Source organism: Amblyraja radiata, chromosome 3 (assembly GCF_010909765.2).
Source record: "Amblyraja radiata isolate CabotCenter1 chromosome 3, sAmbRad1.1.pri, whole genome shotgun sequence".
NCBI classification, from domain to species: Eukaryota; Metazoa; Chordata; class Chondrichthyes; order Rajiformes; family Rajidae; genus Amblyraja; species Amblyraja radiata.
The window spans coordinates 42,742,716-42,814,804 of NC_045958.1; positions in this window are offsets into that span (position 1 = coordinate 42,742,716).

The window sequence follows — 72,089 nt, forward strand, 5'->3', positions numbered from 1 at the left end:
CTAAATATTAATTGAGTGGCTGCAATATGCCTTTAGTGATGTGTTTACATATGAGATGGCCACTTAATGTCTTTTCTGATCTCAATGAGGGTCAAGTAACATATATTTTGGTCTATTGTTCTTAATGGTACTGATTACTGAAGAAGGGTCCCAACCCAAAACATCACATATATTATTCTCCAGAGATACTACCTGACCAGTTGAGTTGTTCCATCACCTTATGTCTATCCCCACATCTGATCACTGGTTTCAGTAGCTTAAAAATATCTTTGCAAGTTAACTTGTGAACAGGTTTGGCCATTTTGAAGATTGGTACTTATTTTAATGTTTCTCCTATCCACATCATTCTACCTGATTATTCTTCAACAAAAATCCCAATAGGCATTTAAACAAGATGTGATCCTAAGCTAGTTTACAAGACATTCAAAATGTACAAGATTTAGGGCAACATGGTGGCGTAGTGGTAGAGCAGCTGATTTGCAGTGCCAGAGATCCTGGTTCAATCCTGATTATGGGTGCTGTCTGTACGTTCTCCCTGTGACCGCGTGGGTTTCCTCCGGTTTCCATCCACACTCCAAAGATGTCCAGTTTTGTTGGTTAAATTGCTTTGGTAAAAATAACAAGGTAAATCGCCGGTAGTGTATAGGATAATGTTAGTGTACAGGGTGATCGCGGGCCGGCGCGGACTCAATGGACCAAAAAGTCTGTTTCCGCACTGTGTCTCTAAAGTAAAGTATCCAGACAGGTAATCAGAGGCTCGTTCATAAAAATAGAAAATAGAAGAAAATATTTCGGTTTTAAATACTTGAATTGGCTAATCTCTGGATATCTCTAATGTCCATCACATTTGCTATCATTCCCCCATGCCCATAAGCCACTTCTGCATTCCCTTATTCTGATTCTAACCTTTTATACAACGCCTGCTTCTCTCTGAACAAGCAGTCGCTGTAGATTCTGCCCTCAAGCTCAGCATCGTGGAACTCTCTCCAGAAACATGAGCCTCCTTATTGTTTTTCTCTTCTAAGATTTTATTTAAGCCAATTTCTTTGAACCCTCCAATGGTACAGTGTCACACTATCCACCTCTTTTGTTCTCTATTGGAAGAGCTATTCAGTTGTTGTAGTTCAATGGAAATTAATAGGATAGATAATAAGCACAAATATATCTGTACATTGAACCTGAGAGCCAGCGGGAAAAATGCAAGAACCATCCTAATTCCAGAAAACCACAAAATAAATCAGGTCGCTGACGACACCACTGTTGTTGGCTTAATCATGGGTGGCGTTTAGTTAGTGGACAGGGGTGGAATAGAACACCTGGTTTAATGCTGCTGCAACAAGAAAGGATGCTAGGAGACTCCTCGCTCTGACTTCAACAAAACCAAGGAAATAATCATTGTTTAAAAAAAAAAGTGAAGTCTGGTGACCACGTGCCAGTTTTCATTGCTGGGTCGGAGTTGGAGAGAGTTAGCAGCTTCAAATTCTTGGGTATTAAATCTTAGATGACCTTTCATGGGTCCAGTACCTAGATCTAATCATAAAGATGATGTGCCAGTACCATAAATTAGATGTTTATGGAGATTCGACTTATCACCGAATATTCCAATAAACTTCCATCGATGCAATACTGAAAGCACCCTGACTGGTTGCATCGGGGCCTGCTATGGCAATTCCAACGCACATATTGTAAGTGGCTGAAGAGATTGGTGGACTCGGCTCAGTCCATCATAAGTACAGTACTTCTCACCATTGAAAGCATCTACACGAGGCGATGCATCTATCATAGAAACATAGAAAATAGGTGCAGGAGTAGGTAATTCGGCCCTTCAGGCCTGCACCGCCATTCAATATAATCATGGCTGATCATCCAACTCAGTATCCTGTACCTGCCTTCTCTCCATACCCCTGATCTCTCTAGCCACAAGGGCCACATCCAACTCCCTCTTAAATATAGCCAATGAACTGGCCTCAACTACTTTCTGCGGCAGATAATTCCACAGATTCACCACTCTCTGTGTGATAAATGTTTTTCTCATCTCGGTCCTAAAATATTTCACCCTTATCCTTAAACTGTGACCCCTAGTTCTGGACTTCCCCAACATCGGGAACAATCTTCCTGCATCTAGCCTGTCCAACCCCTTAAGAATTTTGTAAGTTTCTATAAGATCCCCCCTCAATCCTCTAAATTCTAGCGAGTACAAGCCGAGTCTATCTAGTCTTTCTTCGTATGGAAGTCCTGGCATCCCAGGAATCAGTCTGGTGAACCTCCTCTGTACTTCCTCTGCAAGAATGTCTTTCCTCAGATTAGGAGACCAAACTGTAAGCAATACTCCAGATGTGGTTTCACCAAGGCCCTGTACAACTGCAGTAGAACCTCCCTGCTCCTATACTCAAATCCTTTTGCTATGAATGCTAACATACCATTCGCTTTCTTCACTGCCTGCTGCATCTGCATGCCTACTATCAATTACTGGTGTACCATGACACCCAGGTCTCGTTGCATCTCCCCTTTTCCTAATCGGCCACCATTCAGATAATAGTCTACTTTCCTGACCAAAGTGAATAACCTCACATTTGTCCACATTATACTGCATCTGCCATGCATTTTCCCACTCACCCAACCTATCCAAGTCACCTTGCAGTCTCCTAGCATCCTCCTCACAGCTAACACTGCCCCCCAGTTTCGTGTCATCCGCAAACTTGGAGATGTTGCATTCAATTCCCTCGTCCAAATCATTAATATATACTAGACTAAGTGCAGACCTGTTGGGTCTGTTCCCCCAACGTGCGGTTGTGGGTGGGGGGGGGGGAATGCGGCATGCAGCGTCACACATACTAACTATCCCCCCCCCCCCCGCACACACGTTAATTACCCACCTTGGTATTATATTAATATTATGAATTTGCTCCTTTTACCCCATAACCACCCTATCAACAGACGCATAGCCCCCAACTTGCAGTCACATCTAGAGAGGGGTGGGGGGCGGGGGTAGAGAGTGAGGGCTGAGAGAGAAGGGGCCGAGACAGAGAGAGAGGCAGAGACAGAGAGAGAGGGGCAAGAGGGAGGGGGGTGGAGGGGAGGAGAAGAGGGAGGGTGGGTGAGGGGGGAAAGGTGGGGGAGGAGGGGAGAGAGGGAGGGGAGGAGAGAGAGAGGGGAGAGGAGGAGAGAGGGGGTGAGAGTGAGGGGGAGAGAGAAGGGGTGCTGAGAGGGGGGTGAGGGGAGGTGGGGAACAGGGAGGGGGAGGGAGGGGGGAGGGGGGAGGGTGGAGGGAAGAGGGTAGGGGGGTGTGGAGGGGAGGGGGGTTAGGGGAGGGAGGGAGGGTGGGGGAGGGGATGGAGGGGATGAGGGGGAGAGAAAGAGGGGAAAGGAAGAGAGAGGGGGGAGAGGGGGTGCTGAGTGAGGGGGAGAGAGAGGGGGTGCTGAGGGGGGTGAGGTGAGGGGAGGGGGGAAAGGTGCGGAGCAGAGAGGGGGGTGGGTGGAGGGAAGGAGGTAGGGGGGTGTGGAGAGGAGGGGGGTTTAGGGGAGGGAGGGTTGGGGGAGGGGTTGGAGGGGAGGAGGGGGAGAAAAAGGGGAGAGAGAGAGGGGGGAGAGGGGGAGAGTGGGGGGGTACGAGGAAGGGAGAGGGGGGAGGGGGGGAGAGGGGGGAGGAGTGGGGGGGAGAGGGGGGAGGGAGAGAGAGCTGGGAGAGGTGGGGAGAGAGAGGAGGGGAGAGAGATAGTGCCTTTTAGTTCAACCCAAACCCCCCAAACAACCATTTGCTGGCAGTGCCTTTTTACTTCAAACCAACCATATTTTCATTTTCAAACCACATTAAGGGCACTCACAGTTGAGTAGACATGTGTTCAGTGTTATTCAGAGCTCAGAGAGACGTGACCTCCATCTTGCAGAGACTGAGTGAGGTACACCACTTCCTGGTTTTATAGTCCCTCCCCCTCCCTCCATCAGGGGCAACAGAGAGAATGGTGAATGTTTTAAAAACATTAATATATCTCTGATTTTTAATCAATGGGAAAATTCCTCTGGTCCAGGAAGGTGGACGTGGGCTCTGAGCGAGATGGCCAAAAATGACGGCCGTAGGTGGCTGCGTTCTCTCGGAAATCGCAGCACAGTGGGTCAAGATCAGACTTTTAGTAATATAGATTGTAAATAGCTGGGGTCCCAGCACTGAGCCTTGCGGTACCCCACTAGTCACTGCCTGCCATTCTGAAAAGTTTACTCCTACTCTTTGCTTCCTGTCTGCCAGCCAGTTCTCTTCCTCATCAATACTGAACCCCCAATACCGTGTGCTTTAAGTTTGCATACTAATCTCTTATGTGGGACCTTGTCGAAAGCCTTCTGAAAGTCCAGATATAACACACCCACTGCTTCTCCCTTATCCACTCTACTAGTTACATCCTCGAAAAATTCTATAAAATTCGTCAGACATGATTTACCTTTCATAAATCCATGCTGACTTTGTCCAATGATTTCACCACTTTCCAAATATGCTGTTATCCCATCTTTAATAACTGATTCTAGCAGTTTCCCCACTACCGGGGAGATGCAGCGAGACCTGGGTGTCATGGTACACCAGTCATTGAAAGTGGGCATGCAGGTGCAGCAGGCAGTGAAGAAAGCGAATGGTATGTTAGCTTTCATAGCAAAAGGATTTGAGTATAGGAGCAGGGAGGTTCTACTGCAGTTGTACAGGGTCTTGGTGAGACCACACCTGGAGTATTGCGTACAGTTTTGGTCTCCAAATCTGAGGAAGGACATTATTGCCATAGAGGGAGTGCAGAGAAGGTTCACCAGACTGATTCCTGGGATGTCAGGACTGTCTTATGAAGAAAGACTGGATAGACTTGGTTTATACTCTCTAGAATTTAGGAGATTGAGAGGGGATCTTATAGAAACTTACAAAATTCTTAAGGGGTTGGACAGGCTAGATGCAGGAAGATTGCTCCCGATGTTGGGGAAGTCCAGGACAAGGGGTCACAGCTTAAGGATAAGGGGGAAATCCTTTAAAACCGAGATGAGAAGAACTTTTTTCACACAGAGAGTGGTGAATCTCTGGAACTCCCTGCCACAGAGGGTAGTCGAGGCCAGTTCATTGGCTATATTTAAGAGGGAGTTAGATGTGGCCCTTGTGGCTAAGGGGATCAGAGGGTATGGAGAGAAGGCAGGTACGGGATACTGAGTTGGATGATCAGCCATGATCATATTGAATGGCGGTGCAGGCTCGAAGGGCCGAATGGCCTACTCCTGCACCTAATTTCTATGTTTCTATGTTTCTATGTTTCTACCGATGTTAAATTAACTGGTCTGTAATTCCCCGTTTTCTCTCTCCCTCCCTTCTTAAAAAGTGGGGTTACATTAGCTACCCTCCAATCCTCAGGAACTACTATAGAATCTAAAGAGTTTAGAAACATTATCACTAATGCATCCACTATTTCTGGGGCTACTTCCTTAAGTACTCTGGGATGCAGCCTATCTGGCCCTGGGGATTTATCGGCCTTTAATCCATTCAATTTACCTAACACAACTTCCTGGCTAACCTGGATTTCACTCAGTTCCTCCATCTCATTTGACCCGCGGTCCCCTGCTATTTCCGGCAGATTATTTATGTCTTCCTTAGTGAAGACGGAACCAAAGTAGTTATTCAATTGGTCTGCCATGTCCTTTAAGTTTAGAACCCTTGTATCTGAATAAACTTATCATCAAGGACCCCCACCATCTGGGCCTTGGTCCCTTTTGCTGCTACCATTGAGGAGGAGGTACAGAATCCTGAAATCCCACATCACGAGGTACAGGATCTGATAATTCCCTACAACTATCGTGTTCTTCGACCCATCCACATCACCCTAATCCCATCTCAGCAACAGAAACAGCATTCCACATCTTGTACTATCTTGGCCTTATTTCTTATTGGGGTTTTTTGCACTAAATTCTTTCTCTTATCAGTCATACAATTTATGTATAATTTTATGTACAATTCATGTTCTGTATATTGTCGGTGTCTACACACTTGGATTACTGCTCCAAACAATTTTCCATTTTACCAGTACCTCACTGAACTAATGCCTACGACTCAACTTGAGTTTTATAAAATCAGACAAGCTATAGGATGCCCTAATGCTGCTCATTACAATTCTTAAAATGTTTATAACTAAATCATTGTCAAAGCCTATGGTTAAAGCTGGGGTGAAATTAAATAAGATGTATGCAGCAACCTACAGCGTGAAGGCGAGTCGGGAGTACCAGTTTAAAAGCTAGTGTCATCTATTGTCTTTAGCAACGGCATTAAGAATCAACGGCATTAAGAATTAAGGGCACCTTAGGTGATAAATAATCAGAGTTTATACAGTGCAAACTCTGTCAGTTTTGACATATCCCCATAAAGGGCAAATTTTATTAATTTTCCATTTTGAAATATAATCAACTTTTCATGTTTTTAGTGAGTTTGCTTGAAAAAAAAATCCCTCCTGAATTTAGGGACAGCACCAGCGAGCAGCCATTGGAGTGAACTGCCATTTTGGATTGGTTGGCCACCCCACCAAAGGAAATACACCTTTTTGAATTTGTTTCTGAACAGTAACATCTTTAGTACTCTTTCTGTAATTTGATTTAATGTAAAGATTTAAAATTTAAATCATTCTATTTTGTATGTCCTAAAATTTATAATAAGTTGTACTCTTATGAAGAAGGGTCTGAAGAAGGGTTTCAACCCGAAACGTTGCCTAATTCCTTCGCTCCATAGATGCTGCCTCACCTGCTGAGTTTCTCCAGCATTTTGTCTACCTTCGATTTTCCAGCATCTGCAGTTCCTTCTTGAACATGTACTCTTATGATGTTCTGACATGGAGGAGTGTGTAAGTACATTAATCATTTGAAGGAGAATGAATCTCTTCTTCTTCTTTTCATGTCCATCTTGTTACAAATGTTGTCCTCGCTGTCAGCGTCCGTCCTGAAAAGGACGCAAGCTTCTGGCGACAATCAGTGGGAGCCATAACTTGTCGCAATAGATTATGGTATTTGCAGAATTAGCTCAGGATACTTCCAGTTTCCAGCCCAATGACGTGGGGCCAGGAGAATGAATGAACATAAACCTAACATCAAATAATAAGGTGAAATGCATATTATCAAAATAGTTTCCACCAGCCTCAGTATCTGTCAAAGATACTAAAATATAATCGGTAAATCAACACAAGTACTGCATTAAGTAAAAGAGAAGCTCACAGTGAGACACAACATCTTTGTTGTCATCACAGAAGCAAACCGCCTCTTGAATAAGTCCCACACTAACGATGTTATAACAACGCAGTCACATGATCGAATTCTTAAAGTGGGACCAACCGTTTTGACACATGCCATATCTATTACATCAACCTCTTATTGATTAAGGGTGAGTAATGGGTGTAAAGTTAGCAAAGTATAACATTACACAAAGCCATCATTAAACCTAAACTTTCCCCAGTATTTTTTGATCATTAAGGCATCTCTGAATTGTGCTGCCATTAATTTCAGTACCAACAGAAAAGACAGATGTGGTTGTAACTGCTACCAGATGTTCTTATTTCACATTAGTATCATTCCAATATAATTGTGTCTATAGTTGGAAATTTATTTCTGTGTTAATGGAAAGATAAACACTTTTCTACATTTTCCTCTTCTACATTTCCTTGCATTTGCACTAAGTTACTAGTTATGTTGCTGGCCATTTGCTGTGTTACAACGAGTACACACAAACATGCACGCATACACGCAAACTTACAAGTGTGGAATGTGTTCTCTGCTTAACATTTTCGGGTTTACTTACCCTAAACAGAGATAGACATCAGTTAGAATACAGTAGTTTTACAAAATTGAGGCTTTTAATTAAATATTAGAAAAGTAGAATACTAATTAACCTTGCATTTTTGCTAGGTGTGGTTACTATAATGAACTCACAATGTGACATACAAGGCTCTTGAAATATCGGGAGTGTCCGTACCCCTTTAAGAGTCGTCGGTATGCATACATTGTTAGTCTTGGTGCTTATCTGGGGATTGGCACAAAAGTCAGTGAGTCTCTGCAAATTACTTTTAAAATAATACTTTTTTTATTGACGATCCTCCATTAGTTAAGGGAGAAACAACAGTATATTTTGTCAGATGAGCTAGTAATGAAAATAAACTGCAAATTATACTCCATGCTTGAAAATGTTGATTACATGTAAATGTGCGCTTAGAGACAGGGAGTTCCATGATTCAAGTGAGAAACAGCACCATGGAGTAAATAGCCACCCAAGCCGACTAGAGTTAGGGTAAGTAATCAGTCTAAAGATAACGGAGAGAAAACTTGAAACCATATATTGAGTTGACTATGTAAAATAAATCGGAACAACTACGTTGGCCATCAAGATGGTTGCGATGGAAAGTGCAGAAAGTTGGTGGCTGTGAACGGTCTATTAGTTCACCTCTTCGCCCTTTGGAAAGTGCCCAAACGGGGAAGAGGTACGTGCAGGGTTGGCATTAAGCCAATTGGACCAATTGCTCCCAATTGAGCCCCGCTGCTAAGGTGGCGTTGCGCTAATTTTCCGTATTTCGTACGGAAATGCAATATGAATACGGAAATACGAATCTGTGTTGTTGAATACAGAATTTTTTTTAAACGAACATGGATAATCGTTACAACGTGTCAATGCTGCACCGGCCATGAGACAAAAATAATTTGTTAACTACCACTGTTAGCACTTGTTAACAGCCAGTAGTTAACACGTAGTTAAAAAATGTGTCATCAATACATCAATCCACATTCCTCAGTAAATGTAATTGTGTTTTGACCAAGTATTAATGACGCCGCGTTCCTTTGAATAAAATTCACGGGACGCCAGGGGTAAAGTTGCGGGAAGGCAGGAGCGTTGAGAAGGAGGGGGTCGAGAATCAGGCCAGCAACCAGCTCAAGATCATGCCAGCGGGCGATGGATAACAGGACAGCGGGCGGTGGAGTTTACTCCATGTGTCAGTGCGAGTAACCTCAATTTGTCCCCTGTTCGCGCTGCTCCACCGCCCGCTGTCCTGTTATTCATCACCCACTGACCACTCCGCTCTATGATCTTTGCTCTTGAGCTGGTCCCCTCACTGTTCAGACAGAGAGCACTGCCAGAGGTGAGCGGGCCGGCAGAAGGCACTGAGATGGCGGTCGGTTCCGCTGTCCGGTCCTGGCGGCTGCTCGTAGCCATGCGAGCTGCTTCCCTCCCTGGCCACAATGCAGTGGCTTAGCGCCCGAAGCACCCCGGCAGCGGTGAGTGAGTGGGTTACAGGCATGATCCCCGACCCCTTCCTTCTCAACGCTGCTGCCCTCCCCGCAACTTTACCCCTGGCCAGACTCCCCACATGCTGTGAAAGGAACTCTCCCCCCAATTGGTCCCTTGAACTAGTATTGTCATTCAATAAGTTCACAACTGATTCAACTTGTCCCAGTGTGCTCTTGTTTTTTCCACCATCTCTCCACCTGCCGTCACCCTCCACCCCCCAACCATTCAGTAATTCAGAATGAAGGAGATTGGGAAGCCTTTGGCAAATTGAATTGTTACTTTCTTTATTTCAATTACGGTTTAAGATTTTTTATAAGCCGACTGACTGCCTACCCAGAGTAATTACTCACGGCACGTGCCTGAATATGATTCATTTATAATTATATAGTTATATTTCTATGATTCTACAGACCTTGGCTGGGAATCTGGGGCTCACCAAAATTGTTCCCAATTGGGCCCCGCACCTCCTAGGGCCGGCCCTGGGCACATGGTGACCTTGGCATACAAAAGCAGAGAGGTTGCTGAGGGAGGTTACAGCCAATACAGTTGCAAAGGGCATAGGTGGTGCTGTTGGGACAGACAGACAAGGCGGCCAATAAACTAAACATAACCTGAACACATTTTTTAAAAGATGCTTTGGTATCCTATTGCTCACAAGGGCAAACATTTGTAGCATACCATAAAACACATAAATGAGACCCAACAAAATGCATTAAATGGAAGAGGGTGGAGAAGAGGTCTGGAATGCTGCTTGGATTAGAGTTATTAGCTATTAGGAGAGGTTAGACTTGAATTGTTTTCTCTGGAGCTTTCGAGTTTGAAGGGAGACCCTGATAGAAATATATAAAATTATGAGGCATAGATAAGGTAGACAATCAGAATTTATTTTCCAGAGTGGAAATATCAAAGACTAGTGGGCAGAGCTTTGTCAGAAGGGGAAAGCATAAAGGAGATGTGCAGGGCAGGTTTTTTCACACAGAGAGTGGTAGATTCTCGAATCGCGCTACCAGAGGTGGGGGCAGATACAATATTGGTGTTTAAAGGGCCTGTCCCACGTGGGCGTCATTTGCGCGTCATTTATGCGACACCCTAAAAATAGGTTGGCGCATTGTGACACGCGCATGGCGCGTGGTGAGGCGTGGTGGCATATGCAGTGACGCATGGCGCCCCAGGATTTGGGAATGCACAAAATTCTTGTGCGGCACCTGTGTGACGTATCCCTTGCGCACGCTGACTTACTGATGCCGTACGCTGACGTTCTGATGGCGTACGTGTAGCGAGTGCCGATGCATGGTTATGCACGGTGACGCACGAACATTGCCTATGCTAATTTATTATGTGTCGCCGTGTGTCAACGTCTGTAACCATGCGGCTCCCGTACGCCGTTGGTGCGCCATTTGCGCGTCATTTTTCACTGGGAAATCCTTGCCACGGAGATCGGACTAAGTATGAACGACATTGCAAATGGCTCCCAAAAGAAGCAGGGCCCCCAAGAGCACTGTCGTACTGCTAGACGATTTTAGCGCGACTGTCGCGTGTCAGTCACTATCGGCCTGTCGCGTAAATGACGTGCAAGTGATACCCAAGTAGGACAGGCCCTTAAGAAGTTTTTAGAAATGCACATGGATATGGATCACATTGCAAGCAGAGGAGATTAGTTTAACTTGGCTAATTAGGTAGAGGAGATTAGTTTGGCCTAGATATTATGGGCTGAAGGGCCTGTTCCTGTGCTGTATCATTTTATATTTTAAATACTCTACTACCCGCATGTAATAATGCTCCACTGAAGGATGATTTCTGCAAGATGATAAAAGAAAAGGAATGAAAAGAAATATGAGGTGCAGCTAATCATGGCCACACCATGCCTGGAAAGAGTGCAGTTTAACAGATGAAACTGAAAGGCTTTACATTATTCCCACAGATATGCTAAAGACCTGCTTCTTAGAGTTGGAGACGCAGCGAGGATGAGATTCACATTTGACACCAAATGTGACAGAAGGCATTGATGACTTGACATCTACCATACCTTAGGGAGTTAATATAGAAGAAGTGTCTCAGATCTGCGGATCACACATAGGAAGAGAACATCTGTTGACGAGTAACTGGAGCACATCACACAGAAATCTGGACAGTTTTTTTGGGGGGGGCTTTGTTTGTTTTTCATCATTAAAGGTATATAACAAATACAGATTATTTAATATTGGACCATCTGTTCTCCACTCATACAGTCATAAAGTCAGATAGCACAAAATCAGAGAGATGGAGAGAAAAGCAACTGAATATGCTGGTATACTAAAAAAGACACAATGCTGGAGTGATTCAGTGGGTCAAGTAGCATCTCTGGATGTCATGGATAGACATGGGTCAGGACCCTTCTTCGGACTGATTTTAGTAGGGGGAGAAAGCTTGGAGGGAGGTGGATGTGGGACAAAGCCATGCAAGTGATAGGTGGATAAAGGTGAGAGGGTTTTGATTTTCAGATGGGTGGACGTCCAGAGATGAAAAGGAGACAAAAGACTAGGATAAGAGGGAAGAGGCATGAAATGTGAAGCAAGAAGAAGGAGAAAGGTGGAAGGGGATGGGGAGAAGGGGAAATGGGGTGGGGGTGGGACAGTGGGAGATATGGGTGCATACCCAGGTGAGACACAGGGAAGAGAAAGGGGCAAGGGTTGTTGGTTAGTTATGTAAAATTGTTGAACACAATGTTCATACTATTGGTATAAACTACCAAAAGAAAAATATGAGTCGCTGTTCCTCCAGTTTGCATGTGGCCACTGGCAATGGAGGAGGCCCAGGACAGGAAGGTCAGAGTGGGAATGGGAAGTAAAGGTAAATTGGTTAGCAACCGGGAGATTCAGCAGGCCTTGGTGGACCGAGTGCAAGTGGTCGGTGAAACAGTTGCCAAATCTATGCTTGGTCTCGCTGATGTAATGGAGTACCGAATGCAATAGATGAGGTTAGATGAGGAGCATGTGAACCTGTCTCACCTGCAAGGGCTACTGATGTTCCTGGATAGATGTGAAGCAGGAGGTATAGGGACAGGACCTTTGGCCAAACATACCCATGCTGATCATATAACACCCATCTATAATAATCCCATTTTCCTTCTCACATCCCCATCAATACCTCCACCTTCACCACCACCACCACCAAATCCCTCATCACCTACCTACACTAAGGGCAATAGACAGCATACAGATGTCTCCAGCATGTGAAAGGAAACCAAAGGACCCAGGGGAAACCCAAGTAGTCAGAGGGAGAATGTTCAAACGTGATACTGATAGCACCTAAGGTCAGGTTGAAACTGGGCTCTACAGAGCTATACACTGTTAGTACTGTCACTAACTGAATTACATAGAGAAATAAATGAACTGCCTGTTTCTGCATGTTATTTTATTTAATGAGGCCTTTGGTTAGTTCAACTGATTTGCTACCCTCCTCTATCTTTTAGGGACAAACAGATGTAAACAATATCAACAGTGTTTTGCCTCATTATGTGTTTTAAATGGTTCTGCATCTCTTCTTTCAGTCTGGCTTATTTGCCCAATTTTTCATTGCATTGTTGATAACCATCTGCTGAGGTAGCCCAAAGCAACATGTCCCTGATTAGTCGCCCCTTTGTACTTGCTGCTCTCTATTAAAGTCATTTCTAGTTCTGGCAATAGTTTTCTGGCAGGCATTATGATTAGTCATGTACTGATCTATTGACTTCACGAAGCGAGGTGAAGTACATGCCCCAATCTCTATCAATGTTTCTGAAGTGAAGGTGGTTGAGACTTTCAAGTTCTTCAGTGTAAATATCGGTACCCGGACGTGGCGCCGACGGACGAGAAACCGAAGCAAAGAAGTCGAAGCCAAAGAACCGAACGGAAACGAGGCCGAAATGTCAAATAACTGAAAGGATGGGACGCCTAAATGCAAACTAACTGAAAGGGCGGGACGCCTTAATGCCAACTAACCAAAAAGCTGCGTCGCCTAAAAGCAAACTCACCGAATGGCCACTCTGTTGAAACGCCACCTACCCGAAAGGCGGCGTCGCCTACAAGCCAACTCACCGAATGGCCACTCCGACGAAACGCTACCTACCCGAAAGGCGGCGTCGCCTACAAGCCAACGAACCAAATGCCGCTTAACAGAAAAGTCAAATAACGGGCATGACGTTACCGGGGGGCGGAACTTGTCAGCGATTGGTCCAGACTCCCGCGTCCATCACATCACATTGGAGGGATGGACATTGTCCCACACCTCCGCTCCACCCGACCCACAGCCCGTGGAGGGTGGCCGTGGGAGAGTGGGGGCTGTCCCGAGGGATGCGCACCTTCGGCCGCTTACTTGGTGCTTGGGTTCAGATTGCCCAGTCACCTATGGCTTGTTTGGAAAAATGTCCCCCATGCTCCCGTCTCCCCCTTCTCTCTCCCCTCTTCTCTCTCTCCCCCTCTCTCTCTCCCCCCTCTCTTTCTCTCCCTTCTCTCTCTGCCTTCTCTCTCTCTCCTTCTCTCTCTCCCCTTCCCTCTCTCCCCTTCCCTCTCTCCCCTTCTTTCTCTCCCCCTCCTCTCTCTCCCCATCTCTCTCTCTTCTCTCTCCCCTCCTCTCTCCCCTTCTCTCTCTCCCTTCTCTCTCCTCCCTTCTCTCTTTCTCTCCCCTCTTCTCTCTCTCCCCCCTCTCCCTCTCCCCCCCTCTCTCTCCCTTCCCTCTCTCCCCCTCTCCCCTCCCCTCTCTCTTTCTCCCCATCTCTCTTTCTCTCCCCTCGCTCTCTCCCCCGTCTCTCTCTCCCCTTCTCTCTTTCTCTCCCCCTTCTCTCTCTCCCCCACGTATGCAGAGCGGCTATGGAAGTTGAGAAAACTGGCACTGACAGCAAAGATAGACACAAAATGCTGGAGTGACTCAGTGGGACCGGCAGCATCTCTGGAGTGAAGGAATGGGTGGTGTTTCGGGTCAAGACTCTTCAGACTCAGTCTTCAGGCATTTTCCCACGCAAGCCATAGGTGTCTGGGCAATCTGAACCCAAGCACCAAGTTGTAAGCGGCCGAAGGTGCGCATCCCTCGGGACAGCCTCCACTCTCCCGCTGGGTTGTGGATCGGGTGGAGGGGAGGTGTGGGACAACGTTCATCACTCCACAGTGATGTGATGTACGCGGGGGTCTGGACCAATCGCTGACAAGTCCTGTCCCCCGGCAACGTCATGCCCGTTATTTGACTTTTCTGTTGAGCGGCATTTGGTTCGTTGGCTTGTAGGCGACGCCGCCTTTCGGGTAGGTGGCGTTTCGACAGAGCGGCCATTCGGTGAGTTTGCTTTTAGGCGACGCAGCTTTTCGGTTAGTTGGCTTTTAGGCGTCCCGCCCTTTCAGTTAGTTTGCATTTAGGTGTCCCATCCTTTTGATTTGTTGGCGTTTCAGCTTCGTACTCTTTCGGTTATTTGACGTTTCGTCCTCGTTTCTATTTGGTTCTTTGGCTTCAACTTCTTTGCTTCGGCTTCTCGTCCGTCGGCGCCACGTCCGCACATGTAAATATCACCAACAATTTGTCCTGGTCCAACCACATTTACACTATGGCCAAGAAACTGCACCAATGCCGGTTAGCATTCAAAATAAATGTTTTCACTGTATCTCTGTACACATGATGATAACAAACCACAACCAATATTATTGATGATCATGTGTCATTCATGAAAAGGAATTGCATTGTCTTTATTAGAATTAATTTATTTGGTTTAATTTATCGTTTCAAATATTATTATTTTTATTTTGTTATTGCAAGGCACAACCTCTTTATTCAATTCCCTTTTCTACATTTCATTACTTTCACTGACCAGATTTGCTTTGATGACCTTACTTGGTTGCAGCTTATTGTTTACTTCAACCACTATTTTTTAATCATCTTTTATAACTCATGGCCCATCAATAACTCAGTTGCCATTCCCCTTTTCCCATTTTATTTTGCATTCTCCAGACTTGTGCTAGATTTGCAGCTGTTTTATCAGTTGAAGGATCTGTTGTAAACATATCGAAGGATCATCTACTGCACCTCATCTACCTCATCTACTGTATCCGCTGTTCCACGTGTCAACTCATTTACATCGGCTAGACCAAGCGCAGGCTCAGCGATCATTTCGCTGAACATCTCCACTCAGTCCGCCTTAACCAACCTGATCTCCCAGTTGCTCAGCACTTTAACTCCCCCTCCCATTCCCAATCTGACCTTTCTGGCCTGGGCCTTCTCCATTGTCAGAGTGAGGCCCAGCACAAATTGGAGGAACAGCACATATTTTGCTTGGGTAGCTTACACCCCAGTGGTATGAACATTGACTTCTCTAAATTCAAATAGCCCTTGGTTTCCCTCTCTCTCCATCCCCTCCCCCTTTCCAGTTCCCCCACCAGTTCTATATCTGTCCCACCCACTCCCCTGACATCAGTCTGAAGAAGGGTCTTGACCCGAAATGTCACCCATTCCTTCTCTCCAGAGATGCTGCCAGTCCTGCTGAGTTACTCCAGCATTTTGTGTCTACTTTTGATTTAAACCAGCATCTGCAGTTCTTTCCTATACATATTGAAGGATGAGGGGCGACCTCATTGGAACTTACCAAATAGTTAAAGGCCTGGATAGAGTGGATGTAGAGAAGATGTTTCCATTAGTGGTAGAGTCTAGGACCAGAGGTCATTGCCTCAGAATTAAAGGACATGCCTTTGGGAAGGAATGAGGAGGAATTTCTTTAGTCAGAGGGTGGTGAATCTGTGGAATTCTTTGCCACAGAAGGCTGTGGAGGTCGTCAATTAATATTTTTAAGGCAGAGATAGATAGATTTGTGATTAGTATGGGTGTCAGGGGTTATGGGGAGCAGGCAGGAGAATGGGGTTAGATGGTGGAGATAGATCAGTCATGAATGAATGGCAGAGTCGACGATGAACCGAATGACCTAATTCTGCTCCTATCACTTATGAACATATGAACTTATTGTTCCATATTTGTACAAGAACGATGTATTGTTCCATATTTGTACAAGAACGAATTTTGACCTCTTTCCACTCAATTTAATCTAAACATGTGAAATCTTCCATCATATTTAATTCATAAATCATTGGCTCTTTCCTTGTAAGGAATGATACCTTAGTTCCGTTCAACATCAATTCCATCTTTGATTAGTGAGATTTCACATGGGTCCATGGTTTATGAAGGCCACTGATTTCATAAAATGTGAATGCACTTTTATTTTTACGTTGCCCAATGTAACCGCTGTGGGGAGCGGCTTAAATATGCACCAAAAGATATGTATGCATACTCGAAAAGTGTTACTGAAACTATGGTGCCTAATTACACACTATGGCCAATTGATTTTGTGGGATCCAAGAGAAACTTGTTTCATATTATAATTAATGAAGTCACTAGTTTTCCTCTCACTCGACAGGAAGCATGGAATGGAAATGTACTGTAGCTCAGCTGCCTCACCTTATGCTTCTGAGAGTGTCATATTTCATTCATTTTTATTCCTCATCAATATGACATCACCTGGTGGGAACAACTAACAAGTAGAATTATTATTTAAACAGTGATTGTCGGCTACCTCCTGGGATTGAACATATGGATTTTGTAGAAATGAACTAAAATAACTTTAATTACATAAAAGTGTGCTATCCAGCCAGTTCATACCACATATAAGTACATCAGGTTGTGCAAAAGAGAAAATAAACAGTGCAGAATATAGTCTTACAGCTACAGAGAAAGTGCAGTTTAAAAAAAAGGTGTAAGGGCCATAATGTGGTAGATTGGGAGATCAAATGCATTCAGCTATAATGAGGTCCGTTAAAGAATCTGATAATAGTGTGGAAGAGGGAGGCTGTTCTTGAATCTGGTGGCATATGCTTTCAAGTTTTTGTATCTTCTGCCCGACGGGAGAAGGAAAAAGGGAATAACCTGGGTGTGAGTGATCTTTGATTATGTTGACTGCTTTTCCAAGGCAGTGTGAAATGTAGATAGAGTCATGGTGGGATGGGGGTGGAAGCTGGTTAGCATGATGGACTGGGCTATGCTCTGCTCATGGTCTTGGACACAGCAGTTGCCAAACCAAGATGTAATACACATTGAAAAAGTACTTTCTATGGAATATCTGTAAAAATTGGTAAGTCATTTGACAAATCTTTTTAGACTTCCGTGGAAGTAAAGGCCTTGGTGTGCTTTCTTGACAGCAGCTTCAATGAACCAGGACAAATTATGATACTTACGCCGACGAACTTGAAGCTCACTATCATCACCTCTTCAGCGCCAGTTTTTAGTTTAGAGATATAGCGTACAAAGGAGTCTGCGAGACCAGTGCACTAGTTCTGTCCTACATGCTGAGGACAATTTGCAGAAGCCAATTAACCTACATGTTCTTGGAATGTGGGAGGAAACCGGAATACCTGGAAAAAAACCCCATACGGTCACAGGGAGAATGTACCAAATCTGTTCAGACAGCATCCTTAGTTAGGATCGAACTGGGGTCTCTGGTGCTGTAAGGCAGCAACTCTACTGCTGCGCCACTGTGTTGTCCCAGATTGATATGGATTCAAGTATGTACTCCAACACACTTTCTGAAGTTGATGACAAAGACATTTATATTCCAGTCCCTACTAAGCCCTTGATTGCTAAGCTCGCTATTTCCTTCCTGTGCTCCAAGTCATCATTGTTTGAGATCTGGCCTAGTATGGTTGTGTTGTCTACAAAATTGTAAATTGAATTAGAGCAGTATTGAGCCACACATTCAGTTGTGCATAGGGAGTAGAGTAAAGTGGTGAGAACGCAACTTTGCATGAAATATGAAGCTCTCAGAAGCACAAGGTGAGAGATTTTTTTTGTTGCTTATTCTTACTGATTACAGTGTATTGATCAGGAATCAAGGATCCAGTTGCAAAAGTAGATGCTGAGACCTAGGTCCAGGAGTTTAGAGATGAGTTTGGTTGTAATTATGGTGTTGCAGGCAGAGTCGTAGTCAATGAACAGGAGAATGGCATAGTTGTCCTTGATATTCCGGTGGGCGGCGCGACTCTCGTCAGCAGCGGCCTCTGCAGTCCGTCTGCGTTTTTATTATTTTATGTCTATGTTTTTATGTAGTTTTTGTTATTTTTTGTTGGGGTATGTGTGTGGGGGGTGGGGGTGGTGTGGGGGGGAAGGGGTAACTTTTAAATCTCTCCCTGCACGGGAGACCCGACCTTTTCTTTGTCGGATCTCCGTTGTCGTTGGGGCTGCAACGAGGAGCGGCCTCCAACAGGAAGACCGGGGGCTGTGGTGCCGACTACTCACCTCACCGTCGCGGAGCTGGCCGAGTCCAGAGCGGGTGGAGCTGTGGTGGACGCTGCTGCGGCCCGACCCCCGGAGATCCGGTGGCTGCAACTGCGGGTTTGGCGGACAGTGACACCGGGAGCCCGCGGGTCCCTGGAGGGAGACCGCTTTTCGGGGCTTCCGCAACGGCGACTTCTCCCGCCCGAGTTGCGGGGTTGAAGAGCTCCTGGAGCGGGGCCTTACATCATCGCCCCGCGCGGCTTGGAATGGCCGCGGGATTGCGAGCGCGCGCCGGGGGCTCTAACACCAAGACCCGGTGTGCGACCCTGCATTACCCGGCGTGGCTTTAATGGCCACGGGACAATCGCCATCGCCCGCCGGGGGCTTTGACTTTGACTCTGACATCGGGGGGGGGGGGGGGGGGGGGAGTGCAGGGGAGAGATAAGTTTTTTGGCCTTCCATCACAGCAATGTGATGGATGTTTATGTAAATTATGTTGTGTCTTGGGTCTATTTGTTTGTAATGTATGGCTGCAGAAACGGCATTTCGTTTGGACCTCAAGGGGTCCAAATGACAATAAATTGAATTGTATTGTATTGTATATCCACATGTTCCAGGGATGAGTGAAGGGCCAGGGAGAAGGCATCTGCCAAGGACCTATTGTGATGGTAGACAAATTGCAGTGGATCGCGAATGTCCAGTAGGTTGGAGTTGATGTGATTTAATTTGACCTGTTGTATGGACTTACTCTCAGCATTTTCCCCACACTTGTATTTGCTTTGTCCTGATGCAAGTGTCTAATCATCCTGGGCTGCCTGAACCCAGAGACATCTGGCCAAGAGCAACAACTCTCGGCAGTGACTAGGGCTAACATTACTGGGACGGAGCAACAATACCTCGCAAGATCTGAGCTTATATAAGTGTTTTTATACTTTTCTAATGTTCAGAGGCATTTAAAAACTATTAAAATTGCTTTAATTGATTAAAATAAAACAATTAAATAAAATCACTAAAATAAAATGAATTAAAACAAAAAAATAAATAATTGAACATGTTTTTCTTCCACATCTCCAGATCAGGATTCATGCATTCATGCATTCTTAATGTCTATACATTCAAAGTGCCATCCTTAAATTACAATTAAAACACAAAGTACTTGTGCTATAACTCCAGGATAAGCGCTCAATTAATAAAGCCAAGCCCAAAGCCAAAGTATTATCTAACTATCTAACTAAATATACCAACTCACAATAAATAATTCCGTATGCAACCTACATATTAACTAGCTCTTTAAAAATAACCGAATCCTGTAGATGCAAGTATATCATCAAGTGGGCACCTCCTCTCACTGGTTTTTGTTTGCGTCTATCTTTAAAGAGAACAACCATGCCACTCATGTGTGACAATGGCCCAGGTGATCGCCTCTGCCAAGTACAGCAGCCCCGAGTGTACCTCACACCTGATGGGCAAATATTTCCTGGTTATCGAGAGGGTCCACAGAAATTTGTTTTGGGCATTACAGAAACGATTCACGTTGATTCTAAAGATGAAGGGGTCAAACTGTAAAGGAAGGTTGAGCATGGAGGTTAGAAGAGTCGATGGTCCTATTGAAACATGATATTCTGTGGGGGTTTGTCATGGGAGGTGTCCAGAATTGGGGTGCAAAGTTTCAGAATAATGGGCTAAACCTCTAGATGCAGAAGGAGGAATTGCATCTTGAAGGAGGTTGTGGCTAAGGAATGTTCAAAGGCAGAGATTAGTGGAGACAGTGCCTTTGAATACATTTCAGGTGGATATTGAAACATATAAAATTGTTAAGGACTTGGACACGCTAGAGGCAGGAAACATGTTCCCAATGTTGGGGGAGTCCAGAACCAGGGGCCACAGGTTAAGAATAAGGGGTAAGCCATTTAGAATGGAAACGAGGATACACTTTTTCTCACAGAAAGTGGTGAGTCTGTGGAATTCTCTGCCTCAGAGGGCGGTGGAGGCAGGTTCTCTGGATGCTTTCAAGAGAGAGCTAGATAGGGCTCTTAAAAATAGCGGAGTCAGGGGATATGGGGAGAAGACAGGAACGGGGTACTGATTGGGGATGATCAGCCATGATCACATTGAATGGCGGTGCTGGCTCGAAGGGCCTAATGGCCTACTCCTGCACCTATTGTCTATTGTCTATTGACAGGCAATTGAACCACAGGAAGAGAAGAGAGAATGTGAAGGTGATGTTGGGGCAAAGACTGGATAATCATATTGAATAGTGGAGCAGGTTCAGGGGACCAATTGGCTGACTCCATCTGCTTTTTATGTTCCTATATTCTTATGTTAAAAGATGTTCAGCCTCATCTAATTTATCTAATGTACTAGGCATAAAAGGAAATTACTTAAACCAACCAACAGCAGCAAGTTAATGCATACACTATACTCAAATGATTCCCATACCAAGGGTATCAAGTCTGAAAAAGTGCCTCGACACGAAACGTCACCCATTCCTTCTCTCCAGAGATGCTGTCTGTCCCGCTGAGTTACTCCAGCATTTTGTGTCTACCGATTTAAATCGGCATCCGCAGTTCTTTCCTACCCATACCAAGGGAGCTGAAGATGTATTAAGAGGAGAATTATGAGGCCATGTGTTCAGTGAAATGATGCTAGCTATTGGTCAACACACTTAAGGAACTGTGAATAAGATGAAACACATCAGAAAGAGATTAAAATGAGTGACAATATGCCTACATTTAAACACCATTCAAGAAAGAAAACAAAATGTTTATTTTTATTTGAGCATTTTGGTGGTATTTCTCATAGATGAAATCTCAATTTACAATTATAATAGTTGGAATTTGCTGAGTTGAATGTGAACAAGCCTGTTCAATTTGCAAAAAGCATCATATCAGTAGTTCAATTTGAAACCTAAGTGTGTAGATTTTAATGAAGAGATTTTTTAACATCGGTTTGATCTTCAGTCATTGTAGCTTAGCAACATTGACCCATTTACAATAAATGACTTGTTTTTTGTTAAAAACAGGGGACACAGGAACTTCATATCAACATGTTTATTTTGCTAATATCAGTGATATTGGTAGTGATTAATTTGTTATTTCAACTGATAACCTGCAGTGTGTAAAAATTATTTGCTTATGCAGACTTATTACATTTATTTTTATGATTACATGTGTGCCAGGTTATTTCATTCAGCCAAACACATTCAGCTAATTAACAAAAAGTAAAAACGCCTCCCATGAGTTATGGCTTCGTTTATTCTATCTAAACATCATCAGTCACCAACAGAAGGAAAGCTGACATCTGTCCAAGCAGATAATTCCCATATACTATTTTGATTGGTGATTTGAACTAGGTACCTACTTTGCCTACATTTGGCATTATTTACTATGGGGGCTAATCTAGGCACACCACAGCTAAAATCTGTGATCAAAATGCACAAATACAAGCCTCAATTATTTCCCCTTGAATTCACAAATGGGCTTGACTTTGAAGAATGGACAAAATTCCATAGTTTTATTCTTATACGTTTGGTGAAGTGGCCAAGACAAGGCAAGAGATGACTGGAAGAAGCAACTAAGGGAAAAGCTCAGTGGGTCTGAAGGGTTGAAAAAAAGGATAATGCACTTACTTTGCCCTTCCCTTGACTTAAAGCATATTACAAAATACTCTGGAACTTATGAATTACATTTGAAGTGAGATCACTTTTTAAAGTAAATGAGGCACAACAGCAAATATCTCACAAATTGTGAAGTGATAATTGTTTTAGAGATGCTTGTGTGAGACATGGTTGTTGGTCCAGATCCCAGAGAAATGCACACCCTCTTCTTAAAGGTACACAAACTAAGACGGCAGACATCATCGGAGTTTGCACCTCATTCAAAAAACAACATTTACTGCTGGATAAGCACTCTCTTAATATTATACAAGAATGTCAACTAAGTTATATATACAGTACTGGAATGGGCTTGAGCCAAAGGTGCAAATACCAAGCCACGACCATTGGACTTACTGTTGACAAAAGTCTGCAATTCTACTCAAAACTATTGCCTTTTACCCACATAGGTGGGTGAATATTTTGGACTCCCAAGTGTAGCTGGAAGTCCTACCTTCTACTCAGCTCTTTCATTATGCTGCAGCACCCTATCTTTATGGTGCCCCATCTTTTCAAATAGTCATTAGATTCTAATGAACCAAGTGCACGCCAAGAACGAGGGCTTCCAGTCACATCAGTCAGTATGTTAGGCCAATGCCTTTAAGATAAACTCAGTTGCTGGGCTGGACTTATTGGACCACCCAGTTGAAATAGTGTGAGGATCCAACTGACATGATTAGACTTTGTTTTTCAATTTATTCATGAGGACACTGTCTGTTTATAACAGGAGCATTTTAAAAATCTAATCCAGCTCTGGAATTAAATTGGCAGTCAGTAGGACAGACAAGGTTTTATTTTAAACTGTTACTCCCACCATGTATGCAATAAATATTTATTACATGCAAAATTAATCTTTAAAACAGATAGTTCAAAGGATTAGAGGTTTGTGCATTGGTTATGTACAAGTAGAACAAGTTCAATACTTGTGAAGACTATTATGCAAACATTAGATTAGATTGTAGCCTGCAGTGCCACAGTGAGCCTCATGCAGTGAACCATAGCATTCTACAACTGATGTGGTATGACGCACAAAGTTGTGGTAAAAAAGCATGCACGAGTTCACAGCCTTGTTTCTTTCTTTACTAATCAGATTCTTTTGAAAAACAGTTTTTAAAAGTCCACTTTGTAGTACAAATCTCATTATGTTTTCAAATCATCTATGTGGCAGCAGCTGTAATTGAACATTCTGATAAGCTTTTATACTCAAAGAATTAAAGTCTTTGGTTCATTCTGTTTATGGATTGGGGATGTGAATGAAACTAAATAAAATATCTTATTAGGAATCATTAGGGCAGTTTAAATTATGTGAAAGGACTTAACTGAGAGTTTAGGCAGTAAGAAATTGATTCATTTTCATTAATTTACATGTGTAACTAAGTCATCGGTAGATGTTTTATTGATAATGAATACTATCAACTGAAAAATATATTGGAATAATGATTCAGAAATAAATTAGCATCTGAAATATAAAGATGAAACTACTGCACAAACATATATTTTGTTTTAATTGGGTGGCACTGTTGTACAGTGGTAGAGTTGCTGCCTTACAGCGCCAGAGACCCGGGTTCCATCCTGACCATGGGTGCTGTCTAATGGAGTTTGTACATTATCCCCGTGAGTTTTTCCCGGTAGCTCCGGTTTCCTCCCTAATTCCAAAGATGTTCAGGTTTGTAGGTTAATTGGCTTCTGTAAAATTGTAAATTGTCCCTGGTGTGTAGGATAGTATTAGTGTGTGGGGCTTGCTGGTCGGCGCGGACTCGGTGGGCCAAAGGGCCTCTTTCCATGCTGTATCCCTAAACTAAACTAAACCTAAAATAAACCTACGTTTCAATCCACTATTTCACAGTTAATTGTCTTACACAACCAAGGTCGCATCTGAAGCAACCATCACAGCACTTGCCTCTTTTGATACCAAGCAAGTAACAACTGAATGCTTCTTAGCTACACAAGCATTACTGGTGTCAAATATTGTTAAGGTAGTTTTATGTGTTTTCTTACCGTTGTCACCACGAAATGTTGAACTTAAAACATTATCCATTTTCAACTGTCAAAAACGTTACTGACGATTTAAAGCACATGGAAGATAAAGGTCTACAGGAATATCAGAAAAGCAGGTGAAGGGGCAGCAAACATAAACATATTTGGTAATTAATAATAGAAAGGAAATGGCATGAAATGGTTAATGAAGGCAATGGTTCATAAGTCATTAAATTCAATACTGTGCCAAAGGACTGGATTGTGTGTTCATAAGAGAAAGGATTAGTCAGGTAATTAAAGACCATCTAGCCTACATAAGTAACAGCAAAACTCCTGGAGAATATAATATTAATGCTCACTTAATAAAGTATGGGCTAATCAGGGAAAGTCACAAAATTGTAAAGACTTAGCCATGCCTGACTAATTTAATCAAAATGTTTGTGGAAATGACTGAGTGTATGGACAAAGAGAATGTGGTGGATCTAGAGTTCCAAAAACCATGGCACAAAGCGCAATAGAACAAACGTCACAAAGATTAACATTCACAGTATTACTGACAAAGTGGTAATGGTATAGAAGGAAGCTTTGTTTTAGTTCAAAATAGATATCAGAAGAATTAATAATATCAAGCGTGTCATGGTTCCTGTTTATGTGAATTGTTCTAACACTGACACACAGCCATGGAGCACACAGTGCAGCTCATGAGATGGGTCCAGTGTTGTGCCCACAGTTCTTGAGCATATTTTAAAAATGTTTTGAGAGTACCCATCTCAAATACCAGAAATGTGTTCCAGATTTCAAAGACCCTCTTGCTGCAAAAAAAATTCAAATCGCATCTTAATCACCTGCACCTTACCTTAAACCTGTGCCTTCTGATTATAGGCACCTCTGCTAAGGGGGGGGGGGGAAGTTTCTTACTATCTACCTACATCTATGGTCCATATAATTATACCTCAAATCTCCCTTCAGCCTTCTCTGCTTCAGAGAAAACAAACCCACCTTATCCTCAAACCTGAAAGGATCCATCATTGGCAACATCCTGGTGAATCTCCTCCACACCCTGTCCTGTTCAGCTACGTCCTTCTGACAATGTGATGGCCAAAACTGCACACAGTATTCTCGCTGTGACCTTACAATTGTTTTATATAGTTGTAGCTAAGCCTGCTCTTATATTCTGTGCTAAAGTTAATGACAGAAAGTATCCCATATGTTTTCTTAACTACTTTAGATAGCAGAGTCAGGGGATATGGGGAGGAGACAGAAAGGGGGTACTGATTGGGGATGATCAGAAATGATCATATTGAATGGTGGTGCTGGCTCGAAGGGCCGAATGGCCTACTCCTGCACCTATTGTCTATTGTCTATTTACCTCTCTAGGCTAAACAATGAACTGCAGATGCTGTTTTACAACAAAAAGAGACAAAGTGCTCAACAGGTCAGGCAGCATCTCTGGAGAACATGGCTAGGTGATGTTTCAGGTCGGTACTCTTCTTCAGACTGATTGTGGTGGGTGTAGGGGTTGGGAGAAAATCTGGAAAGGGGGTTGGGGTTGGGAGACAGCTGGAAAGGAGAAGTGGCAGCCCAAAGCCTGGCAAGTTATAGATGGATACAGGTGAGGTGTTTTTTTAATGATAGGCAGATGGTTGGACAAAGGCCAGAGAAGAAAACACAAAAGTTGTGAGATATGGATAGAAGAGGTGCATATTATGGAGCCAATATCGGTGGAAGGGGAGGGGGCAAATGGGTGCATGTCCGAGTGGGACATAGTGGGGAGCGGAGGGGGGGGGAAGGGGGGGGGGGGGGGGGGGGGAGGAAAGAGTGGTTTGAGGTTAATTACCTAAAATTGGAGAATTCAATGTTCATATCGTTAGGTTGTAAGCTACCCAAGCCAAATATAAGCTACTACTCCAGTTTGCGTGTAGCCTCACTCTGGCAATGAAGGAGGTCCAGGACAGAAAGGCCAATATGGGAATGGGACAAGTAGTTAACATGGTTCGCAACGGAGAGATTCACTAGGCTCTGTCAGACAGAGTGCTAGTGTTCAGTGAAACGGTCACCGAGTCTACACTTGGTTTTTTGCCAATGTACAGAAGGCAACATTGGGAACACGGGTTGCAGTAGATGAGGATAGAGGAGGTGCGCATACACTTCTGTTTCACCTGGAAGGACTGCTGGGGTCCAATGGATGGATGTGAGGGAAGGTACATGAAGATACCAGGTAACACCTGTCCCAATACCTCCTCGGCACATCCATCCACCTAAGAGGTAAAGAGATGTTAACAGGCAAAGGACAAAGGCGCGAGAGTGGTATTAAGAAGAGGGAGCTGATAGATGGGGGGATAATATGTAGAGAAGGAAGGAAGCGGATTGAGAATCAGTGTGAGGAGGGGCAAAGAAAGAGGGGTAAATAGTGTGGGCAAGTTCATATATTTTTGTGCACATGCTTGTGCGTATCTATGTATATCTGCCTGCTTTGTTTGCAGCAGCCATTGATCCCCAATTGTCCTAGTGTCCTTGCCATTGCATCAAGATCTAATTCTGTTGAGTCCATATAATAGGTGCTGTGCAATGCTCACCCCACCTGATTAAAGTTCACGTGCAGGCAACTTCCCACTCCTCAGAACTGGAGAAGAAGTAGGTCGTGCTCGATCCTGAGGCACTGCCTGAAAATAACAATAAGAAGCAACCACTCTAATGTCTCGGACACGAGTTTCAGAAAAACAAAATTCCGCAAAACATTCCCACTTGTCGCACCAGCTAGTGCAAGCGCCGCCAAAAGTTGCTCATCAAACCTTCACTAAAATGAGATGAAAAGCATTATCATAGATTCTGGTTGACATGCTTATTTTGTCTTAGCAACTAAACAAAAGATCTCTGTACAGAGAGAGTATATAATGAGCCTCAGTTCATGTGTAAATATGTTTTCAATGTTTCCATCCCACTGCAGAACAAAAGAAAGCATCCTAATTCAGGTCAGCTCAGCACAACATCCCAGTTCAATGAATAAAATCATTTTTTGTCAACGGTCATTCCTTAATCATTTATCTCCATGGGAAGTGGGTCCTTCAGATAAATTAGTCATTTGATGTATGTTGTTCATCTTTAAACTCGATGCACGGTATTTTCTCTTTGAAAAACATCATTAGATTTGATTTATTTGTTGTATCAAACAATTATCTTTCTTTGCAAAACTAGATACAATTTTGTAGAGAATTTGTTCATGCGTTTTTTGCAAAGACCAGCAAGGTTCAAGTTCAAGTTCAAGTGAGTTTATTGTCATGTGTCCCTGATAGGACAATGAAATTCTTGCTTTGCTTCAGCACACAGAACATAGCAGGCATTTACTACAAAACAGATCAATGTGTCCATATACTATAATATAAGTATATACATACATGAATAAATAAAATGATAAAGTGCAAATAACAGATAATTGGTTATTAATAATTAAAGTTTTGTCCGAGCCAGGTTTAATAGCCTGATGGCTGTGGGGAAGTAGCTATTCCTGAACCTGGTTGTTGCAGTCTTCAGGCTCCTGTACCTTCTACCTGAAGGTAGCAGGGAGATGAGTGTGTGGCCAGGATGGTGTGGGTCTTTGATGATACTGCCAGCCTTTTTGAGGCAGCGGCTGCGATAAATCCCCTCGATGGAAGGAAGGTCAGAGCCGATGATGGACTGGGCAGTGTTTACTACTTTTTGTAATCTTTTCCTCTCCAGGGCGCTCAAATTGCCGAACCAAGCCACGATGCAACCGGTCAGCATGCTCTCTACTGTGTACCTGTAGAAGTTAGAGAGAGTCCTCCTTGACAAACCGACTCTCCGTAATCTTCTCTGGAAGTAGAGGCGCTGATGAGCTTTCTTGATAATTGCATTAGTGTTCTCGGACCTGAAAAGATCTTCAGAGATGTGCACGCCCAGGAATTTGAAGCTCTTGACCCTTTCAACCTAAATAAATGGGGCTGTGGGTCCCCCTCCTACTCCTTCCAAAGTCCACAATCAGTTCCTTGGTTTTGCTGGTGTTGAAGGCCAGGTTATTGCGCTGGCACCATATGGACAGTTGCTCGATCTCTCTTCTATACTCTGACTCATCCCCATCAGTGATACGTCCCACAACAGTGGTGTCGTCAGCGAACTTGATGATGGAGTTCGCACTGTGACTGGCTACGCAGTCATGGGTATAGAGTGAGTACAGCAGGGGGGCTGAGCACGCAGACTTGAGGTGCTCCCGTGCTAATTGTTATCGAGGCTGACACATTTCCACCTATCCGAACAGACTGTGGTCAGTGAATGTGAAAGTCGAGGATCCAATTTCAAGAGGGATGCGCAGAGATCCAGTTCTGCGAGTTTGGTAACCAGCTTGGAGGGGATGATTGTTTTAAATGCCGAGCTGTAATCGATGAATAACAGCCTGACATATGAGTTTTTGTTGTCCAAGTGGTCCAGAGCGGAGTGGGGGGCCAGCGAGATCGCATCCACCGTTGATCTGTTGTGGCGGTAAGCGAACTGCAGTGGGTCCAGGTTTTTGTCGAGGCAGGAGTTGATTTGCTCCATGATCAACCTCTCAAAGCACTTCATCACCACCGGCGTAGTGCCACTGGTCGATAGTCATTGAGGCGCGTCACCTTACTCTTCTTGGGCACTGGTATAATTGATGCCCTTTTAAAGCAGGTGGGAACCTCAGACCTCAGAAGTGAGAGGTTGAAAATGTCCGTAAAAACACCAGCCAGTTGGGCCGCACAGGTTTTTAGAACATGACCGGGTAGGTTCTACATTTTTTACATCAATGCATTCCTGGTCATAGATAAAACAATGTTATAATGTTTTTTCTCCATAAAACACAACTCTCATACATTGTGTACAAAGGAATTTAAGTAGGTTTTGCACTGTATGACATGGTATTTGGTATTGACATGGATAGAAAATTGGTTGGAGTATTGACATGGATACAAAAAATGGATAGAAAATTGGTTGGCAGACATAGAAACATAGAAACATAGAAAATAGATGCAGGAGGCCATTCGGCCCTTCGAGCCAGCACCGCCATTCATTGTGATCATGGCTGATTGTCCCCTGTGCCTGCCTTCTCCCCATATCCCTTGACTCCACTAGTCCCCTATAGCTCTATCTAACTCTCTCTTAAATCCATCCAGTGATTTGGCCTCCACTGCCCTCTGTGGCAGGGAATTCCATAAATTCACAACTCTTTGGGTGAAAACGTTTTTTCGCACCTCAGTCTTAAATGACCTCCCCTTTATTCTAAGACTGTGGCCCCTGGTTCTGGAAACAGGAAACAAAGGAACAGACAGGAAACAAAGAGTAGAAATTAACGGTTCCCTTTCAGAATGGCAGGTAGTTACTAGGGGGTGCAGCAAGGCTTGGTGCTGGGACCGCAGCTATTCACAATATATATTAATGATTTTGATGAAGGAACTAAAAGTAAAATTTGCAGATGACACAAAGCTGGGTGGCAGTGTGAACTGTAAAAAGGATGCTATAATGATGCAGGGTGACTTGGATGGGTTGGGTGAATGAGCAGCATGGCAGATACAATATAATGTGGATAAATATGAGGTTATCCACGTTTGTGGCAAGAACATGAAGGCAGATTATTATCTGAATGGTGTCAGATTAGGAAAAAGGGAAGTGCAGCGAGACCTGGGTGTCCTTGTACATCAGTCACTGAAAGTAGGCATGCAGGTACAGCAGGCAGTGAAGAAAGCAAATGGCATGTTGGACTTCATAATAAGAGGATTTGAGTTAGGAGCAAAGAGGTCCTTCTGAAGTTGTACAGGGCCCTGGTGAGACCACACCTGGAGTATTGTTTGCAGTGTTGGTTCCTAATTTGAGGAAGGACATTCTTGCTATTGAGGGAGTACAGCGTAGCTTCACGAGGTTAATTCCCGGGATGGCGGGACTGTCATATGATGAAAGAATGGAACGACTGGGCTTCTATTCACTGGAATTTAGAAGGATGAGAGGAAATCTTATAGAAACATATAAAATTATTAAGAGATTGGACATGCTAGATGCAGGAAACATATTCCCAATGTTGGGGGAGTCCAGAGCCAGGGGCCACAGTTTAAGAATAAAGGGCAGGCCATTAGAACTTAGATGAGGAAAAAGTTTTTCACCAAGAGAGTTGTGAATTTGTGAAATTCTCTGCCTCAGAAGGCAGTGGAAGCCAACTCACTAGATGCATTCAATACAGTGTGATATAAAGCTCTTGGGGCTAGCGGAATCAAGGGATATGGAGATAAGGCAGGAATGGGGTACTGATTGTGGATGATCAGCCATGATCACAGTGAATGGTGGTGCTGGCTCGAAGGGCTGAATGGCCTACTCCTGCACCCATTTTCTATGTATCTATGTATTTGTGTATGGGAATGTTTCACGATGGGTCAAATTACCAGATTATTAAAATGCCCCAATCATTAATAAATACTGAATTTAATTCTGTTCCGAAAGCTACAGCAACTAGGTATGTTGCAAAACCTACCTTCAGCAGGGCTGCAGATCTGTCCCTGCCTGTGTGCGCGATTTTGGCACCGTTGAGAGGGGGGCGGGTTTAAAACGCGATTTTCCCTAGGCTATTCAAATCGAGGTTGTTCAGCCTACTTAGTTGCTGATGAAAAATCGCTGCGAGGTTCATTCGCTGCAGCTATTTTTAAACTTAATTGATTAATTTAATTGTTATAGTAGGTTAAAAATTATCCTCTAAACCCACGACCGCCGACAACGGGACGGGTCTCATACAGGGGACAACGGAAGGTAGGTTGTTTATTTTTACATTAAAAAGGGCTTCTTAAGATCCCTTTATACAAAGTTTTATGTTGCGAGTAGCTAATTTGGGGCCCCATTAAATCCAGCAGTATTTTTCTGGGCATATGGGGTACAAATCCACAGCAATGGGAAGGTTCCAAACCAGCGCGTTCCACAGAGTTCCACAGGATCCCACTCGAAAGCTGATTTAAATTGCCATTAATTTACGGCAATTGAACACTAAATTCCTTCCATTTGGCCTATAAATTAATGTAAATGAGATTTAAAAATCATGTTTTATTGTGAATTCTTTGTGAATGTTATTTGGACAGTTAGGCTATTTAAAAATGTTAATCGTTTCTTAAGAAATGGATAGATGTTTAGATCTAGTAATTGAAGTTTGGAATTAGCTACAATTGGGTAACTAACTAATTATATGCTTTAATTTCAGGTCATCCAAGTAAGATTGTTCCATATTTGTTTCAGAATGCTTCAATCTATAATAACTGAAAATTTCATTCAGTTCTCTTAATTTTTAATAAAGTTATGGCCATTTTACTGTCCTCGATCACAGCTTTTGTGTTAAGTCAATGGAAAATCAATAGGGAACAAGATGCTAATTTCCGAGTATGAAAATGGCCATAACTTTTTTAATACTGAAGATATGAAAGTGAATTAGGTGTCAAATTAAACTTATTTTTGTGCTTTATCTGATGGGATAAATTGCAGACTTGATTTTTAAAATCTCAAAATTTTGTAACATTGCTACAGCAACTCAAGATTCACCACATCGTATCAAAGGCAAAATATATTTTAGAATTACACGTTGCAAATCTCAGAAATTAGATTTTTAGTTTATAAAACAAGATGTTAACAATAATCAATCAAGATAAAAGCATTCAAATGAAGGCAACCGCAAACAAAATTTCTGGTTAGTGCTTTGCAGATAGTACGAGCGTTTAATAACAAAGGTTGCAAAAAAATCCCAGGCTGTGAGTTTGCATTAAGACATTTCAATTAAAAATTAATTCTCAATTAGAATGTGAACAAGAATGTTTTTGCAGGATGTTTTTTTTGTACGATGATCTTTGTAAACTAATAAAAACAAAATGAACTTAATTGATGCTGGCATCTTCCTGAGCTCCCTTCTCATTCCACCATTAGCTTCTATCCCATTCTGTGTCCTGAGTCACTGCCTTAATTTTCCCAACCGCCTGACTGCACCACGCTATACTGGCAATACTGGCAATCTCTCAAAATTGTCAGAAACCATAATCTTCTCCCCATTGCTGATCCGTTCTGACACATGTGTAAATGAACTGCACAACACTCGTCAGCATCTCAGTCATTATTCTAATACTGATATTTTATTGCAAACATTTAATGCGGGGAAGTAGCTTTAACTAATTACTTTTAGCTGAAATTATTTTTGCTCTTGACCATTAGCCTAAATCTTGATATCTGGAAAGGGTTTCTATTCCCACTGCGGAATGGGATGGAATGGCATTTGAAATAGGTTTGCGGCTGTAACCACGGAGAATTGCACTCAAACCACCAAGCTTATTGTTCAAGAAGGAACTGCAGATGCTGGAAGATCGAAGGTACACAAAAATGCTGGAGAAACTCAGCGGGTGCAGCAGCATCTATGGAGCGAAGGAAATAGGCGACGTTTCGGGCCGAAACGTCGCCTATTTCCTTCGCTCCATAGATGCTGCTGCACCCGCTGAGTTTCTCCAGCATTTTTGTGTACCACCAAGCTTATTGTTGGTCCATTAAGTTTTCAGCTTTCTGCTAGTGAAAAGCTGTGTAATTGAGCAACTTAATCTTACTATAAAGGTGGCAGCAAAGGGTGACCAATGGAGGCAGAGATAAAACACAAAGCAACATATAACTTTTAGGCAGTTATAAATCATTGATTCATTAGTGTAAAACCACTAGATTTATTTTGCAAACAATACATTTTCTTCAGTGGAAGGTACATGAAAAAAAAAGTTTTCAGAAAAATTGTTAGGATGCCAAGAACTGTGGGGAGAAAAGGATCTTAAATATTTGGTAGAAAGCATATTTGCCTCCAATTGGAAATAGTCAACTAAAATATTGTCCATATCTGAGGGAGTTACAATAAAGAGATTTAGAAGCATATTTGACAGTGCAGCTGGAGGAGATGTTGGCTCACAGCACCAGAGTTCAATCCTAACCTCGGGTGCTGTCTGTGCGGAGTTTGCACGTTCTCCTTGTGTTAGTGTGGGTTTCCTCCAAGTGCCCTAGTTTCCTCCCACGTCCCAAAGACATGCAGGTTTGTAAGTTAATTGGCCTCTGTCAAATTGCTCCTAAGTAGGGTAACATAAAACTAGTGTGAACAGGTGATCGATGGTCGGCGTGGACTCAGTCAGTCGAAAGACTTGTTTCCATGCTATATCTCTAAAGAAAGCCTTCATTAGAAGTGTGTATCCAAAACAAAAGGATTCCCCCTAAATTCAAGTATTGAGGTCGAATTCCATATAGACCCCAGACTCATGTCTGGCATTAATCTGTTCCCATATACAAGAAGGGCCTCTGTAGGTAGACAAAAAATGCTGGAGTAACTCAGCGGGTGAGACAGCATCCTTGGAGAAAAGGAATGGGCGACGTTTCGGGTCGAGACCCATCTTCAGACTAATGTTAGGGGAGGGGGCGGGGCAGATAGAATGTAGGCGGAGACATCAAGATCAGTGGGAGAACTGGGAAGGGGAGGGGGAAGGAGAGAGAAAGCAAGGGCTATCTGAAGTTAGAGAAGTCAATGTTCATACCACTGGGGTGTAAACTACCCAAGCAAAACATGAGGTGCTGTTCCTCCAATTTGCGTTGGGCCTCTCTGACAATGGAGGAGGCCTGGGACAAAAAGGTCAGATTGAGAATGGGAGGGGAAGTTGCTGGGCCACCGGGAGATCAGATAGGTTAAGAAGGACTGAGCGGAGGTGTTCAGCGATACGATCGCCGAGTCTGCATTTGGTCTCGCCGATGTAGAGAAGTTGACACCTGGAACAGCGGATACAGTAGATGAGGTTGGAGGATGTGCAGGTGACCCTCTGCCTCATCTGGAATACTGTTCAGGTCCTTGGATGGGGTCGAGCGGGGAGGTAAAGGGACAGGTGTTGAATCTGTGGTTGCAGGGGAAAGTACCTGGGGAGGGGGTGGTTTGGGTGGGAAGGGTCGAACTGACCAGGGAATTATGGAGGGAATGGTCTCTGCACAAAGCAGAAAGGGGTGGTGATGAGAAGATGTGGCCAGTAGTGGGATCCCGTTGGAGGTGGCGAAAATGTTGGATTATATGCTGTATATGGTATATGTTGTACATCCGGTGGCGCTGGTGCTAGCTGCCTCTGCCTTCAGTCCGGTATCTTTTTGTTTTTTTTTGTTATGTTGAAGAGCGGCCTACCTACTGGATTGGCGCGGCCTTTCCTGCCGGGACCGACCAGAGCTCCAGCAGCAGCAGCGCGTAGCGTTGGATACATCGCGGGGCGGGCGATGCCTTACCGGGGATCGCTGTTTGGAGCCCCGGGTGCTGGGCCTGCCGCACCGACATCGCGGAGCTGTGGTTCGCAGAGCTCCCAACGCGGGCGGCGCTGATCAACATCGCGGAGTCCTGCGACTCCGCCCGGCTCGGCCTGTGGACTCGGGAGCCGCGGACTCCGGTGGGAGGTGGCTGATCTGGAGGTCCGGGTCGCTGAGGATGTTCTCCGTTGGGGTTCGGCGTCGGTGTTCCATCATCCCGGCGTGAGGGCCTGAGCATCGGGCCGCCCGTGGCGGCGACTGCGGGTGTCCGGGGGGCCCCGACCACGGGTGAACATCTGGGAAGATCGGCGGGGAGGCTGGCTGGACTTTCATTCCTTCCTCAACTTTGGTGCCACTGTGGGGTTATGTTGTGTCGTGGACTTCTGTGTTTGTGCTTTTTTTTATAATGTTTTATTTATTTATTATTTATTTTTATGTTACTTGACTGTAAGGAAAATCCATTTCGTTGTCTCTAATATGAGATTATGACAATAAATTGAATACAATACAATACAATACAATACAATACTATATGACGGCTGATGGGGTGGAAGGTGGGGACAAGGGGGACTCTGTCCTTGTTACGAATGGGGAAGGGGGAGTAAGAGCGGAGCTGCGGGATATCGAGGAGATCCTAGTGAGAGCCTCATCTATAATGGATACATAGATACATAGAAAATAGGTGCAGGAGTAGGCCATTCGGCCCTTCGAGCCTGCACCGCCATTCAATATGATCATGGCTGATCATCCAACTCAGTATCCCGTACCTGCCTTCTCTCCATACCCCCTGATCCCTTTAGCCACAAGGGCCACATCTAACTCCCTCTTAAATATAGCCAATGAACTGGCCTCAACTACCCTCTGTGGCAGAGAGTTCCAGAGATTCACCACTCTCTGTGTGAAAAAGTTTCTTCTCATCTCGGTCCTAAAGGATTTCCCCCTTATCCTTAAGCTGTGACCCCTTGTCCTGGACTTCCCCAACATCGGGAACAATCTTCCTGCATCTAGCCTGTCCAACCCCATAAGAATTTTGTACGTTTCTATAAGATCCCCTCTCAATCTCCTAAATTCTAGCGAGTATAAGCCAAGTCTATCCAGTCTTTCTTCATATGAAAGTCCTGACATCCCAGGAATCAGTCCGGTGAACCTTCTCTGCACTCCCTCTATGGCTATAATGTCCTTCCTCAGATTTGGAGACCAAAACTGTACGCAATACTCCAGGTGTGGTCTCACCAAGACCCTGTACAACTGCAGTAGAACCTCCCTGCTCCTATACTCAAATCCTTTTGCTATGAAAGAATGGAAGAAAATTCCTACATGGAAGAGGGGAACCCCCATTCCTAAAGAATGAGGACATTTCCGATGCCTGTTTATGACTGTATATGATTTTACCTGTTCCTTTTGGCTAAATTGCTGTGATATATTTAACCGATATGTCCCACAAACAATGAAAATAACACAAAATTCTTTAGCTAGGGTTATTATAACAGCATGCTATATATATTTTAAGGATTGAAGTGTATTTCTATATTTTTATGTTATTTTGCTAATTCATGACAGAAGCTTTAAGTCTGCTTTATTATTTTTATATATGGTCACATGCACCAGTGAAACTAATTAATTATCAACTGCATTTCATGTCCAGAGTGAGAAATGAAGGGAAGTTCTTGGGAAGCATATTATTATTTCAGCAAATATTGAACAGTGTCTAATCATAGTTCATAAATAATGTTGTTTATAATATAAAGCAGGTCCAATGGCTAGCACCACAGTACAAATAAATAATCTCATACTTTCCTTTTATTTATCATTTATTAATCGTATCACATACCCGAGTAATGTATACTCATTGAGGTCTCTTTACAATGAATTAATGCAGTTTAAGCTTCGGCCTTCCAGAAACTTTAGGTCCTGCAAAATTCACTAGTTACACTCCCAATGCATTAGTGCTGTTTTCTGAGGCACTTTTCGCATTTCATCGCATTTTCATATGGTGAGCAGTGCTCAGATTACTTCAGACATCTTCACTCATCCTTCTGGTCCATTCCTCTCCAAATACTTGTCTAGCGTGTACACATTATTTTGGGAGCTAATAAAATCAAGTTATTGTGTCTCCTCTCATGAACTCTCCTCAAGAAACATAGAAAATAGGTGCAGGAGTAGGCCATTCGACCCTTTGAGCCTGCAGCTCCATTCAATATGATCATGGCTGATCATCCAACTCAGTATCCTGTACCTGCCTTCTCTCCATACCCCCTGATCCCTTTAGCCACAAGGGCCACATCTAACTCCCTCTTAAATATAGCCAATGAACTGGCCTCAACTACTTTCTGTGACAGAGAATTCCAGAGATTCACCACTCTCTGTGTGAAAAATGTTTTCCTCATCTCGGTCCTAAAAGATTTCCCCCTTATCCTTAAACTGTGACCCCTTGTTCTGGACTTCCGCAACATCGGGAACAATCTTCCTGCATCTAGCCTGTCCAACCCTTTAAGAATTTTGTAAGTTTCTATAAGATCCTCCCACAATCTTCCAAATTCTAGCGAGTACAAGCCAAGTCTATCCAGTCTTTCTTCATAAGAAGTACTTCTTAAAGACATTTTGCAAATATTTCTCAGCTTGGCATGTTGGGTTTCATATCACTAAATAATGCTTCACTGAATTATGGTATCCTGAGATTCTTAGTACCAGTTTAATGAGTACCAGTAAGGAGCAGGTAGGTGCATGCATGGCCTATTTCTCCATTGCTGGCAGTGACTAGTGGGGTACCGCTAGGCTCGGTGCTGGGACCGCAGCTATTTACAGTATACATCAATAATTTGGATGAAGGGATTCAAACAGCGGAGCACCGAGGCAAATTCCTTGTATGTGAATACTTGGCCAATAAACTTACTTACTTACTTACAATATGAGGTGGTGATGGAGTGTGAGGAGGTTGGCTTAAGCAACCGCGATCTTGATAGAGGTTGTCAATAGACAATAGACAATAGACAATAGGTGCAGGAGTAGGCCATTCGGCACTTCGAGCAGCACCGCCATTCAATGTGATCATGTCTGATCATCCCCAATCAGTACCGTGTTCCTGCCGTCTCCCCATATCCGCTGACTGCTATCTTTAAGAGCCCTATCTAGCTCTCTTTTGAAAGTATCCAGAGAACCGGCCTCCACCGCCCTTTGAGGCAGAGAATTCCACAGACTCACAGCTCTCGGTGAGAAAAAGTGTTTCCTCGTCTCTGTTCTAAATTGCTTACCCCTTATTCTTAAACTGTGGCCCCTGGTTCTGGACTCCCCCAACATCGGGAACATGTTTCCTGCCTCTAGCGTGTCCAAACCCTTAACAATCTAATATGTTTCAATAAGATGCCCTCTCATCCTTCTAAACTCCAGAAGCCCAGCCGCTCCATTCTCTCAGCATACGACAGTCCCGCCATCCCGGGAATTAACCTTGTAAACCTACACTGCACTCCCTCAATAGCAAGAATGTCCTTCCTCAAATTAGGGGACCAAAACTGCACACGATACTCCAGGTGTGGTCTCACTAGGCCTCTTTGCTCCTATACTCGACTCCTCTTGTTATAAAGGCCAACAAGCCATTCGCTTTCTTCACTGCCTGCTGTACCTGCATGCTTACTTTCATAGACTGATGAACAAGGACCCCCAGATCTCGTTGTACTTACGCTTTTCCCAACTTGACGCCATTTAGATAGTAATCTGCCTTCCTGTTTTTTATACCAAAGTGGATAACCTCTCATTTATCCACATTAAACTTCATCTGTCATGCATCTGCCCACTCCCGCAACCTGTCCAAGTCACCCAGCATTCTCATAGCATCCTCCTCACAGTTCACACTGCCACCAAGCTTTGTGTCATCTGCAAATTTGCTAATGTTACTTTGAATCCCTTCATCCAAATCATTGATGTATACTGTAAATAGCTGCGGTCCCAGCACCGAGCCTAGCGGTACCCCACTAGTCACTACCTGCCATTCTGAAAGGGACCCGTTAATCCCTACTTTGTTTCCTGTCTGCCAACCAATTTTCTATCCATGTCAGCACTCTACCCCCAATACCATGTGTCCTAATTTTGCCCACTAATCTCCTATGTGGGACCTTATCAAATGCTTTCTGAAAGTCCAGGTACACTACATCCACTGACTCTCCCTTGTCCATTTTCCTAGTTACATCCTCAAAAAATTCCAGAAGATTAGTCAAGCACGATTTCCCCTTCGTAAATCCATGCTGACACAGACCGATCTGTTACTGCTATCCAAATGTGCGGCTATTTCATCTTTTATAATTGACTCCAGAATCTTCCCCACCACCGATGTCAGGCTAACTGGTCTATAATTCCCTGTTGTCTCTCTCCCGCCTTTCTTAAAAAGTAGGATAACATTAGCTACCCTCCAATCCACAGGAACTGATCCTGAGTCTATAGAACATTGGAAAATTATCACCAATGCATCCACGATTTCTAGAGCCACTTCCTTAAGTACCCTGGGATGCACACCAACAGGCCCTGGGGATTTAGCAGCCATCAGTCCCATCAGTCTACCCAACACCATTTCCTGCCTAATGTGGATTTCCTTCGTTTCCTCCGTCACCCCAGATCCTCTGGCATCAGATTGTCATCAGAAGAATGTGAACATCATGGATATTCCACTTGGCATCATTTGTACTGGGTCCTGGATCCCACTGATAAGTTAGAGAGCAGACCTAATGGGTAAAATGTAGCATAGCTGGAATCTGGAAGAAAAATCAGACTGCTGGAAGAACTCAAGTAGCATTTGTGGAGGTAAAAGTTATATGTCAACATTTCAGATCAAGATTTGCAGCAGTGCCAGAGGCATGTTTGCCAATTTGTAGCAGTAGGAGGGTGGGGTGGAGCAGAGGCTGGCAGGTGAAAGGTGGAACCAGACTGGAATGAGGATGATAGGAACTGGGTAGGGGTGAGGATGGTAGGCGGGGATGGGCAAGATGAACAAAAATTGAGAAACCTAGGTGGGCGGTTGAGTTGCGCAGTACAAGAATAACAGGAACATGGATTACCTGAAATTTCAAAATTCAGTGTTCATACTATTGGGTTGTAAGTTATCCAAGCAGAATACAAGATGTTCTTCCAATTTGCTTAATGCAACCACACCATCCTCCATCACCATTTCATATTGCTGTTATTGCTCATATTGCTAGTTAGCATTAGGGTCGAGAACCAAACCATACATGTACCTGCAGTGTTGCTTCTACCTGCTCCGTAGTTCTCTCTGGGACAGTTAAACTGGCAACATGAATCTCAGCATATCATAACTTCGTGAAACATAATTCTGTGATAGGAAGCATAGCTCTCCAAGCTAAGAAATATTTGCAATATTTGCCAATTTTCTGACAATGTTCAGATCAATGGAGGAATAGGAAGGAGAGTTAAAATGCCATGCAAGTGGAAGCTCGAAATGGCCATTTCATGGCTCTGTAAGATGGTCACCTAGATTACTCTTGGTTTCTCAAATGCTGAGGAGGCCACATCATGAGCAATGAAATGGTAGACAGGTTGGAAGAGGTTCAGGTGAATCTCTGCTTCATTTGGAAGGGATTGCTTAGGTTGTTAGGTTGTATTTGCTCCGCTTTTCTGAAGCTGTCATTCTAGATTTGTTCTTACTGTCCACAACGTTTTATTCTATTTTTGTTACTCCTGTGCTGCTTTCTTTCATACATCCTTGCCTCTATGCAAAGAAAAATCTTTTAAGGAAATATTATTTTCTTGTAACTGTGTGTTCCGTCCAGTGTTAGTGCGCCATCACATAAACCTTTTGCATTTCTTTATTAACACTGCAAATAACTGTCAGTGCTTTAATGCACTATTTCCCCCAGCTTTCCAAACTGGATAACATTCCAAATGACCAGAAATACCAAAAAGGATAATGCATAATTTTCCAAAATGGGAGCCAGAATACGTCTGACATTAATTCTCGCATACTAGTTATGTATGTAATTAGGGATATACCTGGCCTTGAAATACCATGAATACGTCTACTGGATACAAAACGAATAAAAAAATAATCAGCACCATTTATTGTAGTATCGTTTATAGATTGCTTACTTCAGAAGGAATCACACGGGTACTTGCATCTCCCAAGTTTTTGGTTTCCCTTTCCCTTTCTCCACTGCCTATCTTTCATACAATAATTGCCAAAAATGTAAACAAAATTGACAAGGATGTTGAAAAACTAAACATTCCTTCCAAAGGTCATATTATACAAACAATCTATAGCTCCCACGGGGAAATTTGATCAAAGTTGCTCTGCGATGTGACCTCTTGTACATGTCAACAATCTGTGCTTATGCAGAGAAGGTAATGCTGGCTATAATTAGAGAGAAAAGGCTTGGTATATTTTTCAGTTTTACAAACCATGCAAAATGTTGGAAGCTTGAGGATGTCACATTTAGCAGGAGAATAATTAGTTTGGGGCCTATCCTTGCGCAATGGGCACATTTCATGATAAATTATCCATTGATTCAATGTAATCCACAATACGAATCCCATTCATAATTCAACTGTTTATGTGTGATTTGGGGGAATCAGTGGAAGGACAGCTTGATTGTAATCATGTATCATCTTGTCGTTGACTGGATAGCATGCAACAAAAAAACTTTTCACTGGATCTCGCAACACGTGATAATAATAAACTAAACTAAACTAAACTAAACTAGCTGTACAAGGGTGTGAAGCTTCAGGAAAGTAGAAGGATGCAAAAGGGTTATCTGGGCACATTTTTATCACTATTTAAATAATGGATGCCTGCTTCACATGGGTCTGTTACACAGAGAATATTTCATTCAGTTCTGTGGATTTCATAAATTTAATCTAGAAAGTGAAAGAAGTTGATTCCATAATACATTAAAAAAATAAGCTGGCCGAGTATTTACAATAAAGATGTATCAGGTTTTTGTAAAAGGCTTGGGCAGATGATGTTCAATGCTGTTCAGAAGGACAGATTGCCAGAAAATAAGGCTCTAATGTTCACAGAGCCATGAAGGGAGCAGGAAGGAATTGTGGGGAGGGAGGGCGTAATCCTGGGCAGATAACCCAGAAGGGCACCTTGTTATAGGAAAGATATTGTTAAGCTTGAAAGGATTCAGTGAAGATTTACGAGGATGTTGCCAGGACTAGAGGGTCTGAGCTATAGGAGGAGGTTGAGTAGGCTGGATGGTTGAATAGACTGGGTGGTTGAGTAGGCTGGTTCCTTGGAGCGCAGGAGGATGAGGGGTGATCTTATAGAGGTGTATAAAATCATGAGAGGAATAGATCGGGTAGATGCACAGAATCTCTTGCCCAGAGTAGGGGAATCGAAGACCAGAGGACATAGGTTCACGGTGAAGGGGAAAAGGTTTAATTGGAATCTGAGGGGTAACTTTTTCACACAAAGGGTGATGGCTGTATGGAACAAGCTGCCAGAGGAGGTAGTTGAGGCTGGGACTATCCCAACGTTTAAGAAACAGTTAGACTGGTATATGGATAGGACAAGTTTGGAGGGATGTGGACAAAGCACAGGCAGGTGGGACTAGTGTAGCTGGGACATATTGGCCGGTGTGGGCAAGTTGGGCTGAATGGCCTGTTTCCACACTATATCACTCTGTGACTCTAAGTCTGATTACCGGGAATCTATTATGGAAATTGTTTGCAGGACATTATTAGAATTGTTTTCAGCAGATTTTCTAACCAATTGTTAGGCAATAAAAGAGCCAGGGGACCTATGTCAGGTAAGTGGCAGATCAAATGATCAGTAAGGCAACAAAACATCCTCAATTATAATTCTCAATGCTCCCAATGGGGAACATTCTCTGACCTTACCATACTCCCAATACATTCAAATCTGCGCAGTCAAAGTCTGCTCTAACTCCATTTATAACTTTCAGATGACAACACCATACTGAGCCAGATCTTGAGGACTGATGAGACAGAGAACAGGAAAGAGACAGGGAGCTTGGTAACATAGTATCAAGCCAACAACCTCTCCTCAATATTAGCAAGATTAAGGTGCTGGTCATTGACTTCAGGAAACAGGGTGGGTACATATCCCCAGACAGCAACAACAAGCTGAAATGGAGGTGGTCAAGAGCTTCAATTTCTTAGGCGTAAATATCATCAACAATTTGTTCAGATCCAACCATATTGGTGCTATGGTTAAGAAAGCACACCAATCCCTCTACACCCTCAGTAAACTTAGGAAATTTGGCATGTATCAATGACTCTCACCAATTTCTACATATGCACATGGAAAGCATCCGCTCGGGATGCATCACATCTTGGCTTGGCAACTGCTCTGCCCAATATTGCAAGAAATTGCAGAGTTGTGAATGCAGTCCATCAATTAGTCTATCATGCAAACCAGCCACCCGCCCTTTCTATTACAACCACACTTCACATTGCCATAAGAAACCAACTGACATAATTAAGAACCCTAACATCCCAGTCATTCATTTCCCCCTCTCCTGTTGGTAGAAGATACAAAAGCGTGAAAGCCCATACCAGCAGATTTAAGAACAGTTTATTCTCTGCTATTATTAAACCACCAAACAGATCTCTCATAGGCTAAGGGTGTAATCCTGATATCCCAATCAACCTCATTGTGGCCATTGCACTTTTTTACAATCTTCACTTTCTCTTAAACTGTAACTCTATATTCTGCACCATGGTTATTTCTTTTATTTGCACTATCTGTTGTATTTGCATATGGCTTGATTTTATTTATGTATGGTATGATTTAACTGGATAACATGCAAAACAAAGAATTTCACTGTATCTCGGTACACTTGACAATTATAAACCAACACCAATAACAATAGTTTATTAGGCCTGAGAGAAACCTTCTTACCAATGCTGCGATCAAAGGCTGTGTTTTAAATGTATTTACCTCATATTATCAGGTAATTCAGAAGTGGTTTAGGCCCAGTTTGTTGTTTAGAAATTTCACCCAATCTGTCTTTGAGAAATATTACTTTATCTCTATGCTTATAAAACTCTGATCTTGGATGTGTATTTATTTGTGTGATGTTCGTGTGCGTTTCACATCTCCTCGAAAACACGATGCGCTAACAGTGACATTTTTACATATTCCGATAGAGATTTATGATATATGTCAAAAATCGCCTTATCTGAAAATTTAATGCATTATTTCTCGAGTTATTTATGAAAATGTACATAAATCTCAAATGACTTAGAAAATAAATGAGATGGTCTCGCTGATGATGTCACAATGGATCTGACTGCCTGCCTCTGCTCGCGCTGCGAGTGACGTCACCCCTGTTATGTCATCTGTACTTCTTGGCTTCTTAACGTTCACTTCTTTAAATTTGTCACTTAGCGTTTTAAACTGCTGCTCAGCTCGTGCTCCTTGAAGTTCTAGAACATGGCGGCGGCGTTTGTAATCACCGCGCGGAGTGGGATGCAAAGGTGGCCCGGGCGGCCATTACTCCCTCTGGGAGAGACCGTCTATGGAGACCTGCGATTCCTCCGTCGATCGCAGGGACTCGGGGAATCATGACACCTTTTCCTCGCTGGTGATCCCGATCCCACCTGGCGATCACTGGCCGTCACGGGGACGACCTCCTCTCCGTCTCCCCTGCCTGATCGTCTGTCATGCGGGTGGGTGGGCTTCCCCTCGCGGAAGCCACGATCGGCCAGCCCTCCGCTGCATGGAGAGTGGTTCCGCCCGTTCAGCGTCCTCGCGCCTGGTGGGGTAGCTGATACCGTGGGCCGAGCCCGGCTTGACGCCCGCCCACCCGCCCTTAGCCTCACTCGAGCCCACGTCCGTCCGCGGCCTCGCTCGGGTCCACGCCCCCCTGCAGCCTCGCTCGGGCCCGGCACCCAGCTGCTGCTCTATGACCTGGGTAGGTGCTGCCTCTACCCCCTCCCCCTCTACCCCCTCCCCTTCCCTCTCTACCCTTCGCACTCCCTCTCTACCTCTTCCCCCTCGCACTCCCTCTCTACCCCCTCCCTCTCTGCCCCCCTACATTTCTGCTCCCCCCCCTTTCTGACCCCCCTACCTCTCTGCCCCTCCCTCCCTCTCTGCCCCCCCTCCCTCTCTGCCCCCTTCCTCTCTGCCCCCCTCCCTCTCTGCCCACCCTCCCTCTCTGCCCCCCTTCCCTCTCTGCCCCCCTTCCCTCCCTCTCTGCCCCCCCCCTTCTCTGCACCACCCCCTCTCTGGTGGAGTATTGCGTTCGGGAATCAGCCCTCCCCCCCCACTCCTCAATCACTATCCCCCTCCCTCTCCCTCTCTACCCCATCCCCCTCCCTCTCTACCCCCCTCACCCTCTCCCTCTCTAACCCCCCCCTCTCTCTCTCCCTCCCCCTCCCTCTCTAGCCGCGCCTGCGCAGTTGGGGGTTATGCGTGAGTGAATAGGGCGGGGAACGGGGTAAAAGGAGCTAATGAATAATATTCATATAATATCAAGGGGGGGGGGGGTTAGTGTGTGTGATACGCCGAAGGCCCCCCTCCCCCCTCAATTCCCCCCCCCCCTCAATTCCCCCCCCCCCCCCGCAAACGCACGTTGAGGGGACGGGACCCAACGGGTCCCACTTGGTCTAGTATATCTTAAAGCCCAGATTTATCTGCACTGTGATAGTTTGGATTTACATTTACTAACTGTTGTGCACAACTGTTTTACACAAAACATTCTGGCTTTAAAAGTAAATCCTTGGAACAGGTTTCAAGAACCGCACAAAGGTAAATGAGTGGTTTAAATTTCAGTAATGAACCTGCATGACCTTCTGCTCTTGTGGAAGTTCTTTTGTAATTCATTTCTTTATTTGTCATGCTTGTCAAATTAATACCTTACCTACTGAAGTCTTTCCAAACACAGTCCTTAATATACTCCTTTGAAATACGCTCAAGTATGAGGCTTTAGAGAGATGGTGGGTCTTTATTCTATATAGTCTGGAAGTCTTTCTTCTCTTTTGTCAGCTCACATTCATAAATGCAGCCATAGGTCACTTGCAATGCTGCTTTCTTATAATGTATACATTTCAATCTTATTAAATTGCTGCACTGAAACATTTCTTTCACCACAGAAGTTTGATGCTGTTGTCAGAGTAAAATGTATCCCTGGAATAGTAGTTGGGCAAAATCATGCTTTTGTGACAGCTGCAATGATTCAAATCAAAGGAAGCATGAAATGTCTGTTTTTTTTGCTGAGTTTCTCCTCTTGGTTTGAACATAGTTTTAAAGCAAGCTGAACCTTTGCTCCTGTTAAGCATAAGTTTTTTTTTAATTTAATGACACAAATTTGTCACTTGTGTTACTGGCTATTTTGCACAGTATTCATTTTATTAGTATGTTACAAAGGCTGGTATTTGAACCACTATAATCCAAGATATGAAAAAATATTGCCGGAATATGAGAGAACACAATTAACTTTATTGTTTTTATTAAGATTCCCTGCAATTATAGTCTATAGATGCATTAGTTCAATTTCCGCTCTGCATCAAATGAAACAAAGAGATCACAGAAAACTTATGGCACAGGAGGCCATACAGGCCATTGTGCCCATGTTGGTTAGAAAAAGCTATGCAACCTAATCCAACTTTCAAACAGCAGGTTTGTGGCCCTGCATGTGAAAGTACTTCAAGTGCATATTCAACAACTTTTGAAATGAAAGGAAAATTTGTGATGCCACTGTTCATTCAGGTTGTGAATTCCTGATACTTTCCAGCCTATTTTCTTCATTGGACCTTTCAATTACTTTAAATTTATGACTGCTGGTTTTTGACTACTCTGCTAAAGGGAATAGGTCCTTCCTATTTACTTTTCCAGGCCCTTCATAATTGTCTCCCTTTAGACTCCTTGTTTCCAAAGAAAACAACTACAACTTATCCAATCTTTCTTCATAATTACAACTTTCCAGTCCTGGCAACATCCTAATGAATCTCCTTTGCACTTCCTCCAGTGCAGTCCACATTGTCCCTGAAAGCCGAATTGTATATTAGTATTCAACCTGTGCTCTAGCAAGTATTGTATACATTTCCAGCATAATACCTTTTCTTTTTAATAGCATTGACTATTAAAGGAAAGCACCCTGAATGTTTTTCCAACCATATTATAGATCTATCCTGCTAACTTCAAGGATCTGTGGATATATACTCTCTTTGTCGCCGAGACAAACATAAACAAATATTAGATGCAGAATAATGCTCCAAGTTTTTACTTTCATGAAGCAGCAATACATCCCATGCAGTTCTACAATATAGTCAGTACTTAGTTTATCAAGTTCCTTGGTGACAATTTGTCCTGAATCAACCACATTGAAGTTACTGCCAAAAAATACACTAACACCCCCACTTTGTCAGGAGACAAAGGAAGTTCGACATGTCTCCAATGACTCTTACCAACTTCTACAGAAGCTCTGTAGAAAGCATACTAATGGGCAGTATCACAACTTTATTTGGGAACAGCTCTGCCCAAGAGCACAAGTAAATGTAGAGAGTTATAGATGTAACCCAGTCCATCACACAGATCAGCCTCTCCACATTGACTACACCTGCACTTCATGCTGCCTCGGGAAAAGCAGCCAACATAATCAAAAACCTTTCTCATCGCAGTCACCTCCTCTTCTTCCCTCTCGTGTCAGGCAGAAGATACAAAATTTGAAAACACGTACCTTTCAGACTCAGGGACAGCTTCTTCCCCACTATGTGTAGGAAGAAACTGCAGATGCTGGTTTAAACCAAAGATAGACACAAAATGCTGGAGTAACTCAACGGGACAGGCAGCATCTCTGGAGAGAAGGAATGGGTGGCGTTTTGGGTCGAGACCCTTCTTCAGACTGAAAGTCACGGGAAAGGGAAACGAGAGATATAGACAATGATGTGGAGAGATATAGAACAAATGAATATGCAAAAAAGTAACAATATTAAAGGTCATTGTTAGCTGTAGCTAGGTGAGAACAAAAGTTGGTGTGACTTGGGTTGGGGAGGGATGGAGGGGGAATGCAGGAGTTACTTGAAGTTAGATAAATCAAATTCATACCCCTGGGTTGTAAGCTGCCCAAGCGAAATATGAGATGCTGTTACTCCAATTTGCGTTTAGCCTCACTCTGACAATGGAGGAGGCTTAAGCCAGAAATGTCAGTGTGGGAATGGAAATTAAAGTGTTTAGCAACTGGGAGATCAGGTAGGTCCAGGTGGAATGAGCGAAGGTGTTCAGCGAAATGATCACCCAGTCTACGTTTGGTCTCGCTGATGTATAAGAGCCCACATCGTGAACAACAGATGCAGTAGATGAGGTTGGACGAGGTGCAAGTGAACCTCTGCCTAACCTGAAAGGACTGTTGGGGTTCCTGGACAGAGTCGAGGGAGGAAGTATGGGGACAGGTGTTGCATGTCCTGCGTTTGCAGGAGAAGGTACCTGGGGTGGGAGTGGTTTAGGGTGGGAAGGGATGAGTTAACCAGGGAGTTTCGGGGTACCAAGGAGACACGTGTAAGGGCCTCATCTATGATGGAAGAGGGGAAAGAATGAGGACTTCTTGGATGTCCCGGTATTAAACACCTCATCTTGGGCGCAGATGCGGCGTAGACGGAGGAATTGGGAGTCGGGGATAGAGTCTTTGCAGGAAGCAGGGTGGGAAGAAGTGTAGTCGAGATAGTTGTAGGAGTCAGTGGGTTTGTAATAGACGTCAGTCGATAGTCTGTCCTGTGATGGAAATGGTGAGATCAAGAAGGGGGGGGGGGGGGGAGGAGGTGTTGGAGATGGTCCAAGTGAATTTGAGTGCAGAATGGAAATTGGTGGTGGGTAATGAAGTCCATGAGTTCTACATGGGTGCAGGAGGTAACACCGATGCAGTTGACATTGTAATGGAGATAGAGTTCGGGGTTAGGGCCTGGAACAGGGAATGTTCAACGTACCCCACAAAGAGGCAGGCATAGCTGGGGCCCATGCGAGTGCCCATGGCTACGCCTTTGATTTAGAGGAAAGTCTTTCCCACTATTATCAGACTACTGAATGACGTTCCTATAAGCTAGGGTGCAGTCCTGATATTCCAACCTACCTAATCATTGACCTTGGCTTTATTCTCTATAACTGTAACTCCAAAATTGCTGTAACACTACATTCAGCACAATGGTATTTTTTATCTTTGCACTACTTGTACTTGTGTGTGACTTGATTGTACTCATGTATACTATGATTTGATTTGAGTGGATACCATGCAAACAAAAGCTTTTCAATGTATCTTTGTGTATCTGACAATAATAAACTAATACAAATACCATTCTTCCTTTGTGATAATGTCCTAATCTAGAAAGTATTATAACTAATTTAGATGTCACCCCAAGCATGGCTAGCCTTCTGTGTGCACAACTCAAGCTTTCAAGTGCTTTCAGTGGTAAAACATGACAACAAAATAAATGATTAAGAAGAGCAACCAAGGCTGATTTTGCTAACTCTACCAACCTAAATTACCCAGCCATTACCCTGGTTGAAATCGGGTAATTTTATATATAATGGAGATCAAATCTTGACCAATGCTTTGGGTAAAGTTTCTTGAGAACACTGAATGACAATCCAATAACAATATACATCATAATGCTAATTGAAGCCCACATTTGACAAATATGCACTTCATTCTTGAACCAATCTGGTTATATGGTCCTCATCACACTGTGATCTATAGTCAAACTGTGGAACCCTGTGCAATTACACAGAGCAGCGTCTATCTCCTGAAACTGAATGAAATATTTTGAATTTTCTTGTATATTTTCACTGTGAGATTTTATTTAAAGCTGAAGCAATATTTGTGACCAGAAAATTATGTGACCTAGTCATATTCTTGCAAATACAACTAGTGGCTGAAGATATTGATTGAGGAGAAATTACATTTGACATTGTGCCTGATCAATCAAAACTAACATTGTATAAGAGCTATAGTTTGATTCTCTTTTTTGAAAAAAAGCAGAATCTAAAACTGATTCGGACTTGAGTTCCATTATCCATATTTCTTTTCTTTTCAGACTGAAAGGGACTGTTTTTTTACATTGGATACACAGTGTGAAGAAGGGTCTTGACCAGAAACGTCGCCTATTTCCTTCACTCCATAGATGCTGCCTCACCCGCTGAGTTTCTCCAGCATTTATGTCTACCTTGGATATTATAATGCTACATGCCAATAGTGTGACCCAGAAGTACATGTAAAGTCAGATTGAATTTCACAATCCTGAAGTCGAAAGTAAAACAGGCGCGACAGACTGGATGCAGGAGGGGAGCGGCGGGGTGGGTGGGGGGACGGAGAGAGGGGTGGATATTTCCATATTTCCTCTGGCTGGGAGATATTAAGGGGAACATAAGATCATAATCTCAGGATATGGGATGGGACATTTAAGGATGAGATGAAGAATTACTAATTGCAGCAGATGGTCTAAACTAAGATGATGAGTGTATTTTGGAAGGAGGTAGATAAATGCTTCCAGGCATCTGAGGGTGTGGGGTGAGAGCATGTATATGGGGTGGCATTGTAATAGTGGATCAGCTATGATATTTAATGGTGGAGCAGTTTCAAGAGGATAAATGATCTATTGATGCTCCTTTATTTATCATCCTGGAAATCACTGGGACATGATTGATCCAGGTGGAGAAGGAGCAATCAAATTAAAAGATAGCCCCGAGTCCATTTGCAGGGAGGACACAGAGGTACAATGTAAACAATGGAAGAAGTTATGAGCCCCCTTCCCAGTCTGTCGTATCAATCACATCCTGCCCCAATCATGGAGGGTTTGTGGGTTTCTCAATAACCTCAAACCCTTAACCTTAGCAGAAGGAGGTAATCCTTGATTCCAAGGAATTACTTGAAAAGAAGGAGGTCTTTAGCATCAGTCTAGACATTCCTATCAATGGGTGAGGGAGAAGTTCTGCCCAACACAGACATTTGCGTCAGTATATAAGACCTCTCAATAGATTCACTTTGGCAGCATAACAAATTCAGTCCCTCGTGCAATTTGCTCTCTTTCTACTGAACTGTTTATAAATCATTCCTTTTCAAAACAGAAAATTGTTGATATTTATCCTTTCTAACTCCAAGGACATGGGAACTGACATAATTTGCTAAAGGAATGAAAGATATAAACTGAACCAGGGAATGAGATCAACAAAAGCCATACTGGAGACAGAGTGAACAAACTTCCCCTGCTGATTGATGCTACATTGTGCCTAATGTAGCAGGACAGAAAAGTTGACTTCAATTTAGCCTGCAGCATACTAATAGTTGAAAAGCCACATTAGTTTATTATTGAAAATGTTATTACAAACCAGCAATCCAGATGCAAAATGCAACAAAATATGTGTTGGCTTCGAGTAGGATTTTACAATATTTTCATTCAAACAACTTCTTGTAAGCAAATGTAAAATCTTTGATGAATTTGCAAAGTTGAGGGTTCATTTTGGTATACTTCGATAAAAACAAAACTAATTTATAAAATGTTCCTTGATATATTTAAAATTGGCAATGGTGTACTTTGGTTAATATAACCAAAATGGATTTAATAATAACATAATGAGCATTTAGTCCATCACATATAACGATCCCAGTTTTAAACTCTGAAACTATTCATATCCATATAATCAGTTTTTTAATGAAAAATAGGCTATATTTAAACACTGCTAAATCATGCTCATTAACGTTCAAAAGAACCACTGAGATCAACAATGAATTAACTTTAACCAATTTTATGGGTGATATGAACTCTCTATACAACATTTGTTTACAAATTAAGGTTTCACAGGTTTCAAAAGTCTTTTATTGTCACATATACCAATTAAGGTACAGTGATATGCGAATTACCATACAGCCATACGGAAAAAACCCAACAAAACACACAACTACATAAAAGTTAACATAAACACCCACCACAGCAGATTCCCCACATTCCTCACTGTGATGGAAGGAAAAAAAGTCCAATCTTCCCCGTCCCATATGTGTAAATCTCTTTGGTTGTCACATTGGCCTCATTATACAGTATATCACAGAATCTTCAAAACTGGCATTGAAGCAGGTTCAATCCGAATAGACAAAATATAATAAACTAGACCAAGTGCAGACCCGTTGGGTCTGTTCCCCCAACGTGCGGTTGTGGGGGGGGGGGAGGCGGCATGCAGCGTCACACACACTAACTATCCCCCCCCCCCCCCCCCACACTCACGCTAATTACACCCCTTGACGGTGGGGGAGGGGATGGAGGGGAGGAGTGGGACAAAAAGTGGGGAGAAAGAGAGAGGGGGTTGAGGACTGGGGGGGGAGGAGAGGGGAGGGAAGAGGAGAGGGGGGGGAGAGGGGAGGGGGGGGAGAGGAGGGGGGCAGGGAGGGGGGGGGCTGAGAGGGGGTGAGGTGAGGGGAGGGGGAGAGGTGGGGAGCAGGGAGGGGGAGGGTGGAGGGAAGGGGGTAGGGGTGTGTGGAGGGGAGGGGGGTTTAGGGGAGGGACGGGGGGGGAGGGGATGGAGGGAGGAGTGGGAGAAAAAGAGGGGAGAAAGAGAGGAGAGGGGGAGAGGAGAGGGGGGGAGAGGAGAGGGGGGAGAGGAGAGGGGGGGGGAGGAGGGGGGAGGGGGGGGGGGGGAGAGGGGGGGGAAGGAGGGAGGAGAGGGGAGGGGGGAGGAGGAGGGGGGGAGATGAGAGGGGGGAGGGAGAAGAGGAGGAGGGGGGAGAGGGGGAGAGGAGAGGGGGATGAGAGGGAGGGAGGAGAGACGAGGGGGGAAGAGGAGAGGGGGGATTGAGGGGGGGGGGAGAGGAGAGGGGGGGAGAAGGACTGGAGAGGCGGGAGAGGAAGGGGGGAGGGAGAGGAGAGGGGGAGAGGAGAGGGGGAGAGGAAGAGGGGGGGAGAGGAGAGGGGGAAAGAGGAGAGGGAGGGAGAGGATGAGGGGGGAAGAGGAGAGGGGGGGGAGAGGAGAGGGGGGGGAGGAGAGAGGGGGAGAGGAGGAGGGAAGGAGAGGGGGTGGGGAGAGGAGAGGGGGGAGAGGGGGGGGAAGAGGAGAGGGGGGGGAGAGGAGAGAGGGGGAGAGAGGGGGGGAGAGGAGAGGGGGGGGAGAGGAGAGGGGGAGGGAGAGGGGGGGGGGAGAGGGGGAGAGAGGGGGAGGGAGAGGAGAGAGGGGGGGGGGAGAGAGGGGGGGAGAGGAGGGGGGGGGAGGAGGGGGAGAGAGAGGGGGGGGGAGAGGAGAGGGGGGGGAGCGGGGGGGGGGAGGAGGAGGGGGGGGGGGGGGGGAGGAGAGAGGGGGGGGAGAGAGAGGGGAGAGAGGGGGGGGGAGAGGAGAGGGGGAGAGGGGGGGGAGAGAGGGAGGGGAGAGGAGGGGAGAGAGGGGGGGGAGGAGAAGGGAGGAGAGGGGGGGGAGAGGAGAGGGGGAGGGAGAGGGGGGGGAGAGGGGAGGAGGGAGAGGGGAGGAAGAGGGAGGGGGGGAGGAGAGGGAGGGGGAGAGGAGAAGGGGGGGAGAGGAGGAGGGGGGGAGAGGGAGGGGGAGAGGAGGAGGGGGAGAGGAGGGGGGAGAGGAGGGGGGAGAGGAGGGGGGGGGGGGGGGAGGAGAGGGGGGAGAGGAGAGGGGGGGAAGAGGAGAGGGGGGGAGAGAGAGTGCCTTTTTATTTAAACCCAAACCCCCCAAACAACCATTTGCAGGCAGTGCTTTTTTACTTTAACCATATTTTCATTTTCAAACCACATTAAGGGTACTTACTCACAGTTGTGTGGACATGTGTTCAGTGTTATTCACAGCTCAGAGACCCTCTGCCTTCCTCCAGCTTGCAGACTAATTGAGGCACACCACTTCCTGGTTTTATAGTCCATCCCCCCTGCCGCCAGCGGGGGCAGCAGAGAGAATGGGGAATTTTGTAAAATCATTAATATCTCTGCCATTTTTCATTCGACTGGAAAAATCCTCGACACACATGCGGCGGAGGGGGGCTCTGAGCGAGGTGGCCAAAAATGACGGCCGTTGGTGGCGGCGTTCTCTCGGAAATCGCTGCACAGATCTCCAAAACCGGTCAAGAACAGACTTTTAGTAATATAGATAAGGCAAGGAATGAACAGTAGATTTTATACTTTAAGCAACACAGATTTGTGGCCATAAATGCCAACAGCCATTTAAAATAAAATTCTCAATTTTTGTGCTATTTGAATTGATTCTAACTGTACTGAGCTTGGAGATACGGGTGAGTGGCTATGTCCTTCCAGAATGAGAGAGAGAATTTATATTCTTTAATGATAAATAATTGGTGATTTTCATTATCTGTTGTCCTAACATTCGTAGCACAGAGATTATGTTCAATATGCATTCATGATTTTTCTGTAGATCAGCTGAGCAAATGGGAAAATGTTTATAAACCAACAATCCCAGAGACGATGGTCATTTCACTAATAGGGCAATTTAATTGTGTTTAATAATGAATAATTGGTGAATAAAAAGCCGTTTGAGTCATATACAAGAGCTTGAGTATTAAGCTTTTTCAAGAATATCCAGAATCTGTCCTTATCACTGACGAGAACAAGTATAGACTAGGTGACTGTTTTGCTGAACATTTGCACCTCATATTCCACTTGGCTAGCCTATAACTCGTGCTATGAACACTGAATTCTCCAATATCAAGTAATACCCATCCCTCACTTTCTGCTGCTCTTCCACCCTGGTTCCACCGTCCTAGTCACCCTGCTCCTTTCCCCTCGTCTGTACGCTCATCTCCCATCCACAAATCCCATATTTCTCCTTTATCTCCCTTTCCTCTTCCACCAAATCCCTCCCTCTGGTTTTACATTTTGCCCCTCCTGTTCTGACATCCTTTGGCTTCTTTTCACCTCTAGCCGTTGTTACTTATTCCACTCATCTGTCGATCATCCTCCATCACGTATCCACCTATTACTTGACAGGTTTTCTGCACCCCTGCTTCTCTTCTCCAGCTTACTTCCCACCACTCTGTAAGTCTGAAGAAGGTTCATGACTGAAAATGTCATCTGCCTATTCTTTTCACAGACTGTCACAGAGTTTCTCCAAATTTGGTTTTGCGCATGATTCTACCATCTCCAATCTCACCAGCAACCGTATTCTTGTCTGGACAATAAACGCAATCACAACATCATAGGATGTTTTGTATTTATGTTGCCTATACAGATGTATTTTCTGTATTTCATATATTGAATATAGCACAAAAATGATTCCAAATGGTATTTCTTGACCATAAGGATCAGTAGGTGTTTCACAAATCAATGAAAAATGGAACCGAGATAAATGCCGAAATTTTTTTCAAATAGGAATAGATCCAAAGTTAATCTTACTCAAACACCTGAACTTGTGGAACTTTATACACTGGTATCCAGGTGGCATTCCCTTATGAAATTAATGGAGAAGGTAGTTTCAGGCATTTGCTTCCCAGTTATTTCTCCCACAGGATTACTGTCGTCCTGGTGGGTGATGAATGCATTGCTGCTATTTCAGCGGATTGTCCAGTCAAGTCAAGTCAAGTCAAGTTTATTTGTCACATACACATACGAGATGTGCAGTGAAATGAAAGTGGCAACTGCTCGCGGACTTTTGTGCAAAAGACAAACAACCAAACAACCAAACAAACTATAAACACAATCATAACACACATATTCTTTTACATAATAAATAATGGAAGGAAAAACGTTCAGTAGAGTTAGTCCCTGGTGAGATAGGCGTTTACAGTCCGAATGGCCTCTGGGAAAAAACTCCTTCTCAACCTCTCCGTTCTCACCGCATGGCAACGGAGGCGTTTGCCTGACCGTAGCAGCTGGAACAGTCCGTTGCAGGGGTGGAAGGGGTCTCTCATGATATTGTTGGCTCTGGAGTTGCACCTCCTGATGTATAGTTCCTGCAGGGGGGCAAGTGAAGTTCCCATAGTGCGTTCGGCCGAACGCACTACTCTCTGCAGAGCCTTCTTGTCCTTGGCAGAGCAATTCCCAAACCAGATGGTAATGTTCCCGGACAAGATGCTTTCCACTGCCGCTGCGTAGAAGCACTGGAGGATCCTCGGAGACACTCTGAATTTCCTCAATTGCCTGAGGTGGTAAAGGCGCTGCCTTGCCTTACTTACGAGTGCTGAGGCGTGTGATGCCCATGTCATATCCTCGGAGATGTGGACTCCCAGATATTTAAAACAGTTCACCCTATCCCCAGGATCCCCATTTATCCTCAATGGAGTGTACGTCCTCGGATGATGTGCCCTCCTAAAGTCCATGATCAGCTCCTTCGTTTTTTTTGATGTTCAAGAGGAGGCTGTTATCCTGGCACCAGAGTGCCAGACCAGCCACCTCCTCCCGGTAGGCCTTCTCGTCGTTGTCTGAGATCAGGCCCACCACCACAGTGTCATCAGCAAACTTAATTATTGAGTTGGAGCTGAACCTAGCCATACAGTCATGTGTGTACAGGGAGTACAATAGGGGGTTGAGGACGCAACCCTGGGGCGATCCTGTGCTCAGGGTGAGGGACTTCGATGTATTCCCTCCCATCTTGACTACCTGGGGCCTGGCGGTGAGAAAGTCCAGGGCCCAGGCACACAGGGAGGTGTTGAGCCCCAATTCCATTAGCTTCCCAGCCAGTCTGGTGGGGACTATCGTGTTGAAGGCTGAACTGTAGTCTATGAACAGCATCCTCACGTAGCCCCCCTTCTGGCTGTCCAGATGGGAGAGAGCGGTGTGCAAGACCTGGGAGACCGCATCGTCCGTGGATCTGTTCGGACGGTATGCGAACTGCAACGGGTCCATGTTCCGAGGGAGGAAGGCGCAGATGTGTTTCTTCACCAGCCTCTCAAAGCATTTCATGACTACCGAGGTAAGGGCCACCGGACGGTAGTCATTCAGACAGGCTGGGGAGGCATTTTTTGGTACCGGTACAATGATGGATTTTTTTGAAGCAGGCAGGGACCACGGACTTGTCCAGGGAGAGGTTGAATAATGTAGTGAGCACTGGAGCTAGCTGCGTAGCACAGGACTTGAGTACTCGCCCCGAGATGCCATCGGGGCCTGCAGCTTTTCTCGTGTTCACCCGTGTCAGAGCCCTCCTCACGTCGTGCTCGGACAGCGAGAATGTGTGCACATTCCTCCCTTCAGCTTCGGTAGCCAGCCCGCTGGCGGTATTGTCGATAGTCGGCAGACCTGGAGTGGTGTTGCCACTCTCGAAACGAGCGTAAAAGGAGTTCAGGTCATCAGCTAGGGAGGTGCCGGCACTTGCGGATGAGGGAGGGGTGCTCCGGTAGTTGGTTACAATCCATAGCCCCTGCCACAGGCTTCTGGTGTCCTGCTGCTCCATCTGTAACTCCATCTTGTCTCTGTACCTTCTCTTTGCGTCCTTCACCGCCCTTCGCAGTCGGTAGGACTCTGCCTTGTAGACGTCCATGTTTCCTGATGCCAGGCCCGAGTTGTAGGCAGCGGTGCGAGCATTCAGGGCCACACGAACAGACCTGTCTACCCAGGGTTTTTGGTATGGAAAGGTGCTTACCCTTACTGTGGGGACGATGTTGTCGGTTACTGTTGTGATGAAGTCCGTGACTGCTTCTGCGAACTCACTGACGTCACTGGAACTTGCTTCGAACATATTCCAGTCGACATCACTCAGTGCATCTTGCAGCATGGCCTCTGACTGGTCGGACCACCACTTTACGTCCCTCGTCTCTACCGCTTCCCGAACTATCCTCTGTTTATACTCCGGCAACAGGAAAATGGCAGCGTGGTCAGATTTTCCTAGGGGAGGGAGTGAAACGGCCTTGTAGCCTTTCCTGAACGGTGTGTAGCAGTGGTCCAAAGTTCTCTCCCCCCTGGTGGCACACGTGATGTGTTGGTAGAAGTTCGGCATGACCTTCTTGAGATTTGATTTATTAAAATCTCCAGCCACTACCATAGCCGCATCCGGGTACTTGTTTTGATGTCGACATAGCACATCGTGTAGGGCCGATAGTTGAACAGGAGAACTGAGACAAACAACATGAAATTAATTCCAGTTCAAGCACAGAAAATAATGTTTGCAACTTACTTTAGAAAAAAATATGATCAGGTTCACAACCTGTGGAAACAGAGAATGATTAATCTTATTTTGGATATTTTAGGCTCAAGGCAAACATTCACTCTTTATTCCTGAGCTTGAATTTATTGCTCATCCATGAGAACTTCTTCAGTCAGCCCTGTACTCCTTACAGTGAAACTCTGGACATGGTGATGATTTTCATGGTAAATAAAAAATCCACAATAGATTCAGACATAGTAGAAAAGCACAATGTTTTTCCTAATTTAAAGCATTTTACCATTTTCTATTTAAATACTGTGACAGTGCTTATAAATCCTACAGTTGAAAACAAAGTTAAAACTTTCTATTTTCTTTGGATTGTGTTCTAAGAGTGTGTACCATGCATTTTAAACCTTCCTCTAATTGTGTTCAGTCTTGTGTTACAACCTAATTAGCTGAAGAGCCTTTAGCATTCGCCTCACATGAAAATGAATAGAGTTCAATTTGATTCAAAGCCAAAAAGGATTTAAGAGAGAAAATGGCAGAGCCCACAACAATTGGACAAGTATTTCCAGTTCTGAAAAAAGTAAACAGCAGCTAAATTACTGATAATACAGGCTCCTGTGTCACAGCTAGAAATGTTTTTTTATTCTGCATTATAAATCTTGATACATCATTAATTTGCCCATTATTAGGTATGTTTTAAGCTTGAAACACCAGTTCCAGCATCTAAGAATGTAACAGTCATTAACCCCTTCCTGTTGGTATTTGTTCCTACTCGAAGAGAACTCCAAAGAGACGAACTAATTTCAGTGCTTTGTTCCCATACAAGTAATCTCTTGCTTTACATGGCAAATAGATTATGAAAAGGAATGTATATGCACAACACTACAGAGATCTTTACAAAGTTAAATGTATTCAAGTGGAAAATCACCTTAATGTTTATTGAGTTTTGTGTTATATAAAGCAAAACTTTCATATTCTTTGAATTTAAAATATTTACCTCCAAAGCTCTGAATGTTAATTTTTACTTTCTACAAAACTGCTAAATCATAGCAGCAGTGAATAGAAATGGGAATTCACTGCAATAACTTATTAACAGGATTGTTTTTACAGTCAACCAATAGAGATGAAAAAGAACTTCCCAGTACAGGAAACCTGACACCTTCCACAAAGAGTAGAAAATATACATCACAATTCACTCAATAAGACATAATGGCAATGTTTGAAAGCCCCGAAGGCATCTCAAAAAAGTGCCATGACACTGTACTCAGTGAGTTATGGGCAGATTGATGAAGTGATATAAGATAGCGACCAATACAGAAAAGGCCGAGCCGCAACATAACTTTGGGATAACTGTGACAGGAGAACAAAGCAGCTCCAATTCAAATGTGAAACATCAGTACGCTAGCATATGTACAAAGAGCAATCAACATACAGAACAGACCTCAAAGAATACCAGTGGAGAGGAAAAATGATATCATTACAAATAGCTAATTGCTATGATGATAGATTCATGGGTTTTCTTTGGTGAATGTAATGAAATGGGTAGAACAGTGTTCCTCATCCTCGTCTATCTTTGATGTAGGCAAAAGTAAGTTCCTATTTCAACTGGATACTTTTCAGAACTACAGTATATTCATTGAATTTATTTTGATTTTGTTTGTACACTATTTTTAAAAGTCAATCAATTTGATTGTGAAGAAAGTAGAACAAAGTTAAAACAAAAGATAGACTTTTATGAGCAAAACAGGTCCGACTGATTTAAGTTCTTGTATTGTCAATTCTGGTTTCAAACATATTGTGTCTATCCTCAGATAGTTACATTACGTACTTCAACTCATTCATCACGTAGCTATTTTTATCCAGTGAAATTTCTGTTTATTAAGTTTACTTGCCATTCATTACTACACTTGTTGATTACACATTCATTCATCTAGAGATCTGACTGAGAAATTACAAATATGGAGCCTAGATAATAGACCTATGTAGGTCATCCACTCGGCCTTTATCTGCCAGCTCATTAGATGGGAGTGGAGGGTAATTGTAGCTACATACATATTAGACATGTACATATTAGATGCTCAAGATAACCAAACACGGACACCACAAGAAGATGCACCTGGCAAAAGTATAATTTATTGGAAAGGCTGTGACAGTTTTGTGAAGTTCTGTAATATAAGCATATTTGGAATCATTTTAAAAATAATTGATCTATTATTGGTGGTCAAGTTTTATTCAGGTTCAATGCTGATGCCAATATTAGAAACAGAAGCCTGATTATGATTTTTGAGAATGTGTCAAAAGCATACAAAATCCCCCCCCAAACAAAGTTAATCACTGTAAAGTGTGAACCATTTTTAAGGCTTTCTAATCATGGCTCTGACTCTGTAATGATGGAAATTATACTTGAAGTGAGTCTTTAGTGACATTATACATCTTCATCACTCGGGGATATGCAAATATGGCAACCATCAAAAAATAGTTGGTTTTAGTTGTTTTGAGTACTTATCCGACTTACCTTATAACTAGAGCCAGGATTTTGCCATAAATGCCATGTGCCTTTTCATGCCTTTTTTGATGATTTCAACAGGACAATGCCTTTTTCACAATCGAGTGCCTAAATCAGCCTTTTTTTGCTGTTTTGCTAAAAGGTTGTGCTATTTTCTCTTGTTGTATCATGATTACAATGACGTTTTCTCTGTTAACACGTTAATATTAATGTTATTATTAACGTTAACATAGTATAACTTACAAGAAAACTTCCACCACCGGGGCAAAACCGGGGGCACCACCGTCGGTCGTTCAATCGTTCGTGCCGTTGCCCGCTGGTTCAGTTTTCTCCAAGATCTATTTAAGAAAGAATTGCAGATACTGGAAAAATCGAAGGTAGGCAAAAATGCTGGAGAAACTCAGCGGGTGAGGCAGCATGTATGGAGAGAAGGAATAGGCGACGTTTCGGGTCGAGACCCTTCGTCAGACTGATGTGGGGGGGGATGGGAAAAAAAGTCAGAAGCACAGACAGTAGGACTAGAAGGAGAGCTGGGAACGGGTGGGGGAGGAGGGAGAAGACAAGGGCTATCTAAAATTAGAGAAGTCAATGGTGATACCGCTGGGGTGTAGACTACCTAAGCAAAATACCCAAGCTTGACTCCTCACTACATTTACTGCTGGCTCCAGTCGCAAATCTGAGTTTTCAAGTGATCTGTGCAAGGCATTCATTGATGCTGGAATTCCACTGCGGAAATTGGAAAACAAATCTCTCAGAGGTTTTTTAGAGAAATAGGCAGAGGAACATATACCAAGCGAGTCATCATTACGGAAAAGTTATGTTGACAGCAACTTCAACATTGTTGTGCAGAAAATTAGAGATGAAGTTGCATGCAACAAAATGGATCTCAATAGGCGAGACAACCGATGCTGTGGGAAGATATGTTGCCAATGTGGTCATTGGTATACTGGAGGCAGGTCAACTATCAAAGGAGTATTTGTTGACATCGGAAATATTGGAGGTCAAACAGCTCAACTATTGCTCAGTTTACATCTTCACTGGCTGTACTTTGGCCAGAAGGTATAAAACACGAGAATGGTCTTCTGTTTGTGACTTAAAATTTTACTCCCCAAAATGTTGCATTAGCTTAGCTCAAGGACTTCATAGAATTGCCAAGCACATACGTAGCTTGTTTCCAAATGTCAACTGCCTAGTTTCCAATGTCAAGAAAATCTTCCTCAATTCACCGTCACGTGTGCAGTTGTCCAAGGAAATGGCACCCGAGATTCCGCTACCTCGTCAGCCCGTTTTGAGTAGGTGGGGTAAATGGCTCTCTGCTGTACTCTACTATGCTGCAAATTTTGAAAAGATGAAAGAAATCGTCAACTGTATTGAAGAAGAATCTGCTGCAGTCAGGAACGTCAGTGAAATCATGCAGGAAAAAGTCCCTCCAACGCGATCTTGTGTTTACTGCTTCCATTTTTGCAAACTTCCCACAAGCTATTACTTCCATTGAGAAACGTGGTGAAACATTAGTGAATAACTTGCAGGTTTTCAACAAAGTAATTGACGATATTCATAAAGTTCCTGGCGATGTAGGTAAAGACATGCACGGAAAATGTGAGAGAGTGATTTTAGCTAACAAAGATCTTGAAGAAATACAAAAAGTAACTAAAGTTCTCTAAGGTAGTTGTAATACACAATATATCAATATGAATATAGAGTTGGTAGCTTGTTTCGAGTATGCACTAGTGACCTCAGCTAGGGTAGAAAGAAGTTTTTCACAAATGAAGCATACTTTGCATGACAGACGGCATAGTTTAACACCAGATAATTTGAAAAAAATGCTAGTAATTATGCGCAATCAGGCAACTTTGGTCATTTAATGAAGTATACCTTTATATTATTATTTTTAACAATATTTTGGTGGTGGAAATAAATGCCTTTTTATGCCTTTTTTGTCATAAATACCCTTTTTGTGCCTTTTTTGTAATTTTATTGTATTTTTGCCTACCCATTTCAGAGTTTTTTAGTGTCTAAACATCCTGGCTCTACTCATCACGTTATTTCCAAAAGCTTGGGACCTGCTTGAAGCGGATTGCGAAACTTGTGACCTGGCATTGATGTTTTACTTTAGGCACATATTTGTCCTTGTTTAGAAAAACTATTGCTCTCAACACCCAAAATAGAAGGTTCAATTTCCTTCATTGCGCAGATATCACAAAATGACAAAGGGGATCGAAGAGTGAGACCAAAGGAATAGAGACGGTTATGTTTGCACCCTCAGCAGGTCAGATTTGGCTTCAGTGTGAGATCTAGTTTAACCAGCAATCATTCCAGTTCTGTCCTTGTGATTGAGAAAGCGGTAATTACACTAAAAACAGGAGCATCTATAGGTCCCAGTAACATTCTGGCTGCAGTCCTGAAAACTTGCTGCCTCTAGCCAGATTCATTGAGTATTGTTACAAAACTGGTCCATAAAATAGGAACACAAAGGGTTCCTGTAGATGGTTTATGCATTCCTGTTTCTGTTCCTGTCCCTCCTTCTATTCTTTCGGGTGGGGAGGGTGAGGGTGCTGTGCGCACTCGCTCGGGTCGGATTGTAAAACCTCCGGCTCGATACGGAGAGTTTGCTTAGCTCTGCAGGTACTGTATAACCAACCTGCCATTGCTGTAACTTGTTTAAATTGTAAGGGGAAGGATGTAGATGGTTTATGCATGCAACCTATAATGTAGTTACCTCATCATCACTAACCATGCCCCATCATATTAGTATAACTGTAGTATCCTCCCTTTGTTCCCCCCACTAGGTCCCAGTACGCCTGAAGGCTGGATGCAGTCAGTGCTGGGACGTGTGTGCCATGTGCTATATTAAACTCCTAGTAAAGGTTACAGTGTGTCAGCTATCACTCCTTTACAGTTCCGACCCAAAATGTCGCTTGTCATTTCCCTACACAAAGGCTACTTTTCACCAAAAGGAGGTATCCAATCTGTAAATTTACAGCTGTATCAGAATACTCTCAAACATCCGCAAAGTGACAGAAAAGGTTGTAGCCAATGCAATTAACAGCACTGAGCTACCAATCATTTACTTACTGATTCTCGGTTTGTTTTCCATCTGGCACAGTTAGGTTTGGACCAGGCATGTGCCGTCAGGGTAGGCAAGGTAGGCACTGCTAAAATGATGAAATGGCAATTATTAAATATGACTGGTAAAGGCATGGGAGAATTATGCCTATCTAAGAGATCGGTCTCTTAGGCATAATTCTCCGCGCCTTTCAACCGCAGCACTTTCAACACGCGAAGGTCTGTGCAGCCCACGTGCCATCAGCGCTGCTTCAAGCCGTCAATGACAAGCGGGGCTGAAATTCTGCCTTTGCAGTACTGTGCATACTTAAGAGTATGCTAGGAAACAAAGAGTGAAGAATGGAGTTTGTGTACCAATAACGTGGTAAGTACATTTCTTGGTGCTTTATGTTTTTAAATACCGTATTTCCAGGGGTGGGTGGGGAGAGTTCCTGTCACAGTGTTTGGGGAATCTGGCCTGGGGTAAAGTTGTGGGGAAGGCAGCAGCGTAGTGAAGGAGGGGGTCGGGGCCAGTAACCCACTTGCGACGCTCCGGGCACGGAGCCACCGCATTGTGGCCGGGGAGTGTATTAGCTCGGGTGGCTGCCGCAGCGCTCCGGGCACGGACAGCAGAACTGGCCGCCACTTCCGAGGAAGGAAGCAGCTCGGGTGACTGCGAGCGGCCGCCGGGACCCGACAGCTTCAGCCCCTTCTGCTGGTCCCCGCTCATGTCTGGCAGTGTTCTCCGTCTGAACACCTCTCTCCTGCCGTTTGCCGGTCGGCTTCCCACAAATCCTTAAATTCCGACAGCCGCTCAAGGGACCAATTGAGGTTACTCGGGTGTGGGAATTTAAGGATTTGTGGGAAGCGACTGACATGAGTGAAGCCGGCGAGCGGCAGATGAGGGGTGTTCAGACGGAGAGGACTGCCAGAGGTGAGCGGGCCGGCAGAAGGTGCTGAATTGGCAGCCGGTTCTGCTGTCCGTGCCCGGTGCACTGCGGCAGCGGTGAGTGAGTCTGACATGATCTCCGACCCCCTCCTTCTCAACACTCCTGCCTTCCCCGCATCTTGAACCCCTGGCACAGACTCTCCACACGCTGTGAAAGGAACTCTCCCTCCAATTGGACCCTTGAATTAGTATTGTCTTTCAATAAGATGACAAATATAGAAACATAGAAACATAGAAAATAGGTGCAGAAGTAGGCCATTCGGCCCCGAGCCTGCACCGCCATTCGATATGATCATGGCTGATCATCCAACTCAGTATCCCATCCCTGCCTTCTCTCCATACCCCCTGATCCCTTTAGCCACAAGGGCCACATCTAACTCCCTCTTAAATATAGCCAATGAACTGGCCTCAACTACCTTCTGTGGCAGATAATTCTAGAGATTCACCACTCTCTGTGTGAAAAATTGTTTTCCTCATCTCGGTCCTAAAAGATTTCCACCTTATCCTTAAACTGTGACCCCTTGTTCTGGACTTCCCCAACATCGGAAATAATCTTCCTGAATCCAGCCTGTCCAACCTCTTAAGAATTCTGTACGTTTCTATAAGATCCCCCCTCAATCTTCTAAATTCTAGCGAGTACAACCCGAGTCTATCCAGTCTTTCTTCATATGAAAGTTCTGACAACCCAGGAATCAGTCTGGTGAACCTTCTCTGTACTCCCTCTATGGCAAGAATGTATTTCCTCAGATTAGGAGACCAAAACTGTACGCAATACTCCAGGTGTGGTCTCACCAAGACCCTGTACAACTGCAGTAGAACCTCCCTGCTCTTATACTCAAATCCTTTTGCTATGAATGCTAACATACCATTTGCTTTCTTCACTGCCTGCTGCACCTGCATGCCTACTTTTAATGACTGGTGTACCATGACACCCAGGTCTCTTTGCATCTCCCCTTTTCCTAGTCGGCCACCATTGTGGATAACTTCACATTTATCCACATTATACTGCATCTGCCATGCATTTGCCCACTCACCCAACCTATCCATGTCACCTTGCAGCCTCCTAGCATCCTCCTCACAGCTAACACTGCCCCCCAGCTTTGTGTCATCCGCAAACTTGGAGATGTTGCATTCAATTACCTCATCCAGATCATTAATATATATTGTAAATAGCTGGGGTCCCAACACTGAGCCTTGCGGTACCCCACTAGTCACTGCCTGCCATTCTGAAAAGAACCCGTTTACTCCTACTCTTTGCTTCCTGTCTGCCAGCCAGTTCTCTATCCACATCAATACTGAACCCCCAATACCATGTGCTTTAAGTTTGCATACTAATCTCTTATGTGGGACCTTGTCGAAAGCCTTCTGAAAGTCCAGATATAACACATCCACTGGTTCTCCCTTATCCACTCTACTAGTTACATCCTTGAAAAATTCTATAAGATTCGTCAGTCATGAATTACCTTACATAAATCCATGCTGACTGTCCAAAGAATTCACCACTTTCCAAATGTGCTGCCATCCCATCCTTAATAACTGACTCCAGAATTTTCCCCACCACCAATGTTAGACTAACTGGTCAGTAATTCCCCATTTTCTCTCTCCCTCCCTTTTTAAAAAGTGGGGTTACATTAGCTACCCTCCAGTCCTCAGGAACTACTCCAGAATCTAAAGAGTTTTGAAAAATTATCACTAATGCATCCACTATTTCTGCGGCTACTTCCTTAAGTACTCTTGGATGCAACTTATCTGGCCCTGGGGATTTATCGGCCTTTAATCCATTCAATTTACCTAACATCACTTCCCGGCTAACCTGGATTTCACTCAGTTCCTCCATCTCATTTAACCCCCGGTCCCTTGCTATTTCCAGCAGATTATTTATGTCTTCCTTAGTGAAGACAGAACCAAAGTAGTTATTCAATTGGCCTGCCATGTCCTTGTTCCCCATGATCAATTTGCCTGTTTCTGATTGCAAGTGACCTACATTTGTTTTACCTAATCTTTTCCTCTTCACATATCTATAAAAACTTTTGCAGTCTTTTTTTATGTTCCCTGCCAGTTTTCTTTCATAATCTATTTTCCCTTTCCTAAGTAAGCCTTTTGTCCTCCTCTGCTGGACTCCCAGTCCTCTGGTCGGCTGCTTTTCCTGGCTAATTTGTATGCTTCATCTTTTGTTTTGATACTATCCCTGATTTCCCTTGTTATGGATGCACTACCTTTCCTGATTTATTCTTTTGCCAAACTGGGATGAACAGTTGTTGTAGTTCATCCATGCAGTTTTTAAATGCCTTCCATTGCTTATCCACCGTCAACCCTTTAAGAATCATTTGCCAGTCTATCTTGGCCAATTCACGTCCCATACCCTCAAAGTCACCTTTCTTTAAGTTCAGGACCCTTGTTTCTGAATTAACAATGTCACCCTCCATCCTAATGAAGAACTCAACCATATTATGGTCACTCTTGCCCAAGGGGCCACGCACACAAGACTGCTAACTAACCCTTCCTCATTACTCAATACCCAGTCTAGAATAGCCTGCTCGATAGTCTGCTAGAATAGCCGGAAGTGGCGGCGCTGTTGAACGGCTGCGGCTCGCCTGCAGTCCGTCTGTTTTTACTTTTTCCGTTTTTTTTTTTGTCTTGTTTAGTTAAATTTTTGGTTATTAGGTTGTGTTATGTGTGGGGGGGTTGAAACAGGGATTTCTGTCTCTCCCTTCGGGGGAATGCGACTTTTTCTTGTCGTATCCCCCTTCTCTGCCTCCGTCTGCGCTGAGGCGTAATGGCGGAGCTGGCGGCCTCCAACCTGCGACTGACCTCGAGCTGTGGCGGCGTTCAGGCGCTCCAGTGGCAGCGGCACGACGGCGCTCCGGTGAGGGCGGCCCGGCGCGGGACTGAGGTGGTGCTCCGGTGGCTGAGGCGGCCCGGCGCGGGGCTGAGACGGTGCTCCGGTAGCTGAGGCGGCGTTCTGGCGGCGGCGACCTGAATCCGGGGCTCGGCCGTGGGCCAGTGGACGACATCATCGGGAGCTCGCAGGTCACAGGCTGGTGCCTGTTTTCCGGAGCTCCAGTGGCAACAACTGCGTCCGCTGGACTGGAGGGCGGCAGCTGCGACCACCCCGGGCCGCGGAGCTTGAACCGGCCCGTTCGCAGAGCTTGGTGAGCCGCGGGACTGATTACCATCGCCCGGTGGGGTATCGCCTCAGCGCAGAGGGAGAAGAGGAGGGAAGAGACAGTAACCCTAAGATTTTTGTCTCCATCACAGTGAGGAGGTGCCTGGTGAACTCACTGTGGTGGATGTTAATTTGTGTTTATTGTGTGTTTTGTTGATTATTATTACATGTATGGCTGCAGGCAACGTCATTTCGTTCAGACCAAAAGGTCTGAATGACAAATAAATGATCTAAGTCTAAGTCTAAGTCTCTCTCGTTGGTTCCTCTGATTCAACATCCTGGTGTGCTCCCGGTTTTCCCACCATCTCTCCACCTGCCTTCATCCTCCGTCCCCCACCCATTCAGTAATTAAAAAATGAAGGAGATTTAGAAGCCTTGGGAAAATTGAATTGTTACTTATTTTTATTTTTTACGGAGAGAACAATCTGCGCATGCGCGGTTTAAGATTTATTTTAAAAAATTCGACTGACTGCCTACCTTGAGTAATTACTCACGGCACGTGCCTGGTTTGGACAAAGAGCTGCATTCTAGAGGTGATTCTAAGTAATTAGCCTTACTACACAGCATTTGACTGGTTGGTGGTAATGTGAATCATGGGAGAAACACTACTCTGTTGAGGTGATTAGAAGCAAATTTTAACTCCAGAATATTGATGTAGGAGTTTCTCAGTGCAGTAATTCAGGCCTATCCACCCTCAGCTCTTCATCCCTGACTTTCCCATCATAACATCAGTATTAGGGTACCTTCATTGATGGATTGTACAGCACCGAATGACAATTACAACTCCTCAGATAATGAAGCAATTTGCCGACTTAAACAACATACATATTTGGTCTGATAAGAAGCAATATTTGTGGGGCACATAAATCGGGCCATATCTCCAACAAAACAGTCTAAACAACCTCCCCATCAGAATCATCAATAATACCACTGCTGAAATCACCACCATCAGTATATACTAGATTACAGTGTTTAAGAAGGAACTGCAGATGCTGGAAAATCGAAGGTAGACAAAAGTGCTGGAGAAATTCAGCGGGTGCAGCAGCATCTATGGAGCGAAGGAAATAGGCAACGTTTCGGGCCAAAATCCTTCTCAGATTCAGATTTAGATTCAATCTTTATTGTCATTGTGCAGTGTACAGTACAGGGACAACGAAATGCAGTTAGCATCTCCCCAGAAGAGCGAACATAGAATAATGAGCAATAAATATATATATGTACATACAGTCGTAGTAGTGCAATTTTTCTGGGGGAAGGAGTGTTCGGGGGGGGGGGTGACTGGCAATCACCGAGGTGCAGAGTTAAGTAATGTAACTACCGCAGGGAAGAAGCTGTTCCTGGACCTGCTGGTCCAGCAACGGAGAGACCTGTAGCGCCTCATGGATGGTAAACAGACTGTGGCTGGGGTGAGAGCAGTCCTTGACGATGCTGCGCGTCCTTCGCAGACATCGCTTGCTTTGGACAGACTCAATGGTGGGGAGTGAGGAACCGGTGATGCGTTGGGCAGTTTTCACCACCCTCTGCAGTGCTTTCCGGTCGGAGACAGAGCAGTTGCCATACCATACTGTGATACAGTTGGCAAGGATGCTCTCGATGGTGCAGCGGTAGAAGTTCAACAGAATCTGAGGAGACAGATGGACCTTCTTTAGTCTCCTCAGGAAGAAGAGACGCTGGTGAGCCTTCTTGACCAGTGTTGAGGTATTGTGAGTCCAAGAGAGGTCATCGGAGATGTTGACCCCCAGAAACCTGAAGCTGGAGACACGTTCCACCTCCATCCCGTTAATATGGATGCAGGTGTGCGTGCTGCCCCTAGACCTTCTGAAGTCTACAATGAGCTCCTTGGTCTTCTTGGAGTTAAGGGCCAGGTTGTTGTCAGCGCACCATGCTGCTAGGAGCTGGTTCTCCTCCCTATAGGCCGACTCATCATTGTTGCTGATGACGCCAATCACTGTTGTATCATCTGCATACTTGATGATGGTGTTAGTACCATGTACAGGTGTGCAGTCGTAGGTGAAGAAGGAGTAGTGGAGGGGGCTCAGCACACAGCCCTGTGGAACGCCGGTGTTCAGGGTGAGGGTTGAAGTGGTGTGGTTGTCTAACCCAACAGACTGGGGTCTGTTGGTTAGAAAGTCCAGAATCCAGTTGCAGAGGGAGGGGTCGATGCCCAGATCGCTGAGTTTGGTGATCAGTTTTGAGTGTATAATAGTGTTGAATGCTGAGCTGTAATCGATGAACAGCATTCTTACATAAGTGTCTCTGTTGTCGAGGTGGGAGAGGGCGGAGTGAAGTGCCGTTGAGATGGCATCCTCCGTACTCCTGTTCTTACGGTAGGCGAACTGATAGGGGTCCAGTGTGGGATGTAGGCAGCCTTTGAGGTGTGCCAGGACCAGCCTCTCGAAGCACTGGGTGATGATGGGAGTATGGGAGCAACTGGGCGGAAGTCGTTGAGGCTCGCCGCAGTGGAGTGTTTTGGCACCGGCACGATGGTGGTGGTTTTAAGGCACGTGGGGACAACTGCTCAGGCAAGTGACAGGTTGAAGATGTCAGTCCAGACGTCTGTCAGCTGCGCAGCACAGGCCCTGAGGACGCGCCCGGGGATGCCGTCAGGGCCAGCAGCCTTACGTGCATTAATCCTGCTCAGTGCCACGTACACGTCATAGGGGGTGAGTGTGAGGGGCTGGTGATCAGCAGGGAGCACAGCCTTGATGGCCATCTCTAGATTGTCCCTGTCAAAGCGGCCATAAAAGTGGTTAAGCTCCTCAAGGAAGGAAGCGTCATTGGATGTGGGGGTGGTGTTGGTGGGTCTATAGTCCATAGTCTATAGCACCACTGTCTCCCCATCTCCCCAGGCCCGCAACCTTGGCGTGATCTTTGATTCCACCCTCTCCCTTGAGCCTCACATCCGCCATGTCATTAAAACCTCCTTCTTTTATCTCCGCAACATCGCCAAACTCAGACCCTCTCTCACACCTCCCGCTGCTGAAAGACTCATCCATGCCTTCATCTCCTCCCGACTGGACTATTGCAACTCACTTCTCCTTGGCATCAGCTCCACCTACATCAACCGACTCCAACTGGTCCAGAACGCAGCCGCCCGACTCATCACCCACACCAAATCCTGGCATCACATCACTCCAGTCCTCAAACAACTTCACTGGCTTCCCATCTCCCACCGGATCACCTACAAAATCCTTATCCTCACCTACAAAGCCCTCCACCATCTGGCCCCCCCATATCTCACTGACCTCCTCTCCCCCTACCAACCCTCACGGTCTCTCAGATCCACATCAGCCGGTCTCCTCTCCATCCACAAGTCCAACCTCCGCAGTTTTGGGGACAGAGCCTTCTCCAGGGCAGCTCCCAGGCTCTGGAACTCCCTCCCCCAACTGATCCGAAATTCCGTGTCCCTCACCATCTTCCAGTCCCGCCTCAAGACCCATCTCTTCACCTCTGCCTATCCTTAGCCCCACGTCCCCCTCCTTTTTCATCTGTGCATTAATTGCCTCATATTGTGTTTTGAATTGAATTCTGTCTTTATTTTGTGTACTAGTCATGTCTCTACTATTTATTTCATTCCCCTTACATGTTTTTCCTCTACCTGCTAAATTTTTGTAAGGTGTCCTTGAGACTCTTGAAAGCCGCCCATAAATAAAATGTATTATTATTATTATTATTATTATTATAGTCCGTGATGGCCTGGATGCCTTGCCGCATGCGTTGGGGGTCGGAGTTGTTATTGAAGTGCTCCTCAATCCTTAGCTTGTAGCGGTGCTTGGCCTTCTTGATGCCCCTCTTCAGGTTAGCCCTGAATGAACTGTAGGCTCGAGCATCGTCTGACCTGAAAGCGGTGTCCCGTGCATTCAGCAGTAGCCTGACCTCGCTGTTCATCCATGGCTTCTGATTCGGGAATATGGTCACCCGTTTGAGGGAGGTGACACTATTGATGGTGGAGTTGATAAAGTCCAAAAGTCCACTAATACCTCCGTCTACGCTGCACCTGCTCTCAGGATGACGTGTTCCACACCAGGGCATCGGAAATGTCCTCATTCTTCAGGGAACGGGGGTTCCCCTCCCCTACTACAGATGAGGCTCTCACCAAGGTCTCTTCCATACCCCGTAACAATGCTCTCTCCCCATCCCGCCACTCGTAACAAGGGTAGAGTCCCCCTAGTCCTCACCTTTCACCCCACTAGCCGTCACATACAACAAATAGTCTCCGTCATTTTCGCCACCTCCAACGTGACCCCACCACTCGCCACATCTTCCCATCTCCCCCGTCTGCCTTCCGCAATGACCGCTCCCTCCGTAACTCCCTGGTCAATTCTTCCCTTCCCTCCCGCACCACCCCCTCCCCGGGCACTTTCCCTTGCAACCGCAAGAGGTGCTACCCTGTCGCTTTACCTCCCCCCTCGACTCCATTCAAGGACCCAAGCAGTCGTTCACCTGCATCTCCTCCAACCTCATCTATTGCATCCGCTGCTCTAGATGTCAGCTGATCTACATCGGTGAGACCAAGCGTAGGTTTGGCGATCGTTTCACCGAACACCTCCGCTCGGTCCGCATTAACCAACCTGATCTCCCGGTGGCTCAGCACTTCAACTCCCCCTCCCATTCCAAATCTGACCTCTCTGTCCTGGGCCTCCTCCATGGCCAGTGAGCACCACCGGAAATTGGAGGTGCAGCACCTCATATTCCGCTTGGGCAGTCTGCACCCTAGTGGCATAAACATTGAATTCACAATTTCTGATAGCCCTTGCTGTCTCCTCCCCTTCTCAGCTCTCCCTCAGCCCTCGGGCTCCTCCTCTTCCTTTTTCCTTTCTTCTCACTGCCCCCCACCCCACCCTACATCAGTCTGAAGAAGTGCTTCGGCCCGAAACGTTGCCTATTACCTTCACTCCATAGATGCTGCTGCACCCGCTGAGTTTCTCCAGCACTTTTGTCTACCTATGCTAGATTACAATTGTCCAGAAACTTAACTGGAGGCTGCCACGTAAATAAGGACA